General features: G+C 54.3%; 2 long non-coding RNA genes across 8 annotated transcripts; one reads left to right on the top strand and one right to left on the bottom strand.

Annotated features, from left to right (window-relative positions):
* The first annotated feature begins 18,862 nt into the window (after positions 1-18,862).
* LOC146403637 (uncharacterized) lies at positions 18,863-23,012 on the top strand. Its single transcript, XR_014842906.1, has 3 exons — positions 18,863-19,869; positions 20,650-20,887; positions 22,101-23,012. It is a non-coding gene; the product is annotated as an uncharacterized LOC146403637 (long non-coding RNA).
* A 1,039-nt stretch (positions 23,013-24,051) lies between these two features.
* Positions 24,052-48,020, bottom strand: LOC106507409 (uncharacterized). 7 transcript variants are annotated; one of them, XR_014842904.1, is made up of 9 exons: positions 47,886-47,989; positions 43,414-43,668; positions 39,748-39,818; positions 34,962-35,074; positions 34,280-34,479; positions 30,892-31,135; positions 30,381-30,472; positions 25,678-25,914; positions 24,052-25,543 (listed from the first exon to the last, which is right to left on the bottom strand). It is a non-coding gene; the product is annotated as an uncharacterized LOC106507409 (long non-coding RNA). The 7 variants fall into 7 exon arrangements; XR_014842899.1 differs by lacking the exons at positions 24,052-25,543; positions 25,678-25,914 and adding exons at positions 27,769-29,847; positions 41,574-41,830 and having other exon boundaries at positions 47,886-47,997; XR_014842901.1 differs by lacking the exons at positions 24,052-25,543; positions 25,678-25,914 and adding exons at positions 27,769-29,847; positions 41,574-41,830 and having other exon boundaries at positions 31,056-31,135.
* Between the last annotated feature and the right edge of the window lie 22,519 nt (positions 48,021-70,539).

Here is a 70,539-nt window from a genome sequence, read left to right as displayed (position 1 = left end):
GAATTGTATAACCAGCACCACTATCTAATTTTGGAAAATCTTTGTCATGCCCAGAGAAACTCTGTATCCCTTTGCAGCTCCCCGCTTCCTCCATCCTCTCAACCCCTGGCTAATCTGCTTCCTGTCTCTATGCGCTGGCCGGTTCGAGAGACTTTATATAAATGAAATCGTACAATATCAGCCGTCTTTAACGCCCGGCCGATTTCATTTCACACAGTGTTTTCAAGGTCCATCCCTGTTGCAGCCTATGTCCGTGGTTTATTTCTCTTTATGGCTAAATAATATTCCATGGCACGGATAAACCACGTTTTGCTTATCCATTCACCAGTGCCTGGACATTTGAGTTCTTCTTCTTTTTTTTTTTTTTTTGGCTTTTATATAATGATGCTAGGAACATCTGTGTACAAGTTTTTGCATGAACATTTTTTCCAACTCTGAGTGTGTACCCAGAATTAGAATTGTTGAGTCAATGATAACTCTATGTTTAACTTTGTGAGGAGCTGCCCAACAGTTTTCCAAAGCGGTTGCATCACTTTACACCCCCAGCAGTGCACAAGGTTCCAACTCCTCCACACTCAACATTCCTTTTGGTCCGTTTTGCTGAGGATAACCACCTTCCTGGGTGTGAGCTGATATGTCGCTGTGGATTTCACCTGCCTTTCCCTGATGACTAATGACACGAATACCTTTTCGTGTGCTCGCTGGACATTTGTCCATCATTTTGCAGAGAACTAGTTATTCATATCCTTTGTCCATTTTTTTAAGGGTCGCATATGGAGGTTCCCAGGCTGGGGGTCCAATCAAAACTGCAGTTGCTGGCCCGCATCACAGCCACAGCAAAGCCAGACCCGAGCTGCATCTGTGACCTTCACCGCGGCTCGCAGCATCACCGGATCCTTGACCCACTGAGCCAGGCCAAGGATTGACCCTGCATCTTCATGGATACTAGTCAGGTTTGTTACCACTGAGCCACGATGGGCACTCCCCTTTGCCCATTTTTAAAATTGGATTGTTTATCTTTTCATTGCTGATGATGAGTTTTTAAAATATGCTCTGATGCTTGACCCTATCAGATACAAGAGTTGAAAAAAATTTCTCACGTTTTGTGGGTTGCTTTCGCTTTCTTGACAGCGTCCCTTGAAGCGCACAGGTTTTCAATTTCGATGCGTCCCACTCGGCTATTAACATCTGCCGGCTTATTCATTCACATTGTTGTGGACAGCTGGGCTGTTTCCAGGTTTTGGTTTTAGGAAGAAAGCTTCTGCGAACATGAAGATATGTGTTTTGATGTGGGTAACGGTATCCGTTTATTTTGGGTGAGTATCTGGGAGAGAAATTTCTGGATAGTTTGACAGGCGTGTGTTAAACTTTTAAGAAGTTGCCAGACTGGCTTCCGAGTGGTTGCAGCCGTTCGCGGCTGTCGGGGAAGTGGAGGGTCTGACTTCTCCATTTCCCAGCAACCACGCACGTTGTCGGTCTTTCTAAATGTAGCCATGCTGGAGGCGTGCGGGGCCTCTGCTGTGGCTCGGTGGGCACTCTTCTGATGGCCGGTCATGTTGAGTGCCTTTTCGCGGGTTTACTGGCCATTCATACGTCTGGTTTTGCAACGCGTCTGTTCAAATCTTTTGCCCACTTGTGTTGGATCTCTTGTCTTTCTCAGCTAAAGAAGCTCTACAAATCCTGACGGCAAGACCTTAGTCGGATATATGGACTGTGGATATTTTCTCCCATTCTGTGTCTTCCTTTTTATTTTCTTAACGATGTCTTTCCAAGAGCACGAGTGTGTAGTTTCCATGAAGTTCTATTTATCAACATTCTCTTTTATCGTTTGTGCTTATCTAGAATCTACTTAAGAAATCTTTGCTTATCCAAGCGGCAAATATTTTATACTATGATTTTGTTTAGACGTTTCGTAGTTTTGGGTTTTACATTGAGGTTTATGATCCATTTCAAGCAAATTTTTGTGAACTGCCTGAAGGTGGGGGGGGTGAAGTTTCATTTTTTTCCACGTATGTATATATGTATCTCTCCAATTGTTTCAACGCCGTGTGTTGAAAAGACTCTTCTTCTCTCCACTGAGTTACTTGGACGTCTTTGTAAAAATCAATTTTTCTAATAAGCAACAAGAGTTTATTCACTGCTAGTGGGCAGAAACACAAGTCGATGCCTGTGTACGGCCTTGTGTGCTGGGGTTTTGCTAACGCCACTAACCGGCATTCTTTTGGATTTTCTCTGTTCACAGTCATGCCATTTGGAAACAGGCAGTTATATTTCTTCCCTCCCAGTCTGTCTTCTTTCACTCCTGTTCCTTGCCTCTGACACTCCTAGGGCTTCCACTACCCTGTCAGGTAGAAACGACGGGGCCGAGCTTCCGTTACCGACTTTCGACTTTCGGAGGCGATGGTGGCTGTGGAGTTTCCAGGCACATCCGTCACCAGGTTGAGGAATTTGACTTCTACTCAGCTAGTCTGCTGAGGTTTTTTTTAATCATAAATTGCTGTTAGATTTCATCCAATGCCATATTTTCCCCTTGATTCTTACAATCTGGTGCATTAATTGATTTTCATGGGTTGACCTTTGTGTCTATTAACTCGACCTTAGATTCGTGGAATAAACCCCCGTCGGTCATGAAACATCACCCTTGTTATGGATCGTGATTTGATTTATGAATATTTTCTTAAAGATTAACAATTATTTATTTAGTGCATATGTATTTAAGATTATTATGTGTTCCTGGCTGAATCTAGCCCTATACTATTATAATATGCCTTTTTCTCTAGAAGACATATGTATTTTTCCTGAGGTCGACTCTCCCCATGGTAATATAGCTACCTCAGCTTCCTTTCGTGTTTGGATGGCATAGATATTTCTACTTTTAAGTGATGTGTGTCTTTCCATCCAAACTTGGTTTCTAGTAACTAACAGAGAGTTGACTCTTGCTTTTTATCCAGTCTGACAATTTGTCTTTAGCTGGAGGTTCATCCCTTTCACATGTCATGTAATTGTCCTATTACTTGGGTTTAAATCTTTTCTCTTACTGTGCATTTAATGTCTGCCCATTTGTTCTCTCTTCCGCTCACCCCTTCTCCTGCCTGTTTTTATTTTGGGTATATTTTAGCACTCATTTTAACTCCATTACTGGCTTCTTAGCTCCACCTTTTTGGTTTTCTTCCTGTGACTGAGCTGGGGTTTATAACATGTGATTAATTTATCAGAAGCCACCCTTAACCACTCTTCTACCGGTTCACACGTCAGGTAACGACCCTACAAACAGTGTCTCCCACCTCACCCTAGGATTTGCTCTTGTCACGTGTCTCACGTCTCCACATTGGATGACCCCACGTTGCGGTGTTACTATTCTCACTTTAAACAGCGAATTATCTTTTAAACAAGACTAGACGTTAGAAAAAAGAGGCATTTTTACACACTTACAATTGCCGGCACTCCTCGTCTGCACAGAACCAGCTGAACACCTGGCCTCATTTCCTTCCACCTGAAGAATTTCCTTCAGCAGTTTTTTCAGAACTCTTCTGCAGCCAGTGGGCTTCCTCTGCCTTTGTTCGTCTAAAGCGTTTTAGGTTGACTGTGTTTGGGAAGGATCTTTTCACTGCATACAGAATTCTGGATTGACACGAGCTTCATTTCGGCACTTGAAAGATTCTGTTGTCTTCCAGTTAGCGTAAATTAAGACAAGACGCCAGGGGTGGTTTTATCTCCATGCCTTGTGACGTTGTATCTTTTTCTCCAGCTAATTTGGGGGTTTTTCTTCTACGTTTTATCTTGGTGAGGGTGGTGGTGGCAGTGGTGATGGTGGTGGTGGGGGGGTGTTTATTCTGCATGGGGTTTAAAGATGTTGTTGGATTTGTACGGATTCATTAAAAATAAAACTTGGAAAAAACTGCCATTATTTCTTCAAATGTTGTCTGTCTTTCCCTCCCCTAAACTCCATGCTCTGGAATCGCAATGACTAGATATCAGACTACTTGAAATTACTCCACAGCCACTAAGGCTTTGTTGGTGGATTTAGCCCTTTTATTCTTTGTTTCACTCTGAACCAAGTAGATGCCCATGTCTTCATGTTTGCTGGTATTTTTTCCTCTGGCGTCTAGTCTGCTATTCATTCTGTCTGGTGATATTATTGCTTCAGATATTGATTGTATTGTTTATATCCCTGAGCATATGAGTCATGTTTCATGCCATCTGCTAAGGTACTGCCTGATAATCCCATTATTTCTGTTGTTTCTAAGCCTCTTTCACGGAAATGACTTTCCTGCTGGATATGGACCAGAACTTCCTGTTTCGTTGACTAGTGCCTTGTTTAGTGACTCTTTTAAAAACTTGAGTCACGGCATGGGGACTTCATGTTCTCAAGTTCTGATCTGCTTGTCTTCCTTTAAAGAGCTTCAGGCTTTCTTGGTAGCAGCTGGTTCTGTTACCTGGGGGTTATTTTGACGCTTTCAGTCCTTGTTTTCTTGGGTCTTTCGGGATGGGTCTAGAACAGCCTTTAATTTAGAGTGAATTCAGCCCCACAGATTGTTCTGGGCTCTGTGCTAAACGGTCTGTGTTTCCGCCAAGTGTCTCCCCCGAGGCTGGAGGGGATGTGAGATTCTGGGAAATCTGGGCACAGCTTAATTCACAGCTCCCCGTCCCCACACATGCAGGTTGTATTTAGCCAGATTCTAGGGGACCCCATGCAGTTTCCAGAATTATCCCCTACATAGCTCGTTTTTCTCCATAGAGCTGCCCTACAAATTTCAGCCATCACGGTCCACCAGGGTGCTGATCCCTGTTCAGTCACCATGGCCAAGGTCACGTGCTCTGCCTGCGCCCTGCCTGCATTCCAGAGCTGCGGTCCAGGCATCGTCTCCCGAGGGAATCCGGCCCCTGACACGTCTTACCTGGACTGCCCCCTTCCCTCTGGTTTCCACTCCTGCGCTGCCCAAGGTTCAGGATCCATAATGACTTGTTTCCTTTATTAGTGCTATTTTCTGGTTTATTTTCTTAATGACTGGAGGGCAACTCCAGACCTCAGCCTCCCCTTGTGACCAGATGGAAAGACAAGTTTGGTTCTTGTTATTGTTCTTTTATCTTGTCCTCCGAGGGCTGGAATGACCCTTACACTCTGAGATCTTGCCAGTGAGAGGCACCTGTGCCATGTGGACCAATTAGTGCTGGTCAGACTTGGGTGTGACAACTTGCAGACTCCGTGCCCCGGGCTGCTACTGCTCCTTGGAGTGAACCAGATTAAACCCTGATGCCTGCGAAGGACCTGTTTCTGTCCCGAGGGGGTGCCTGTTAACAAAACTCTGTGGTTCAAGATGAGGCTCACCACATCATTTGTGATCACAGAGGAACTGCCTGAGTTATTCGTAACCTGACACTGGAAATAAGCCAGTTGCTGTGTATGTGTGTGGACCTGACCAGAAGGTGACCAGCTCCCCAACCTGGGCTCAGAACCCCTTTTCGTTTCCGTGGCCCATGAACTGCACCCGTGTGGTACTCAAGGTGCCCTCTCAGCCCCTCCCCCACCATCTCCATCCTCTGCCCCTCCCCACCATCTCCATCCTCTCAGCCCCTCCCCCACCATCTCCATCCTCTCAGCCCCTCCCCCACCATCTCCATCCTCTCAGCCCCTCCCCCACCATCTCCATCCTCTCAGCCCCTCCCCCACCATCTCCATCCTCTCAGCCCCTCCCCCACCATCTCCATCCTCTCAGCCCCTCCCCCACCATCTCCATCCTCTCAGCCCCTCCCCCATCACCTCCATCCTCAGCCCCTCCCCCACCATCTCCATCCTCTCAGCCCCTCCCCCATCACCTCCATCCTCAGCCCCTCCCCCATCACCTCCATCCTCAGCCCCTCCCCCATCACCTCCATCCTCAGCCCCTCCCCCACCATCTCCATCCTCTCAGCCCCTCCCCCATCACCGCCATCCTCTCAGCCCCTCCCCCATCACCTCCATCCTCTCAGCCCCTCCCCATCACCTCCATCCTCAGCCCCTCCCCCATCACCTCCATCCTCTCAGCCCCTCCCCCATCACCTCCATCCTCAGCCCCTCCCCCATCACCTCCATCCTCAGCCCCTCCCCCATCACCGCCATCCTCTCAGCCCCTCCCCCATCACCTCCATCCTCAGCCCCTCCCCCATCACCTCCATCCTCAGCCCCTCCCCCATCACCGCCATCCTCTCAGCCCCTCCCCCATCACCTCCATCCTCAGCCCCTCCCCCATCACCTCCATCCTCAGCCCCTCCCCCATCACCGCCATCCTCTCAGCCCCTCCCCCATCACCGCCATCCTCTCAGCCCCTCCCCCATCACCGCCATCCTCTCAGGAGCATCCTACATCGTCTGCATCCTCTCCAGCTCAGAGAATCTCTCGTTCTAGAAAAGGCTGTGCTTTCAAGCCTACAGAGTCCTCCCAATCCTACTTCCCCCGAAGGCCCTTTCAGAAAGTTCTATCAACTCCTGATCCCTGCTCCTCAGGAATACCAAATCACTGTATTCCTCTCCAACCTGAAGCGCACAAAATGTTACCCTTCCCTCCAGGAGACTACAATTCGCCAACATCGCCGAAGTTCCTGCCGTGTGCCCTCAGCAGCTCAGCACACTCACGCTCAATGGATCATCGAATTTTCACAAAGGCTCTGAGAGTAGATTTTACTTTAGGCATTTAGCCAATAAAGATAAAGTCTCAGAGGCCAAGTGACTTGTCTTATTTAAATAGCTTTGATACTTATCATTTTCTCCCTGATTTACCGTTACCAGAACGCAGTCTATGGGGAGACAATCCTTGGTCTCTGTGACCTTGAAAAACTCCTAAATTCATTGAACTTCAGTTTCTTCTGTTACAAAACGCAGCAAATCTTACGCATACTGATACGTCGTCACTGTGAAGATGAAAGGCAGTGTCGAATCTGAACGTTGGGTGAGCTTCCCGATGCAGAGCAGGTGCACGCAGAGTGTTAGCTCCCTTCCTGGCCCGCCCTCCCCCACCGCATGCCGGGCTCCTCCGGGCAGGGATCAGGGTGGGGGCCGTGTATTCTCCCTGCAAACTCTCCTGCTGGCCTGAAATGAAACAGGAGCTGGCACGAACTACCTAGGAGACCCCCTCTTAGACAATAAGTAGGGGCAGGGTCCCTCAGGCCCCCTGGCCATTCCACTCCCTCCCTGGCTGTTGGGAGGGGGGCAGTTAAGAGCACAGCTGCCCCAAAGAATGACCCTCCCCAGGGCTAGCCTTGCCGAGTGCCCAGAGCCACTGTCCACCTGGGCAAGCCTAGTAATTGCACACAGGAGATCGTGTGTCCATTTTGGGGATGGATCAATGGACGGTCAGAGTTTAAGTGACTTTCTCAAGGTCATGGAGCCACTGGGCATAAAATCAGGTCTGCGTGTCTTGAACCCAGCTTTTTATCTTGACTTAAATTTCCCTGGAGGAGGCGGCTCTCTGCTGTCCCAAGAACATGACCCTGCCTCCCCGAGCGCCTGGGACAGTCCATCCTGCCACACGTCCACCAGAAGGGGTGCTGTGGGGTGGGCTCCCGTTGACTGACGGCCCACTAGACCCCATTTTTATTTTCATAGCAGCCAACTGAGGTAAGCGTTGTTAGCACAGCACCCATTTTCTGGATAAGGAAACTGAGGCTCAAAGCACGCAGAAACTTCCCCAAAGCTGCACGGCCAGTGCGGACCAGGGCCGGACAGCTCGCAGCCAGGGAGGGGCAGCACAGGGCAGGGGCTGAGCTTCCGGTCTCTGGAGCCAGGGTTCCAACTGGGGCACCGCTGCCTCCAGCTGTGAGACCCTGAAGGAGTTATTGAACTTTTCCTTACTTTTGCTCCAAGTTCCTATTGGGTAAGCTTGTGCACCTGAGAAGGGTCCCTAATGTAGGTGGTTTCAGTGATGCCCAAGCAGCAAGCCCCTCCTCAAACGTCACTGCTGCAGCCAGGCTCGGGCTGGGTGGTCAGTGGGAGGCAGGCCTGCCGAGGGGACCGTGAGCCTGAGCTGGCCAAGCAACATGGTTTATCCCCAAGCTCGGCTGTGTCAGCTTCAGGGGCCCTGGGGCCCTTCCCAGCTGGTGGAAAATGGGATACCCCTGGGAGCACAGCCGTGATAATGTCTTTCCATATGTCTGCGCAGGGGGCAGAAAGGAGCTGCTGTGAAGGCGTGTGCCCATGGCTGTGTCCCCTCTCCCCCAGCCCGTCTGGGCCACGCCCTCTGCACCCAGTGATCTCAGTGGAGACAGGCTAGCAAGTCAGCCTGGAGAGGCTCCTGAGGCCGGTGGCGGGGCAGCCTGCCTGCCAGCCATCATGGCCCTGCTGCTGCTCCCACCCCCACCCCCCACCCCCGGCCAGGGCTTCTCTGTGGGACACTGTGGGATCCTGGGTGGGGCACCTCCCCCATGAGGGAGGGGGGTCCAGTACAGTGTCAGATGCATAGTGTATCAGTTAGCTGTGCTGTGTAACAAATAAACACGTATTTCAGAGCTTAAAAGAACGCACAAGTATTATGGCCCAGTTTTGCGGTTGCAAGGGAGTCTGAGCACAGCCTAGGACCTCGTGGGCTGCAGTGCAGGTGCTGTGCTCTTACCTGGAGCTCAGTCCCACTTGCAAGCGCACTCAGGATGTCGAAGGCGTTTGCTCCCTGCAGGGGTATCACCCAGCTTCATGCTGGCTGTTGGCCGGAGGCCATCCCAGTTCCTAAAGGCCGTTTCCAGAAGATGCTGAGGATCCTTTGCCACTGGGCTGTCCCCACATGGCTGCCTGCATCATCAGGACTGGCTTTGTCATGTGACATAACCAGGGGAGTGACATCCCGCCATGTTTACTTTCTCGTTTGGGTGAGAAGCAGGTCACGCTTCCGCTCACACCCAGGGGACACGGTCCACAAATGCGGGGGCACTGCAACGCCAAGGTCATCTCTTGCCCTGGGAACGCTGGCAACGCCCTGCCCCTGAGACAGCCAGATGATGCTCTCCGCTGAGAAGCCCCCCAAAAGGTGCCGTGTCCCCCACACCCTGCCTGCCAAAGCCCATCCTGCCTCACGTCCACCACCTCGGGGAGCTGTCTGGGAGCCTCCTGCTGAAATCACCTCTTCTCTGAGGATGCCCGCGGCAGGCACACTGCTTTACCCTGGACAAGGCGAGGCCACCTCGCCGTACCGGCACTGGGGTAGGAGGTGAGGTCTGAGGTCCCCCATGTCCCAAGAGGTTGTAAGGAAGGACCAAGTCATTGTGCAAAGATGCTGGTGCCAGGGCAGCTGGGGAGACTTCCTGGTGGTCCTTGTGTCTCTGTCTCTCTAAGCGGTGGCCTCCTGGAAGGGTGAGGTCTAACCATCCTGGGGAAATCACTTAGCCAACTGTGATAATAATTGCTAACATTTATCCAGCCTTCCTTATGTGCCAGGTACTGTAGGATGTGCTGTGCATGCACAATTGCCTCTTAATCCTCACAACAGTGACTAAGAGATTTTAATAAATTTCAGGAGACGGAAGACACAGGGGCGTGAGCTGACCTATAAAACAGGAAGGAGCTGGAATCCGGATCCTGGCTGCAGGCTGCAGCCAAGATCCTGCCCACTGGAATACCGGGGCCCCGGTCCCAGAGGCAGCGGAGCGGGTGGGCTGGAGGGAGGAGCCGGGCTGAGAACGGAGGTCGTGGGTGAGTTGCAGGTGGGGCAAGCCCACTGGGCAGACCTCCACCCTCCCCATCTTGGAAACGGAGCACCGGCAGAGGGCCAACCGGCAGTGATGGCTTGTCACTGAGACTGAAGCATCAGCCCCACAGGGGACAGCCGGAGCTGGTGGACCCCAGAATGAAAAGCCCTGCACTCTGACACAGGGGTCCAAGCCCCTCAGTACAGAAAATCTTATAGCTGCCACGCTTCTCCCTGCCCGCGGGTGGGGGTGGGGCAGAAAAGCAAGTCCTACTGACCACCAGCAGTGGGATGTAGGTGGGACCGGGTCCTTCCCTGCGTGAGCAGACAACCAGCATCCCCGCCAGGCCAGGGAGGAAGGCCAGCAGCATGAGAGAGAAAGATGAAGACAAACGCACTGAACAAACGAAGACCGGAGGAAAGAGAGCAAATGAAGTGAGAAATTTGCTAAAAATACTCCAATTAACATACTCAGAGAAACTGGAGAGGATATTATATCCATAAAATACAAAATTAGCTTGCTTTGAGACAGGGACGGTCAGACACCCCGAAGGAACAGTTCTAGTCTAAAATACGACGGCACCCCCTTTGAGAAACAGCAGAGGATGAGAAAGCAGGGTTAGTAAATCTCCAGGAACACAGAGCAAAAAGAGATTGGAACAATGAGCAGACAGACAAGGGATGCAGAAGGCAGTCTCGGGGAGGCCAAGTGAGAGAAACAGAGCCGAGAAAGTGGAGGGAGGGAGGGACCATCAATGGTGCAGGCGGTGGCTGAGCCCGGAGGAAACACCAGCCCCACACTGCGGGGGCTTCCTCCAGCACCACGCAGGACGAATCCAAAAACGCCACAGGAAGGCAGGTTATCGTCAAATTGCATAACGCCTGAGATAAAAAAAAAAAAAAAATCCCAAAAATTTCCAGGGAGAGAAGAAAGTCATCTACAAAGAAATGAAAAAGCAGCCTATCTGCCTCCTTCTCAGCCATTCCTTGCAGAAATGCAGCCAAGCCCGCTGCATTCAGATGAGATTCGGTGCCCGGTCAAACCCATCACCACGTGGGAAGGCGGAGACCATTCCACCCAGGCAAAGTTCATCTTTCCATTTGACTTCTCATAAGAAGTGACTTGAGGATACACTCCAGGAAAATGAGAAAGTAAATTACAGAAAGAAGAGAGATGAAAAGAGGCTATAGAATCCAACCAAGAGGGAACAGAGCCACGGACAGAGGCCCACAATCTAGGGGGGGCTGTGTGGAAAGGTGAGAAAACGCAGGTCCTTGGTCACATGACTGAAAAGCAGGGCAAACTCTGGGACGGCTCTGTCTCTTAGAAGAGGAGACGAACCCTAACGCTTTAGCCTCTGTAAGAGGGACCACATATTACCTGTCATTGACACACCTATTCAGGAACCCTTACTTTTTATAAATGGGGTAAACTGCCTTTTGCCAAAGTAGAAAGAGATGAATACGTGTTCAAGAGAGGTAAGTTGCAGAGCAGAACGTTCCGCAATGTGAAATACCGTCAGTGTATCGGTCAGGGTGGGTTGACGGCTGGAACAAACACGCTCAAAATGCAGCAGCTCCACGCACTACAGCTCATTTCTCGCCGCCACGACTTGCTCGTTGTGTCTACTGCGTGCAGGTGGACTCAGGCGCCTGCTCTGCTCTGGCCCCCTCGTCCTTGCTGTTCAGCCAGAGGACAGAGGACGCCTCGTGAGAGGTGACCGCCTCCAGGGGAGGGTTCGACAGGCTGGGCCTGCGGGAGGCACATGTCTGCTTATGTTCCACCGGTCACGCAGGGAGGCTGAGATGCCTCCTCCAGCTGCACCCCGGGAGGAGGCGTCTGCGGCGCCGGCACGCAAGCGTGGGCATCGCCTGAACGCTGATTTTGGTCCTTGCCTCTGGGGATCTGGGGGCGTTCCTGGGGACCCTTTATTTACTGTCTTTAGTGCCATCTGCACTCTTGTTTGCTTTTGCACGGGCTCGGTCTGGTACCTATCTTAAAATCAAAATGTGGGGAAAAAGAAAATGTTCCAGCTCGGGGAAGGAACCAGCGTTGGCCGGGCTCCTCTGTGGCACTAAACCAGGGGCCCCCTCTAGCTCCCGGCTCGCCCGCTCCGCAGCCCTGCCCTCATCTCACCTTCCCCCCACTTTACAGGTAAGGAAACCAGACCGAGCCCGAGCACCTCTCCCCACTTGGCACAGTGACTCGTGGCCCTGGCCGGAAGCCCCCCTTTCCCCGCTGTGTCCCAGAGCCTCTGGTCTAGACGGGGGTGGCAGGGTTCGTTCAACCAAGCGCTCATGATGGTCTAAAGCGTCGACCAAGCGCTCGTGCCAGTCAGGTGTATGTTTTGTGTCCAGGGAACGCGTTCTAGGCAAAGCTCGTACGAATCTGAAGGGCGAATTCTTCCATCGGAAAACCTCGATTGTCCGTTTGCAGATGGGATGCTGTCTATAGGCCAAGCGGAGAGGCCGGAGGAAACCAGCCCTGCCGCCACCCCTGCGTCTCAGACCGCTGGCCTCCGGGATTTGAGGGAAAGTGAATTTCTATTGTTTAAGCTGCCCAAACTGTGAGACTGCGTTACAGTAAACGAATACACGTAGCTTGGGGAACAAAGGGATCCCAGAAATCTCCAGGATCAGGGGAATTTAAAATCCCTGGAAGCTGGAGAAAGAAGTGGGCAGGAAAGTGGATTTTAATGAATGTGTGTTCTGATTTGGATGGTATCTTGAAAATGAAATTTAAAACACATGTAGGAGGCTTAATGAATTGGAACGCCTGCCTCTCGGCTTTTCCAAAGGGGCGGGACGGGCAACCACTACATCAAAGTTAGAAGGGAAAGGGTTTGCACGATTCAGGAGACGTTCTAAACAGCTGGGCGAAGCTCAGAATCCCCAGAGGCTGGCCACGTCGCGGTGGGTGCGTCCGGCCCACTGCTCGTCGGCTGGCCCGCCTGGTTCTGGTCCATCCCCTCCCTGGTGTCTGGAGAGGCCACTAGGGCAAAACTCATCAAGAGAGCCCCAGGGATTAGTGGGTTATGGTCATACTCAAATGAACACAAACAGAAATAAGAACCAGCAACAGCAGGGAGACCGTTTCACGCCCTACGCTTATTCGAAGGATGAGTGCGCTAAAGACACACAGGATTATCATAAATAAACAACAACGAGGCCTCGCAGAGAGGCACACCAGCCAGTCACAGACGAAGGTGTACGCGTGGTCAGCATGCAGGGCACCAAAGGTTTGTGTCTTTAGTCACGGGCCGCCTGCACATTTGAGCAAGAACACGTGACTTTCCGCCCCACGACCCCGAAGGCGGTTTCATTCCCGGCACCCCGAGGCTGGGCTGCAGAGGGGCCAGGCGGAGGCAGGGGACGGCTGGGAGCCCCTGGGGAGAGGGCGTGGGAGGTGAGGACCGCCAGACCCAGTGAGGGATGGAGGCCGAGAGAGACTGACAATGCCAAAGACAAGCCACGGTGTGTGTGTGCGTGTCTGTGTGTGTACGTGGATGTGCGGGTATGCATGCACGTGTACATGTGTGTGCGCACGTGCACTTGTGCACAGATGAGCATGTACGTGTGTGTGCACAGATGAGCGTGTATGTGTGTGTGCATGCACGTGTGCATGGATGTGTGTGTGCACGTGTGCATGGATGTGTGTGTGCATGCACGTGTGCATGGATGTGTGTGTGTGCGTGCCTGCGCCAAAGATCCCGTTGTTGGTACATGTGCGAGGAGAGCGAAGCCGAAGCCGGGGGCGGTGCCAACTCCGCAGTTAACGGTGTTTATCTCTGTGCTGGGCAATTATGGGTAATTTTTTCCTTTCCATTGTTTGTTTCCCAAGTGTTCTGCATTGAACAAATATTGACTCAGTCATTTTTAAGAGTGTGTTATGAAAAAGATGAACGCAGCTCAAAACCCCCACTTTGCCGGGTCCAAACGCCCAGCTGTCTGGGCCCCTGCGGGTGGGCAGGTGTCGCCTGGCCTCCAGGTGTGCTGACCCCACGGGACTTGCCCTGGGAGCCTGCCGACAGCTGTGAGCTCTTGTGGGCCCGGGGGCCGGGGGAGGCTGGCCAGGCCGGGCCGTGTGCCGTGGGACCCTGGGCAAAGAAGAGCTGCATGGGCCTGGGAGCAGTTGGCCAGACTTGGGAGGTGAGAGCTTCTGCGCAGGAGTGGGACGTGGGTGGGGAGGGAGCCAGGGCACTGGCTGGCGGAGAGCGGGGTGGGGCCGGGCTGGTGGCCTGGAAAGGAAGGGATGCTTGTGGCCCGTGAGTGGGACTCCAGGGGAGGCTGGGGTTTGGGACCAGACGCAGGGCCCTGATGCCTTGAAGACAAGAGCCGACCCTCACAGGGCTGGTGGGGGGGTGTCCGGAATCGGGGTACTCCTTCCATCCCCACAGCCCACGGGAGGGGCCGAGGGGCCTGACCCCACCCATGGTCCCATCTGCAGAAGTGGGGACAGGTCACATGGTGACACAGCAAGGAAAACCCAAAGTAAGTCTCAGCTCCCGCTCCTGAACGCAGGGCTGCAGGCTCATCATTGAGAAAACAAGTGGGGTGGTGAGTGGGGTTTGCTCCCACCTTTGGGAAGGAAACCGCCCTGTGGCCGCCGAGAGAGCTCCCTAGGAGGCCGGGGCCGAGGCCTGCTTTCTCCTCCACGTCTGTGCCGTACGGACTAGAGCGGGAGTCCCTCCCTCAAGGAAAGCATAGATGTTTTAAGCCTCAGCTGGGTCTGAGACCAGTGCTGGGGGGCTCGCTGACCTTTGTCTGCAGAGCTGTGTCCAGGCAGGAGGTCTGGTGGTCACTCGTCACCTGCTACTCTGGGAAGAGGAGGATATTACGGACCGAGACTCAGATGGAAGCTTCTGAGACGTTGACGTCATGTTGGGACTTAAAGTCATGACTCTGGGCGGGAGGGGACAGGAGGGGTGTCGGGAGGGTGCAGGGCTCCATGGACAGTGGCCTGGCTGCTGGCCCTCCCCCGGGCAGGCCTCGAGCAGCAGACCATGTGGCCGGGTCTAGTTTGGGTTCCCAGTAGGGGTCACGGGAGGCTGGACAGAAGGGAGGCCGTGGCTGAGGTCGGGCTTGGGCAGGAGTGTGGGCAGAGGCCCAGCGAGAAGAGCGGGCGAGCAAACCCAGGGCTGCTGGGCCAAGACGCCGTCCAAGGCTCAAGACACGGGAGAGCCATGAGGCCAAAGGCTTGGTGTTGGGGAGGGACGACTGGCAGCCAGGAGACCGGGGCACAGGGGGCACCCTGCTCCTGAGGTTGCAGCGAGGGTAACAAAGGCTGCATGGGGGCAGGAGGCAGAAAACACCAGGCCAGGTAAATACTGAAGTTACAGTGGAGTAAAGGCTGCACGGAGGCACAGGGGAGACCAACGCTTGGGCAGGTGCCAGGACCGCCGGCCATGGAGGTGACAGTGGCAGGGAGCTCAGCGTCCAGTCATCGGGGGAGGTGACTGGGCGGCTCGGGGTGACCCTGTGGTTTGCAGGTGGGAAGATGCGCAGGGCCCATCCGGGGAGGCCTGACCCCAAGAGCAGGAGGCCGGGGGATGACGACACAGGCGAGTCCTTTACCACGTGGGAGTCTGGGGAGCAGAGCAGAAGATGTGACCATGAGGGTCCTGGGGGTACCGACCCGGGGACAGTGACAGGGCACATGGGGCGCCGGGGGGAAGGGCTTCTGCCTGGGCCTGGCCTTGGGCCCCTGAAGCCTCAAGAGTAGGGACTCCAGCAGGCGCGCTGCAAGCCTTGCAAGGGCTGGAGGCAGGCTATGGAATTCGGCGGGGGCAGCTTGCAGGAAAGCGGCCCCAGAGCGTCCCGCCGGGAGTGTGGTCAATGCCCAGGGCCCTGCAGAAGCCCTGAAGACACTTTGCATAGGGAGGGATGCAAGCAGCCTTCCGCTGCCTGGGGGTGGGGCGGGAGGGTGGGAGGGCGCAGCGAGACTGGCCCGGGGAGGACAGAGAAGAAGGTCGGCTCCAGGGCTGGGCCCCAGGTAACCAGCGGGCTGCCAACCTGCAGGGTTTCTGTGCTGGAGTTCAGGAGAGGATAAATCCGCGGAGAAGGTACATTTGCTTAATGGTGGGTGCAGACGATATTTAACGGCAAACGAGACAATAAAACATGTAATTAGCAGATGTACAGCATTGGCTGCCGGGGATACAATGAAAGGTGCTAAAACACGACCGAGACAACTAGTCAGCTCGTAAGAGAGCTGGTTAGAGGGCTGACGGGGCTCTGGAGGTGGGGAGGAGGCTGAGAGGAAGCCGAGCTCTGGAATCAGATAGAGCGGCGTGGGTCCTGCCCCAGCTTGTGACCAAGAGCCCCGTGACTTGGTGTGCCCATTTCATCATCTGTAAAATGGGCGCACCGTAGGCAATAGGATTGAATGACAAGGAGAAAGTTAAACATCCAGCTTATGCCTGGCCCGGTGCTCAGTCAATGCTGTCACAGTTCCTGCCACATCCTCAGCATCACCGCCATCCCTGTCACCACCGTCACCTCCATCCCGCTCATTGCCACCACTCTCGCCATCATCACCACTGATCCCACCTCCACGTCATCTTAACCACAGCAACTGTCACCACCATCACCGTCCCTGTCCCTGTCATTGCGTCACCATCACCACCACCACCACCACCAATCCATCACCACCACCACCAACCCATCACCACCACATCAATCCACCACCACCACCACCACCAATCCACCACCACCACCATCACCATCCCTGTCCCTGTCATTGCGTCACCACCACCACCACCACCACCATCAACCCACCACCACCACCACCATCATTGCCATCGCTGCCATCACTCTCACCGTCCTCGTCACTGATCCCACCTCCACGTCATCTTAACCATCCAACTTGTCACCATCATCACACCCCTGTCGTTGCCGTCATCAGAATCACTGCCGTCACCACCACCACCGTCCTATTATTCCTGCTGTTTACGAGACGGGGGATTAGGCCATCCCCAGGTCTTCTGGAAACAACCATGCACAGAGCCACATGTCCTCGAGACCTCAGCGTCCACTCACTCTGCCGTGAGGACAAAGCCAACTGGAGGAGCACATCCCTTGCTCAGCATCGTGGAGCTCTGTTGTCGTCAGCTGGAATCAAGGGTGGCTCCCTGCCACTGGGCAGTGCCATGCCCCGCCTCGTATATGACCTTGGGAAGGTGATTTTTATTTTCACCTCGATTTCACCTAAGCAAAACCAAGAGAGAAACAGACAAGCCTGCAAACCTTCCTCCGCAGTCAATGCACTGGCTGCACACCGCCCTGGAGAGAGCCGTTAAAGCCCCATGTCCCCAAGGACACCCTCACGCCCTGACGTCCTGCTTGGCCCCGGCCCTGCTGACCTCCGCCGAACCCTCCTGGGAGAGTGGCCAGGGCTGCAGGGAGTGGGGGGCCAGCAGGGCACTGCGCCCGCCCTCCCCTCCCCACGCCTTGGACCGACTCTGCTGCTGCCACCTTCCCCCCTCTGGCCCCATTAGTCCACGATTAGATATACATCTTTGCTTCCTATGGAGGAGCTCGTGAATTGGGCCATTATACGGAGAAAAAAGTATTTTTCAATGATCACCAGGGAGAGGAGACGCCGCCAGTGCCGAGTGCAGAATCAATTTGGGCCAGGAAGGCCCTGCCATCCATCTCCGTCTGCCGGGTAATTCAGGCCTCAGAGCTGCCCTAGCAGATAGCAGCAGAGGCCCCACGGCCACGGCCACGGCTGGGCTGGAGGTGCAGCCTGCGCCCTGGTCATTATCTCAGAGATGCTGAGTGAGGGGGAGGGGCAGGAAGAAAGAGGGGCCTGGGGACGGGCTGCTGCTGTTTCCAGCCTGTGCCTTGTGGGGTCGGAGCCTCAGGGAGGCAGCACGCCCTGCACCCCCTCGAGGGCGCGCCCTATGAGGTCAGGAGGGCCCAGCCCCTTCGGAGGACGGAGCAGGGGGTTCTTCCCTCCGGGTCCGGCTGCCTCTTCTAGCCTGACTCGTGGCAGGGGGATCCAGGTCCGTGACGGTGTGGGGAGCACCGGCTTCTGCAGGGCCCGTGGGGCAGGTGAGGACAGTGGGCAGCTCACACTTCTGCCGGTCACCTTCCCCTGCAGCGCAGGGCCCGGGCTCCTGCTCACCATGTGGCCACAGGCTGGCGAGGGCTCCCTGGGGAGGAAGGCGGCCCTGCTCTGCCTGCTCTGAACTGGAGCAGAAAGGACCCGGGAGGCTGCTGCTGGCCAGGGTCTCTGCGCACTTCCCTGATGGCACAGGAAGGACGGTCCATCCCAGGCCTCCCTGCCCAGCCTCTGTCCCTGCAACTCCCTCCCTGGGGACCTTCTGCCTGGCTTGAGTCACACGCCATGCCCCTTCCAGGTCTTTCCTAGGGAGCCCGGCCCTCGTTTCTCTGCCCGGGAACAGGCCAGGCAGGCCTGGGACTGGGCTTGATTAGCAGGGGTCAGAGAGCACCCACCAGGAAGCCGCTGGGCCTGGCGGGCGGGTGCCAACAGCTCTTTCTGGGCCTGTGAGGAGTGGCCCAGGCTGCAGTGAAGGGGGTGGGGGCTGCAGGCACAGCCCGGGAAGCGGGAGCGGGGCTCCAAGCAGCCAGGAGTGCGAGTGACCCCCCAAAGGGAAGATGAAATAAGGTGCAAATCCACAGCCAGGGACACTCAGCTCCCGGCAAACATGCACGCTTCATCCTCGCCCAAGCCCCGGCTCGGGCTGGAGTCGGGAATAGCCCCCCACAGGACCGGTGGGCCCAGCGGGGTGGGCTTGCCCGTGAATCCTTCATCCAGTCTGAGCACCAGGGCCCCTCAAGGCCTTTCTGGCCCTGGAGGGTGGGCCGGGCCTGAAGCACATCCTGGGGGACAGAAGGCAGATGGCCCCTCACACGGGAAGGGGCGGGCAGCAGCTGGCTGCTGAGACCCGGAGCCCAGCCAGGGCCCTCCAGGGCGAGGGCGCGCTGCCCGCTAGGACAGTGCCTTGTTAATGACACTCACGACGCTCGGGCCCTCATCCCCACGGAGCTGCGGTAATTGGAAGAGTCCCTCCCAGCAGTGACTCCATGGCCTTTGGCACTGCTGGCCCGGGTAGAAGCAGCACCAGGGTCATTCTGGAGATGACGCTGCTTTCAGAAGACGACAGCTAATTGGGTCAGGGAGCCCGCTGGTCCCGCAGCAGCTTAGCTGGGTCAGGACTGTGCCCAGCAGGAGCAGGGCCTGAGTTTCTCCCAGTTCCCGGAGCTCGGCCCCAAACAGGCTCATGTCCTCCTGAGAGGGTGGGGAAGAGCTCAGGACGGGGGCCGAGGTCTGGGCTCTGGTTGGTGTTGACTGCTTGGTGATTTTCAGGCAGCCCCTCTAGGAAGATGCTCCAGTCCCCGCCCCACGGCCAAGGCCAGCCTGCCGCTCCCGCCCCCAGGCTGGACTCCCCTCCAGCAGAGCGATGGCCTCTCAGCCATGGAGGTACGTCTTAGAGCCTGCCCGCCTCACCGGAGTGCTAAGGAAAGGTACCGCCGTGCCTCCTGAAGGAAGTGCACACAGTAGGTGCTCAAAGGGGAGCCGACCTAAAGAAGAATGCATGCACGTGCCTGAGGCTTTGTGCAGGCAGCCCCGGGGTCCGGAAGCGGGGAGCTCTTCTGTCCAGGCTTCACAGAGGGGTCTGGATGGGGAGCGGCACAGCCCAGGAAGTTGGCAGGAGCAGCCCAGCTGGCAGCGGGTGGTAAGAAGGGGCAGGCAAGCTTGCACACTCGTTCATGGGGCCTGGGCTGCTGCTTTTACTTGTTTACTTAGTACCTGCCAATGGTCAGAGCGGAAGAACCCAGCTCATGAAACCAGAGGGCGCGGCCAAGCGGCTGCAGAAACAACAGACCCGCCTCGGAGCTCACCCTTCTCGGGCCAGCAGGCGTCCCGCTCACGCTGCCCCCCGGGCCCACGTCGATGCCACACCTAGTGCCTGGGATGTTGCTGGTGGCCTTGCCAGGGGAGGGGCCGGGGGGCAGGGCAGCAGGTGACGGTCACCATGGCCCACTGCACGGGCCACAGCACCACCACGAACATCAGGGAGCAATAATGTTGGCTAAACGGGCACGCACGTGACTCGCACACGAAGCGTAGAAACCAAGCTTCTGACCTGCGCGTCCCGGCGATCCAGCCAAGGAATGGAACGTGAGTCAGAGTCCTGGGGTGTTCGGGCCGGCGGTTCCAGAAGGAACGTCCCCCTGCCGGGCAAGGACGGGTAGGTCCCTGAGTCCCTATAAAAGGGACATGATGAGCAGGGCAGGCAAGGCCTCAAGTGCGTGTCTTGAGATGAACACGGAGCCTCTCCTGGCCGAGCCTCCCAGCTTCCCCAGGACAGCGGGCCTCCAGGCCCAAGCTCCCATCAGAGGTTGCACCCCAAGGGGAGGCCAGCGTCCCAGGAAGGGGTCCCCCTTGACTTCAGCTCTAAGCAGCTCTAGAGAAAGAAAGGACGGAGAGGTGGACTGGCCTAAAGACCCGCACGAAACGCAGGGCTTCGAATATAATCAGAGACCGTCGCGACGACTTGCTGGTGGGGGGGCCGCTAGGCTCGGGGGCTTGGGCTCCTGGCTGGACTTGATCTTGTGTCCCCAGGGGGCCCCAGCCTCTGTTCGCCTGGGGCCCGTGGGCTGAGCGGGCACCTCCCCCACGGGCTGGTGTGCCCACGGGAGATTGCGCAGGCACAGGAAGCCCCCAGGGGCCAAGAAGTGGGACCACAGGCCTCCACACCCCACAGAAGTCACGTGGTCGAGTCTGAGTCAGAACTACTCGCCCCCCCCCGCCGTGGGAGGGCCCCCAAAGCCACGTGGCAAAGGGTGGGAGGATGAAAAACCTGCATGAATGCAAATCTGGGCACATGGCCCATTCTTCACGCATCTCCCAAACTCCTAACGAAGGCCGGAGCTGGACAGCAAGCAGGCGTGTGTGCAGGGTATATGTGTGTGCGTGCATGAGCTTGCGTGTGGAGCGGGGAAGGCATGGACTGTCTGTCGCCCCCCAGGGAGAGCAAGGACCCTACTTCCAGTCGTCCCGGGAGCTGGGGACCCGGCGGGAACTTGTTTGGCCGGAGGGAGCAGCACAGGCTCAGGGGGAAGGAGAGGCAGAGGGGACCCGGGGTGAGGCCAGGTGTTGTTTCGGGCTCCTCCGGATGCGCCCCTCATGAGGTCGGCCCTGCCAGAACCAGCCTCCACACCACCACCCCCACCCCGCGCGGCCACCTGCTGCCACGGAAACCTGTGGTGAGTCAACAACCAGTCTGGATGCAGGTCCATACACCTGGGGGTTCCTGCTGATGCGGGGCAGCCACACCTTCGGCCATTGCTCACACTTGTTGGGGGGGGCTTTATTTTAACAGCCACGCATGTCTATCCATAAAAACCTCGGCCCGTTAAAGAGTTTTTCCCAAAAGGAAAAAAATTTCCATGGAGAAAAATCCCAGGTCTTGTCAGGAATACAAATGACCTTTGTCTGGTGTTAATTAAGGCACCAGCTCACAGTCTTTCCCAAGACAGGAGGAGCCTGGGCCTCCGGGCCGGGGTGTCATGCCCAACGGCCGGGCTCAGAGCCCAGAGGAGCAGGTCACCCCCGATCCCTGTGAGGGATGACCCTCCAGAGGGCCAGGCGGCTCTGGGGGTCTCCATCCATCGCAAAGCTCCCTGCCCCCCACCCTGGAACCACGCCCCTCTGCCCAGATGGCCTGGGGGTCACAGGGAGGACCTGGGGAGGGCCCCGACCCTCAGGCTGCCCCCTCAGGAACCCCAGAGGAGGACTGTGACCTGGAGTGGGGGAGCCTCGTGGCACCAGCAGGCGGAACCTTCCCCTGTGGACACAGAGGTAGTGGTGGCGTGTCCTACCACGCGGTCACACGATGTCCTAACACGGGACATACCACGATCCCCACGGGGCGAGCGCCGGCCCTGCCTCCCACGTGCCAGCTGCAGGTGTGCTCTCAGGGTCCCCCACCCTGCCTCTCTGGCGACCCCGGGCATGTCAGGCTGAGAGTAAAGGAAACAACGGCTCCTCGCTGGGCCGGGCTGGGCGCTGCTGGCCTGGGGGCCTTTGTGAACCTGCACAGCCACCCAAGAGCCTGCGGGAATGGGCAAGCTGGGCACTGCCCCTGCAGGACCTCTGGGACCACCAGGCTGCTTGGAGAGATCCCATGCGGGAGGAAGGGACAGGGGCTGGCTCTTTTCTAATCAGCGGATATCTTGAGACCAGTTTTAGATTCCGAGCATCCTTTACAGAGAGTTCCTGGAAAGCCCACGCCCCGTTGCCTCGCCACGTCTCACGTTAGTGCCGGACGTGGGTCCCCATTAAGGAGCCGCTGCTGATACCCGGCTAATCGCTGAAGTCCACGCTGCGCCCGATCCCTCCGGTCTTTCCAGGCCGTTTCTCCAGGATCCCACAGGGACCAATTTACATCTCGTCCTCATGCTTTCTGTTATTTTCTAGGTGGAGCAGAGACCCAGCAACATCTTCAATGTGTGGCTGTAGGGACCTCTACACCGAGACGCACCCACAGATCAGGACAGAGGGGCCACTGGCCCTCCTGGCAGGGGTTCCCCGAAGCCCCAACATGGCAGGCTGCGCTGGTGGGGACCGAGGGCTCCCCATCTCCGTCTGGCTTCCGTCACTCCCGGGATGCCTGTGAGCAGCACCTGTGCTGCTGCAGACGCAGGAAAGGGCTTCCCGAGAACCCAGAGGGAAGCAGTGGACACGTTTGTAGCCACCCGCATCCGGGCGTCGCACTCTCACCGTCAGGTTCTCATTCTGCTCTGCCAGACCCGCGCCCCATCTGTCATCTCCAGGTGACCCCCTGAAATCTCTGAAATCGCGGAGACCCCTCCCCGCTGAAGGTTTTAGGCCTCCTCCCTATTTCTCTGTAAACAGCTTATATTATTGATTTGGAGGATCTGACGTTCCCATAAATGGCTTTTTGTTGTACTGTGTCGCCGTCTGCTCTGCTTTTCCCACCCAGCCTGGTATTCTGGAGGCGTGTGTGCCACACGCAGCTCTGGTTCACTCCTTTTAGCACCTGCGTAGCATCCAATCCAGTGAGCGCCCCGCAGCCGACCACACGCATTCCCCAAGGACGGTCTTTCCCCTTTTTTCTCTCACACATCCCGAGAGAGCGAACAACTCCGGGCTCTTCTTGAGCGCCTGTGTGTGAGTTTCTCCAGCATTTATCGAGTGTGGAACGGCTGGGTGTGGGGCTAAGCGCCCATTACATGTCCACACTACCTTTTTTCATTCCATGGGGCTGCAGTCACAGGATACAGTATGTGCACTGGGCAGCTGCAACAGCAGGCGTAAGTTCTCCCAGCTCTGGAGGCTGGAGGTCCAGTTAAGGGACTCGCAGATGTGGAACCTGGTAAGGGCTCCGGGCTTGGTCTGGCCACGTTCTCACTCTGTCGTCACCTTGGGGGGGGGAGGAGAGAGGGAGAGAGAGAGGGAGGGATGGGGGGTAGGGGGAGGGATAGAGGGGAGAAGGATGAAGGGAGGGGGAGAGATGGAGAGGGGGAGGGAGGGAGGGGCAAGGAGGGAAGGATGGAGGGGGAAGAGAAAGAGAGAGGAGGAGGGAGAGGGGGAGGAAGGGGGAGGGAGGGAGGGGGAGGGAGGAGAGAGGAAGAGATTTCCAGTCTCCTCTTTGCGAAGGGTCCCAGTCTTATCCATGGGAGCCCCACCCTTGACCTCCTCACCCCCAAAGGCCCTAATCCACCACCTTGAAGGCTGGGACGTCGATGTGTTCATTTCTGGGGACACAACATTCAGTTCACAGCACTGATCTTCACAGAGTTTGCACCTCGGACCCTCGGACCTGGCTCAGGACATGTGCCATCCCCCTGCACCCTCTTGTTAGACGCAGGGCGTTGTGATGTCTTTGGGGAAGGAAAAGGCATCTCTTCGTTGTAATTTGCATTCCTCTGATTATTTGACGTAGTTTATTGGCCATTTGGGTGTGTTTTTTCTCTGACATCCACACCGATATACTTTTACTATTTTCTGTGGGATACTTTGTCTTTTCCTTAAAGCGACATGGGAACTTCTTGTTCGTTGTGAATACTGGTATTTTATGGATTGTAGGCATTAAGAGGGCTTCCTCCCAGAAGATGGCTTATTATTTTATATTTGTACAGCTTTTCTGCTTTTTTTCCTATATGACCCTCTTCATCTGAGCTTTCAAGTTTATTGGCATAAAATAACCCAAAGGTGTTCCCTCTTTTGTATTTCAAATACATTTACTTGTACACACTCTTTCTTTTCTTCATCCAACTTTCCAGAGATCGTTCTATCTTATTATTCTTTATGAAAGAAACAAAAACAAAACAAAAATAAAACTTTTATCTGGCTGCTTTATTTTGTGTTTGTAAATGTCTGCTTTTATATTTATAATTCTCTCCTATTTTTTTTTGCTTTCTTTTTGCTTCTTGAGCTGAAGTTTAACTCATATTTATTGCTTTTTATGGTTTGCTAAATGCATTTAAAATTAAGATTGATCCCCAAACATTCGAACAATTTTAGTACCATTTACTTCTAAATATTTTAAAACCCTCCAATGCAAGTTTTTTAAAGTTCATGATAAATTCACCAAATTTTGGAAGTTTTCAGTCATTATTTCTCCAAGTACTATTTCTTTCTGTCTATGCCAGACTGCGTGGTATTATTCCACGTATCCTTGAGGCTCTGTGCGTTTTTCTTGTCTTTTTCTCCTTTGTTCTCCAGCTTGGATGATTCCTATCAATCTGCTCTCGAGTTCACTGAGTCTCAACATCTCAAATCTTCTCTAAAGTCCCTTCTGCTATTTTTTCACGTCAGCAGTTGTAACTTTCAGTTCGAGTATTTCCCGGGGTTATTCTTTACATTTCCATTCCTTTGCTGAGATTACCTACCTGTTCACTCGTAAGACTGTATTTCCTTTAATTCTTTGAAGACCTCTTCCTGCATAAATTTATCATAGTTGCTGTAAGGTCTTTATGTGTTGCTTCAAGCACCTGGGCCATCTCCCGTTCAGTTTCCATTGACCGACTGATTTTTCTTGACCAGGAGTCACATTGTTCTACTTGTTTTGTCCGGTGATTTTTGATTGGATTTTAGCCACTGTGGGTAATTTGTGGTAGAGACTCTAGTCTCCAGGTCCTTAACCCAAGGCACCACAGGGAACTCCCTGTGAGACTTTCAGGCCAGTATTGACTAGTTTTATTATTATCATAGAGGAATAAGAGACATAAAATAAAATGTAAAAACCTTAAGAGTTCACTTTGAAGAGATCTGACAAGTGTATAAAGAACAGTTTTCACAGCCCCAAGCATCTGTCACACCAGTCGGCAGTTGCTTCTCCTCTACCCACAGAAGCAACCACTGGTGTGGTTTCTGCTGCCACAGAGTAATTGCGACTGTCCTGTTTTCGGTCAGGTGGAATCACACACGCTGCAGCCTTTCGTGGTTGACTTTCCATTCGGCATGTTTGGGGCACATCCATCGTTGTTGCTGAATATACGTCAGTGGCTCGTTTCTTTTTTCTGTTGAGCAACATTCTATATCACAGCCTTGCTCATTCTTCAGTTACTGGATGTAGCGAAACGCTATGTTAGATCACAACAAAATAGTAAGAGACAGAGCGGGCAGGAGCCCTTAGAGATGAAGACGATGGGATGGAGGTGGTCGTGATGCCCCAAGATCACACACATGCCACGGGGGGGGGGGGGGGCGGGCAGAGGGCAGGGAGGTGGGCAGGACAGCCCGGGCTGGGAGCAGAGGGCAGGGGAGGTGGGCAGGACAGCACGGGCTGGGGGCAGAGGGCAGGGGAGGTGGGCAGGACAGCCCGGGCTGGGGGCAGAGGGCAGGACAGCACGGGCTGGGGGCAGAGGGCAGGGAGGTGGGCAGGACAGCCCGGGCTGGGGGCAGAGGGCAGGACAGCCCGGGCTGGGGGCAGAGGGCAGGACAGCCCGGGCTGGGGGCAGAGGGCAGGGAGGTGGGCAGGACAGCCCGGGCTGGGGGCAGAGGGCAGGGGAGGTGAGCAGGACAGCACGGGCTGGGGGCAGAGGGCAGGGGAGGTGGGCAGGACAGCACGGGCTGGGGGCAGAGGGCAGGGAGGTGGTGGCGGTGGTCCTGGGGCAGGTGTAGGACAGTGGAGTCAGTCAGGCCGTTGGTCTGAGCGCAGTGACATCGGTGATGAAGGGAGCCGTCCCTGCCATCATGAGCCGCTCCTGCTGGCGCGGCTGTCCTCTCCGTGGCCAGGCCCTGGGTGACATTTGAACTGAAGCCCCTGTCAGCAAGGAGGAGAGCAGACACAGAAAGTCATCCGGCCCCCACTTATCCAATAAGTGTGATGCCGAGGGCAAGATTCAATAGACATCCTGTCACTTCGGCTTGGGGCCGTGCAGGAGCCGAAAAATTGATTTCAGGAGCAGACTCTTCAGTCAGAGCGGGAGTGAGACCTCTCCCTCGGCAGAGAGGAAATGGGGTTTGCATCGGATTTTGCCTGAAGGCATCGCACACGACTGGCCTTGCTGGTTGTCACTGAGCCCGGGCACTGGGGGGAGGAGATGAGAAAAACGTCTCCGGGGCTGGCCCCGTGCCCGCCGCGTGCACACAGCACAGGCCTGGGAACTCACGCCCCTGGCTTCCCGGGGGTCCCGGGGTCGCGGAGATGCACTCGCTCGCCCCAAGGACACATCCATCCGGATCACCCTCACAGACCTGCCCACACCTCCCAGAGGCCACATGGCCAGAGGGCACTGCCACACCTGAGGACACCCTCCAGACTGGCCGGGCGTCCTGGTCCGAGACGAGACCGATTCTGTGGACAGAGGAGCAGGCCCCAGGCTGGGGCCGAGGCCGAGACGGAAGCGCTCCCCTTCGCAAGCACCCCTGACAAGAGCCCTGCTCCGGGCCTGGCGACCGCTGAGGCCCCAGCCTCTCTCCCGTGTCTGTTTATATGTCACTGTGCTCTGCTCTGCTCCTCTGACCAGGCCAGGAGCAGGGGCTGCGAAGTAGGCTGTTCAGTGGTGAAGAGCCTCAGACGTCTGACAGGCACAGGTTTGAATCAGGGGTTTCGTTTTCTAGCCGGTTCCCCAGGCAACAGCCACCCAACCACTCTGAGCTTCAGGTGCATCCTCTGTAAAGTGGGGCTGATCAAAGAGAACGACCCACAAGCAGCCCCGCAGGCCTGGAGCGGCAGGGGGCTGGGCTGGGCCGTGGACGCTGCTGGTTCCCTTGCTTGGGACGTCTGAGTCCCCGGCCCCAGAGCCCCTGTGACGAGGGACAAGCATTCTCTGCCATCTGAGCCCTCCTCACAAAATCGGGAGGAAAATCCTGCCAGAACCACTCTTTCGAGCGCAAATTCATCCCTGTGTGCAGCGTCCGTCACTCGTGAACCCCCCACCCCCACCCCCCACCCCCCAATTCCATGGACGGCACTGCGCTGGGGCGGCCTGGGCTCCGGGGGACACACGGGCGGTGTTGACACGGAGCAGACGAGGAAGGGCCGAGAGACCCAAGGAGATGTGTGGGATGGAAGGGCGAGCGTGGCGGAATTTCACCACGAGGAGGCCGCGGGTGGTGATGGTGCTGAAAATAACAGCAGATGACGAAGCAGGGACAGAGAGCCCCGTGTGCATGGACATTCACCCCAGCAGCAGGTGCCGTCTCCATCCGCAGGGGCAGGGTGAGCCTTCGAAAGGACTGGCAGCGGAGAACAGACTTAGCTGGAGGTGTACGCGGGCTGTACCAATTTCCTTCCCACCAGCAGGGCAGGAGGGGTCCCTTTTCTCCACACCCCTCCAGCGCTTGTTATCTAGACGTGTTATTGACGGCCTCTCTGGCCGGCGTGAGGTGGTACCTTATTGTCATTTTCATTCGCACTTCTCCAATAATGAGGGGTGCTGAGCCTTTTTTCATGTGCCTGCTGGCCATCTGCATGTCCTCTTTGACACAGGGAACAATGCCCGCTCTCTTGGGGTAGAACAGCATGGAAGACGGCATGAGCAAAAGAGCACATCTGTGTGAGACTGGGTCACTGTGCTCGACAGCAGACATCGACACAGCACCGCAATCAACCACACTCTAATTTTTAAAAAGTCTATACTTTGGGTTATGTTTAAAAATAAATTCCAGACAGTTTTTAAAACTATGGCTTTTGAGAAAAGCATAAAGGTCTCCAAATACAGGAAAACTCAGAGAAAACCTCTAGGGAAAACATGAACTTATCAAAGAAAATATTGAAATATTTGAGGCCATTAAAAAAATCTTTGTGTGTAAGCTTTTTTAAAAAGTCACCATAAACAAGGTTAAAAAGACAGTAACAACATGGAAAAAAATATTTCTGGGTCTTTAAATAGAAATGATAAAACCCGTAATATATAAAGAGCACCCACCCAGCAACAATAAGAGGTAAATGACACAGGATGTGGGCGGTTCAGGGCAGAAGAGCCCAGACTCTCCATGTGAAATTAGACACACTCAGCTTCACCAGAACTCAGGGAAATATGAATTAAAGCCAGGATAAGACATTTTTTTTCCCCACGAGCATGGGAAACATGAAGACTGATACTACCGGGTTCCAGAGAGTGAGGGCACAGGAGGCCACCACCGTGAGAACGTAAATTAGGACAATGGACAGGTGCTATCAAACCGCGACCTGCCAGCCAGCCCAGGTCTAGTCACCTGTCACAAAGAAACATGTGAAGCACCTCTCGTGAAAACCACAGCCCGTCCAAATGCTCATCAGGAACGGGAGGTGACCCCTCCCCGTGTCCGGAATAGTCGGAAGTAACCAGGAAAAAGAGGAGGCAGCTCCTGTCTGCTCTGTGCACCGCATCCAAACATTTCAACGCTCTGCGAAAGGATCCACGTGGATTTGCGTGTCTGGGCCAGCTCAGCACGGACAGCGGGGAGCGGCCAGCACGGAAGGTGGTTGGAGGCGGGAGGGGGGCATGCAAGAGGGTCCTTTCTGCTTTGCTCTCTTTCCCCGCATCTGATCTAAATATTTTGCTGTGAGACGCTGGGCGAGCGTGCCCAGAGTGGGCCAGGCACATGCCTGGGCAGGGCCTCGGCCCCGCCCAGGCCTGGTCTCCTGGTGGGACTGGGGCTCCAGCCCTCGTCTGACGTACCTGCACCAGGACCCAAGCCCGTTGCTGGTCACAGACTGAGGATGCGGCCCCAGGCCCAGCAGCCTCCCTGCGGGGTCCAAGTTCAGACCAGTGGCGTTTTCTAAGACGCTTGGTTTTTGCTGTTTGGTTCGTTTCCTAGCGCCGCCGTAACAACTCCACAAACCCCACGGCTCAAAAGATCAACCAGGCAGGAGTGTGTTCTCCCACAGCTGAGACGCCCAAGGTCACGGTGCCCGCAGGCCACAGGCCCTCTGGACGTTCGGGGGAGAAGCTTCCAGCCTCTGGCGTCCAGGGATCCCCTCGCTGTGGCTGCACTGGGCGGAGGGGGACGTGCCAGAGTCTCTTGCTTCCAAGCTTCAGGGTCTGACGGCCGGGAGCACGAGCCACCCATCCTTCTGTTCGCGTCTCGGCGGGCACGGAGCTGGCGTGCGGGGGCCTCTTGCGCCCAGTCGGCGCACACTGACGGGGTAAACCAGCGTCTTCTCCCCTCAGCTCTCCTCTTTCAGACTCTGGATTGAAGCATCAAGATGCGGACTTCACAAAGACCGGAGGCCCCCAGGAGGCCTGATACGAGAAGAAGATGAGAGCCACTGGGTCCAGTGGGTCCCTCCTCCGTCCTCCTGCCTCGCCCTGCCCGGTCCTGCCCACGGAGCCTGGGAGCATGCGTCTGGCTGACACGCGGAGGCTGGAGCACATGTCCCCGAGGCCCCACTCCTCGTGGGAGCTGGAGGCGCTTCCTCGGCCTTCTCGGTGGTGGAGGCAGCTGTCCCCCTTAACAAGCAGGGCTGAGCAGGGTCAGGTCCCCCTAAGGCCCCATCTCATCCCCACTCAGCAGCACGAGGGAGCCGTGGAGGGTTCCAGGAAGAGAAACCCGGAGGCCTGGGCGGTTCCTGCATCCAGGGCTGGGGCACGGGTCGTGCCTCCTTCCAGACAAAGCCCGGTCTTCAAACGCATCACACAAGGGCCTCAGGCCTGGAGAAGAAAGGCCTGGGCTTGGAGCCCGTGCCTGGGAAGGAGCCGCTCACAGCTGCGATTAAGCAGGTGTCTGAAGTCTCCTGTCGGTGTTCACAGCGGCCTGCAAGCCAGGCCTGGGGAACAAGCACGGTTGCAGGGCCAGCAGAGCGAGCTGTGGCCAGGCAGATGGGGGTAGGGGGTGACAAGGCCCGGTCAGCCCACGGCTAGGCCAGGGTTTGCAGGGCTGTGTAGGGCAGCCTGTCTAGACCCTGCCAGCAGGGGCTGCGTTACGAGACAGCCTCACTATGCAGCATGGGAGGTGGCCCGGGGTGCACAGCCCACGGTGGGGTAGTGGCTGTCACATACGTACGTGAGCAGAGGGTCCCTGGGGAGGGTACTTACACACCCACTGTCACAGCGGCCAGCAAGGAGGGCGGCCTCACCCGTGCCGGCTGGTTGTCCATCAGGGCAGGCCGAGGGGCTGCAGCAGGAGCCGCAGGGGAGACGAGAGGGAGTGGAGGAGGTGTGGGCAGAGGAAGCCCTGCCCACAGGAGGGGGTGCTGGAGGCCGAGGGCTGGGCTGGGTGGGTCAGCATCCCGCAGAAACTCATGGGGGGAACCCGCGTCCCCCCCACCCCCACCCCCCACATAACTCTGCCTTGGCTCACCCGCCTCCTCTGCCCTGGCTCCCGTCCTCCCGGGCGGAGCTGCGTCTCCATCCCTTCTCTCAGCACCGCGGGCACGGGCACTGGGCCAGGAGCTGGGGAGGGAAGGGGGCAGGTAGGGGACGAGCACCAAAAGCTTCCTGCAAACAAGGCACTTCCTAGATGCCATAACGTGTCATTTCTCCAACTTTTTGATTGTCCACATTTAAGAACTACAGCACCTGAGGTCCGGGGAGCAGAGCGGCTTGCCAGCCGCTGGCCGCCAGCCTCTGCCCGCGGGGAGGGCTTTGCTGCCCAGTGTAGCCTCTGTCTGCACGTCCTCCTGTCCCGGCCCCTGAGATGCCCTTAAATGCAGAGTCACTGCAGCCGAGGCTGGAGGGTGGGCTGCAGAGGATTCCTGCCTTTCCCAGCCTGTGGCCCCGAGTATCCGCCCCTCTCTGGGGTCCCTCCTGTTCCCGCCTGATTGCCCCGGCTGGCCCGGCCCCAGGCCCTCCAGCCTCACTGGGCGGCCCACCTTGAATGGACGTGTCGGAAGGAATAGCAGGGCGAGACAGCAGGCCTGCCCTGCTCCCAGCCAATGGGGATGGCGGCGGGGCCGGGAGGGAGGCTCGTGGTCACTGTCCTTACAGCCGAGCGGAAGAGAGCGGAAGAGCCGCGCTTGGCAGAACGCCTGCTCACCCAGAGCCAGTGCCGGGGCTTCTGTGCCCTCTCTCAATTGCTTTCTTCTGTGCTTCTTGTTTTCACCAGCCTGAGATGCACTAATTGGCCAGAGTGAAAATAGAAGAGAAAAAGAAAAAAAGAACGTTTCAGTTCTGCAAAGGAAAGCAACACCTGAGCTGGCCCCTCCAACCCCCCGAGGAGGGGACCACTGAGCTGTGTCCCCACAGGTCCAGCTGCTGCAGGCCGGAGCCACACCCTGGGGGCCAGAGGGCAGCCTCCTTCCCACACCCCTCCCCCAGCCTCCCCATCAGCCTCCTGGGAGCTCAGCTCCGGATTTTCCCAGGATGCCCCACGGCTCCTGCTGCCCTCCATCTGCGGGGGCCCGGCCCCCGTCCTCTGCTCCGGGCATCCTTGTCTTCCTTCAGCATCTCCCGAGGATGCCAGTCCTTTGCCCCTGGCTAGATGCCATGGAGACGGCACACCCAAGTCCATGCAATCCCTGCCACTACCCCACCGGTCACTTTCCCCGGCTCCCTTTTAAGGCTGAGGATGCCCAGCTTAGCAAGGTAAGCATCTCATCCAAGCCGGTGCAGCTAGGAGCTGGCACGGCTGGTGCTCAGCCTACCCCCACGCTGTTGGCCACAGCACAGCACAGCCCTCTGAGAGGTCACATGTCATGGCAGCAGAGTGGCTGCTCTGTTGTGCCCTGGGTGTCACCCTGCCAGCTGACATGACTGCCAAACACAATGACAGAGCCACCCTGCGACTCCCAGCGCCCTCACTGCAGCCGGGAGCTGTGCTCAGCCCTCTTTGCAGGTTTCTTTCTTCACCATCTCGTCAGCCAAGCTACACACAGGCTTGTTCACACGGACAGACATGTTCAGAAGCTGGAGCCTTGGAGAAGTCGCCTGACCTGCTGACAGCGGAAGGCCTGTGTCTCCCCAGCTCCACGACCGCAGGTTGTTTCTGAGATGAGGAATTCAGAGATGGCTGAGCCGGGCGATGCTGGCTGCGGGCCTGCTGTGAGGCTGCTGTGAAGACCTCAGCCAGGGCCGCCTCATCCGCGGCTGGACCGGGGCCCGAGGACCTTCATCCAGGGTGGGTCACCAACAGAGCCTCAGCTCTCACCCCAGGGGCCTCTCCACACAGCTGCCTGGGGTCCTCGCAAGGTGGCAGCTGGTGCCCCCCTACACAGAGAAACAACTTGGAGGGGGCCACCAGTGAGGGGAGGCACCTGGCCAGCAGGCGGGGTAGCCACTGCGAGGGGTGGGCTCGGCCCAGAGGAAGCGCTCCTACAGGGAGCATCAGACCAAACCCTGGCTCTGACCTGGGCAGCTTGGGTTGTCTGCAGATTCTTGGAGGCTTCTCCCTCCGGAGGTGGGCCCTAACTCCCCTCCCCTCGAATGTGGGCGGCGTTTAACCGCTAATTTCTAACAGAATAAAGCAGAAGCGAGGGCTCAAGATGTTAGAGGGGTCTTTCCCTCCCCCTTCTCTGTCTCTGCCCCCCTCTCCACCTGTCTCTGGCTCCCTTTTCTCTCTGTCTCCCAACTGTGCCCTCTTCCCCTCATCCCCCATGCCCTCCCTTCCATCTGAGCACCCAGACAGCTCACACCGGGCAACCCTCCCCTGCCTCTCCTCTCTGCTCCCCTTGTCAGGCTGGCAAGTCCCCTGGGCCCGATTGCATCCCTCTTGGCCCAACTCAGTCACAGCTGAGGAGCCCGCTTCTGCAGCAGGTGGGGACGCAGTCGGGGAGAGAGATCATTCAAACTGGCTCAAGGAAAGAAAAGATGGATGCAGGTGAGAGAGAGAGCGAGAGGGAGGGAGATTCTACATAACAGGAAGTCCTGGGCTTAAAAGAAGCGAGGGCTCAGCTTCTCCCCAACGCTCAGCTCTGCCGCCAGCCACACTGGCTTCATCCCCCAGCTTCACGAGATGAGCCAGGACCTCCGGGATCCATGGCCATGCCTCCAGATCCCTCGTGGTCATAAAATGGCTGCAGCTTCACACGCATCAGGAGAGTACAACCTACTCCAAGAGCCAGCTGCCGTGCTGACGCCCGCACTGATGGACGAGCTGAAGTCACATGCTCACCCCGGAGCCAGCCCTGTGACCAGGAGGTGCAGACCTGCGACCACTGAGGCACGAGTCCCATGCCGTCTCTGGTGTCAGGAAGGGCCACCTGGGCAGAACAGGGAAGAAGGCCAGAGCGGAGACCACAGAGGCCACTCAGGGATTCTGTCCTCAGTGAACAACCCAGGGGGCCCTGCACAGCAGCGTGGCCCCAGAGAGGTCCATCCAGGGTCTAAGTGTCTCCTACAAACCCTGATTTTCCTCCCAGGACATCTGAATGGTGCCAAGAGAGGCCCTTTAAGAAATAAGTCTCAGCCATCTGGAGGAGTGAGGAAGTGGGAAGCAGAGATGGCTACCCAGGTAAGAGCCTGTGGGCACAGAGCAGGTGCCTGGCTGTCCAGGTAAGAGCCGTGGGCACAGAGAATGTGTCTGAGGACAGAGCGAGAAGCTGACTGCCTGACAGCCTGGAGGCGGCTCCCGAGAAGCTGGAGGACCCTGGGGTGGAGGGGAGACTGTGTCATCTCAGGTGGGTCACCCCAGCCCTGGGTTTGTTCTGTGGTTTGGAACCGTCAGGCCAGCAGGGAGGCCAGGAGGCACTGCCAGTGCAGCGCCTCCTCGCCCGGATCCTGGCATGACGTGTGCAGTGCCGGCTGTCGAGCTGACATCTTCCATTAGCAGGGCAATGCATTTTTAATGCATTCCATTTTTCTTTAATTTCGGATTATATTGGGTCTGGTAGATTCTCTTCATTACTGGGCCGTGCACGTAAAGCCATGACGATGGTTCTGTGGGGAGAGAGGTGGCCGCCTTCTCTCTTGCAGCGACCCGCCCTGGGTATCTCGGTTTTGCGGTTCCGGTTCCATTTAAAGGCACAGAGATGCGAGGTCGCCTCCTGCAGACCCCACGGCAGCTGCCTGCTGCACATGGTCTTGTCTCTCCCAGGCTGCTCACCCCGCCGTCAACTCCCTCCCTCGGGGACAGACAGAGCCCTCATCTCTTGGATGTCACTCGCCTGCTCCGGCCACCTCTCCCCAACTCATCTGACGGGGCCCAGCATCCAGGGCAGGTCTCACCACTTCCCTGACCTGCCTCCCAAATCAGAAGGCCATGGTCAAGTTCCCACTGGGGCCCAGCCCCGAGAAAGGAAGAAAACAGTTTCTGTCGTCAGATACCTCAGGGCTTAGTGGGAAAGATGCGCGGCCGGGCCCCGGAAGTGTAGTCAGACTGAGAAGGGGGTGCTGCTGGTGCTGAGCCATCAAGGCAGGCTTCCTGGAGGAGGAGGACCTGTAGGTCTTGTTCCGCTCTGCCGGCCAGGTGTCCATCCTCCCTGGACATGGAATTCCCCAACGGTGTGCTTCCCTCCCCAGGTTTCCTTTGAACAAAGGAAGGAACAAGCAAATGAGCAAGCAGCAGGAGGGAGGGAGAAAATAGAGCACCCACTTCCTGGCTCAGAGCCCCCGCCTTGCCCTCAAGACCCCACGCTACATCCCACTAGGCTCATCACTGTGGCTGTGACCGCAATAGAGCCCCTCAGCTCAAAGGCAGGGCCGTGTCAGATTCAGCTCTGAATCCGCACCCCTGTCCGTGCAGGCACAGGGCAGGTGGCCTGTGAAGGGCTGAGGAGTGAGTGGGTGGGTCTAGTCTCCACCCCAAGCAGCCCCCAGTCTGATGGTGGGATGCAGCCGCCGCGCTGGAAACCACCGTCCCAAACAAAGGGTGCAGCCCAGCCCCCTGCAGCCCACAGCCGAGTTAAGGATAAACAGCTTTATGCTTGAGAGTGACTTGAGACCCATGAGGTCGGTGCCAGTGGATGCAGTGCACCCAAGGCTGAAATTAGGGAGGAAATGCATTTACCCGGTGGCTTAAATGAAGTCACAGTCTCGTCTCTCTTCGACGTAAGCCCCTTGTTAATATTTGTGCTTCTTCACGTTGGAGGAGCTGCTGCTACTGACGTACGTTTTCCCTCCCTGTCAATCGGGATGTTGCCAAAAAAGAAAAAAAAAAAAAATGTCAAGGGCGGCCCGAGTCCCCAGGAGGCCCTGTACTCAGCGCGGGGCTTGTGCCCCCGAACTGGCGTCTTTTCCTTCAGGTCGGGGGGTTTCCGCGCACCAGTTACTGAAATGAGAAAATTCAAACATGCTGAGTGTTTGCATGGAATGGGAACGGTCCTTTCTCACCTGAAATCTTTGTTTTCAGGAAGCTCAGTGTCCAGACCTCTGTAAAAACGACTCCTCTGATTGTTAGCGAGGGGTGTGGGTCTCCCTGCACACTGGGCAGCCTCCCTTGTCTCCCCCTACGTTTCCTATGGTCCAAACCTTGATGTGGCGAGAACGGCCCTTCCTGCCAGTGTGCCCGCCTTGTCCGCAGTGGCTGTCCCTCACTGTCGGCTTTCTGCAGTGACTCATCCTCAGTGGATGCCGCTTCCCGGTCAGCCTCCGCAATGCTGAGGCTTCTGCCTGGAACCCACACCTTGCTCCCTTGGTCGGGTAATTCCCCCATCTCTATGACTCAGCCCGAGTAGCACGGGCTTCAGGAAGCTCTCCCTGCTGTTTCAATGTGCTCCAATTATGTTCCCTTATCTGTTTCCGCTTGGAATGAGAACCTCTCCAAGGCAGGTTCCCGTCCACGACCAGCTCCAGAGAAAGAGACGTCCAGTTAACATATTCATGCGTCTAGATGCCTGCTTTGCTTGCTTTCTGACTCTGGAGACACTTAAGGGCCATCGTGGCCAAGTACTTCCGTCCTGGGGTCTGAGGTTGTGACTTCAAAGCCCAACTTGGCCATCTGCTGTCTGCATGAACTTGGCCACTCTCCCAGCCTCCCAGTGGTCAGTTTATCACTCTTAGAGGAGGATAAATAGCTGTGCCCACCTGTAGCTCACTGTGAAAATGAGATGAGATGTTGTGTAGGAAGCACTCTGTGGTGACAGACGTGTGCTCACCTATAGACACACGTCAACTGAGGCCCAGCAGCACACTGGGGCCGCCCAGGCCACAAGGAACCGCTGCAGTCAGGCTGCCACCCCCGCTGCTGCTACAGTTACTCCACCAGTACTTCCAGAACCTGGGATGGACCAAAGAGCGCGCCAGACAGAGAAAGATGGTTTGATCTCCAGGGACCTCTACCTCAGTGGCTGAAGACGGTGGAGAGAACCTGACCGTAGATTCAAAGCCCAGAGCAAGGATCAGGATGCGGTGTGTCCGTCTGAACCGAGGTGGGAAAAACGCTACTCCTATTTCAATCACGTGAGATGTTAATTACAGTGGATACCCTCCGCCAGGTATAAATATACGGTGAAGCTTGAAACCAAGACAGCAGTTTAAAAGGATGCACATAACATAAGAAAGAGGTGGAAGTTGGGACGACGAGTGGAGAAAGTCCAATTCGGTCTCCTGTGAGTTTCAGAAGGAGATAGAGTGAACTGGAGAGGAAACATCCATGGAGATTGCAGCCAAAAATATTCTAGAACCAGAGAAATATATGTCTTCAGATAAGAGAAGCACAATTTCCTCCAAGCAGGATGAATGCAAACAAACACACTACAAGACAGATTGTAATGAAATGGCGAAATGTCAAAAGAAAAAACTTAAAAGCTATGGGAGAGAAGAGATGAAGATGCTTTTATTATCAGACGCAAGGGATTCCAGGAACAATATTCATTCAAATTGCCGAGGAAAAATAATGCCCAAACTAGAATTCTACATCCAGCCAGACTACCATTCAAGGAGGACAAAAGTCAAGGTTTTTTTCAGATATACAAAGATTAAGAGAGATTACTGATCCTAGCCTAACTGAAAGAACTTATAAATGATTTAATTTAGCTAGGAGAAAAAAAAACATGGGAATAGAATTAAAATTTAGGAGACGAAAAGAGTTAATTGACTGATAACATATGTCTGTAAATATAACTCAGTAATAACTATATTTTAAAAATCCCACTTTCTATGCTTTAAAAAAAAAGGAGCCCCCCCCCAAAAAAAATCCCTACCAAATAATTAAAGAGAAGATATGTTCACTGCTTAAAGCCCAAAAGGTCTTGGTCATATGAAGAAGGAAGAAGAAAATTCTATCTCTATAATTTCTGGAATTTTTAAAGTGAATTCTGTGTTATAACTTTAAGGAATCACTAAAATGGCCCACACACAATGAGTCATGGCCAAGCTGACTGAGACATAAGAGAGAAAGTTGTCAATCCAACCACAGCAGAAAAAGATGAAAAAGAAAAACGAAGAATAGTAAAAATCAAAATAAGATGATAGACGTTAAGTGCAATATGATAGCAGTCAATTCTAGCAAATGCAAAGGCCCTCAACAACAAGGGATAAGACTGGACTATAAATGAAATTTATACAAATGTGAGTATATAATCTAAAATCAAAGCGTGGAGTGCTAATTATAAGAAAGCCACTCTAACGATGGGAAATTAAATTTAAGGAAAGAGATGGTGAACAGGAGAAGCATGTCCGTCGCGTCAGGGGACAGGGCGTGACCTACTGCAGTTGGTCCTGCCCTTCAGGGCCCCTGGATGCTGCACTCTGTGCTGTAGAAAGACAACGGGCTGGACAATGGAAGCCACGAAAATTGTGGTTACTTGCCACTCCCACAATCGTCCAGGATAAAAGCTGATAAAAGCTGCAAAGGGAAATCATCAGAGATCCTGGATACCATGATCCCCATATAAAAACAGAGCAGTTGCATATAGAACCACATTTTAAAAACCCACAGCATTCCCACATGCCCAAGGACAGCAGAGACATGCGATAGCGAAAAAAAATCCCATTCACAATAATGACAAAAGCCAGGTTACCTCGGAACAAATGGAATAAAAGATGCACAAGGAGGTTTATGAAGAAAGCACAAAATTGTAAAATTTATTAAAGGACATACAAGATCTGAATAAGTGAAGAGATTTTCATGGATGGGCAGACTTAATATCATAAGGATTATAATTCTCTTCAAATTAATGAATACATCCAACAGTATCCCAAAGTCCCAGTGGTGCTGCGAGCGAAAATTGACAAACCAATTCCAAAATTCATTTGAGAAAGCAAAAGTCCAAGAATAATTTTGAACAAAGAAGTTTATGGAGGGGGTACTTGCATAGCAGAAGGCAAGAAGTGTTATGAGGACATAATAAATAAAAGTGCGCTGTACCGGTACAGTGAATTACAAATATCACAATTGGATCCATAGAGCAACAACAACAAAAAAACGCCAGCAGAATAACCCTGAAACATGCTAATGTACAGATGGGGATTGGTGGAATTCCCATTACAGAGCGAGTGTTAGAAACCGGTGAAGGGATGGGTGACTTAATGTGGGGACGTCCCATCAGAAAAGAAAATAATTAGATTCCCTCCTTACTCTATTCAATATAATGAATTCCATGTGATTAAAGACATCAATGAGAATTTTTTCTAAAAAGCCTTTAAAACTTATAAAAGAACTATATGAAGAGTTCGCTTTGTGGCTCAGCATCAGCAGAAACAAACCCGACTAGGATCCATGAGGATGCAAGTTCAATCCCTGGCCTCAGATTAAGGATCTGGCATTGCCATGAGCTGTCGTGCAAATCACAGAAAGGGCTTGGATCCCGCGTTGCTGTGGCTGTGGCTGCGCCTGGCAGCTCTAGCTCAAACTTGACCCCTAGCGTGGGAACTTCCATATGCCACAGGTACTGCCCTAAAAACCAAAACAAACAAACAAACAAAACCCACTACATGATATTTTCATTACCACCCAAGAATAAGAAATAATTTCTTAGACAAGACCCAGAGAAAGCAACACCTAAAGGCTACGTACAAGTAACAACAACAAATGAAAAATTGGGGTACCCAATAAATAAATAGATAAATATAATGAAAAGAAATGCAATAGCAGGTGTGGAATAATTTGCAGCCCCTAGAAAAAGCACTAGGGTCCAGATTTCTAAATAGCCTGTAGCAATCACTTCAGAATAAAGTAAACAATACAATAGAAAAATGGACAAAGGGCATGAGCTTCAAATCACTAGGGAGGATCCCTAAGTGGTCAACGGCAAGGAAAGATTATACACTTAGCAGCACAGGGAAATGTGAATTAAACAATGGGTACCACCGCACACAGGTTACAAAAGCAAATCACAGGCAAGCGCGCTGATGAGGTTGTGGACGCTGGGAGGGAGGCTGCTTGCTGTGCAGCAGGAAGCCGGCATTGTCTCAGCACCACGGACAGCAGATCAGCCCTGCCCCTGAGGGTGAGACTGTGGGCGTCGCCTCTTCCGGAAATTCCATTTCTAACCCTCCAGACCCAGCAAGCCCTTCTCATTACAAATACTGTATAAAACCTCCTTACTCTCCTGACATGAAAATCATAGGCATTATGACCCAACTAGCACATATTCTTTTTAAAAAAATCAATATAATGCCCTGTCTATGATGCGAAGTAGAGTGAAAAGGAGAATGATTTATCGTGGGACAGTGTGTAATTCGTGCACGCTCAGGCACAGCAAAGTTAAAGACTTCAGCGAAGGTTCCTCTGTGAAGGAACGCTTTTATTTCCTTAGAACGAGCACGTTTGCAGTTGAAATGTTCAGCTAAAAATCGTCTCTACTTCCCTTTGCCTGCCACATCCCGAAATAAGACTAAATAAAAACACTTACACGTATGATGTATATAATCACTGTCGATCGTTGACGGAAGTGCGGGCTGACAGAGGTGCCTCGCGTAGTGCCTGGAAGAGAGGTTAGTGCTGCAGATCCGAAGGGTGACGTTTATACAGAACCCCCTACGGCGGCACTGTTCAAAGGCCACCAGTGACAGGGTTAGCTGAAATGGTGACGGGCTTTTGGCAAGTTCTGGATAAAACACACCCCAATCTCACTTCTATTTACAAGGTAGTTGCATCCCTGGAAAACTCAGCATACAGTTCAGTTTGTATTCCATCTGAGCAAAAATATTTTTATTTACATAATAAGTTGGGTAAACAGATTCACCTGCATGGATGCTCAGATGGGACATTTAGAAGTTGTGTGAGATGCAGAACAATTATTCATGTGCATACTGACCTGAAGATTGCAGGGTGTCTAGCACCTCTGGTCTCTGACCCCTTAATGCTGGTACCATGACCACCAGCACTGCAAAAGCACCAAGCACTCTGACAGAGGGTGATGGCAGGGATGGCAATGCCCCATTGAGAACCAGTCCTGAGCCCTCCCTCAGCTGTGTGCATAGGGAGCCATGCACTTGGTTGTTTAGTGTCTGTGACAGTGAGTGTTTGGAAAATAACCACATATGATGGAATACCGTCAGTGGTTAAAGTAAGTAAATTCAGGGTATCTTTGCCTCCAGTAATGGCAGGCTCCTCAATAATTACCAACTCTTCTGCTAAAACTGGATGAAATATTGAAAACAACCCCTTCAAAGCACTGAACCGTGGAGCAGAATTGACAGTCCAGAAATTGACCCACGCAGATACAGTCTTACTGAGTTTTACTAAGATGCAAAAGCATTCGCCTTTGTGATGGAGCACTTCTAGGAACGGTGCTGGAACAACGGCCACCGCTGCGCAAAGGCTGAGTCTTGACCCTTACCTCACATGCCACACACAAATTCACTCAGAGGGGATCACAGGCCTGAAGGTGAAATCTAAAGAACAGAACTTCTAGACGAAAACAGGAGAAAATCTTTGTGACCTTGGATTAGGCTAGGAGTCAACCATCACCCAAGGGTCGGATCCAGCCTGAGGTCTGTTAGGTCCTAGCCCTTGAGCTAGGAGTGACTTTGCATTTTTAAGTTCTCGTAAAAAAAAATACGCACACCAAGAAAAAAACCATCCAAGAATATGCAATTGATACAAACGTCATATGTCCAAAATGACTGTAATATTTATTATCTGGCCCTTTCAGAAATAGTTTGCCAACTCCTTAGTTTGGCAAAGTTTTCTTTGACATGACCCTAAAATAGTAATACAAAAAAGTAAAACATTAAGCAGGATTTCCATCAAAACTGAAATTTTTGCTCTGTGAAAGTCTATTAAAACTATGAAAAATTCTTTCCACAACAGATGTATTGACATCTAGGAGAAAATATTTGCAAATCATCACTTCTGACCAAGAACATGTACCCAGGAATAAAGAGCTATCATAATTTTATAAGAAGACAACTAATAAACCAGTAAAAATAGGCAAGTGATCAGAACAGTCATTTTACCCAAAAAAAAATATATACTGGTGACAAATAAACAGATGAAAATACAATGAACGTCATTCAGCCACTGAGAAATGAAAATTAAAACCACCAAGAGTTAACAAAACATGGCTAGTAAAATGCGTGTGTTTGCGCATTTATCCGACAAAACCAAGTACTGGCAAGGATGCAGAGCACCTGGAGTCTCATCTCACCCATCACGGGTGGGAATGCAAAACAGTACAGCAGCGACTTGGCAACAGAGTTTGGCATTTTCCCAAGACATCAAATGTGCACTTACGGTGTGACCCAGGAGCGCCGTGCCGAGGTCTCTTCGCAGGAGAAATGAAAACCTATATTTCCACTCAACCTGTGCGTGAGTGTTTATGTCAATCACCAAAACAGGGGGCCCCCAAATACCCTCCAGTGGCTGGAGGATAAGCACACTGGGTCCGTCTACACCATGGGGGCCTCCTCAGGACCAGACGAAGGCACGATGCTGAGTGAAGACAGCCAGACCCCAAATGCCACAGCCTCCATGACTCCACACACAAAATCCTAGACAAAGCAAAGGCAAATGGATAAAGAAGCGACCAGACCAGTGTTTGCTCAGCCGTAGAGGTGGGGGCAAGGGGTTGACCCCAGAGGGGCAGGAACAGGGGGTGGGGCAATTGTCCCACCTCCTGAATGTGACGAGGATTGGTCAAAACCCATTTAACTGAACGTAAAGGGTGGCTGTTACTGTGTGTAAATTCAAAATAAATTTAAATAAATAAAAATGTAGACGTTCAAACATCTGACTTGTCGAAGTCACTTAGAGGAATGCAGAATCTTACGGAAACCTGAAAGAGAAGTGTGCTAAGACAAACACATGGAAATTTCACTGGGGTGTTGTTTGTAACCAGGAAAGTTAGCATAAATCCAAGTATCAGGAGCCCATCTGAATACATTCTGATACAGCTACAAGATGTTAGCGAGCTATATACATAATGAATGATGTGGCTAGACGTCAGAGGCATATTCTGAATGAAAAAAAAATGTTTCAAAATACATACAGCAAGAGAAAATGTTAATTATTACAGCTTCATAGTAAGTCTTGATTTATTATTCACTCTTATGTGATTCTTGAAAAACCCAAAGGCAATAGCACGCATTCTTTATTGATACCTACGCAACGGAGTTAATATAAAGACAAATGTTGTCAGCTCATCCTCAGAGCTGAGAGAGAAATTTTTATCTAAGCTTGAGGACAGGGAAGGAGACTTCATCCTGATCAGAATTGTTCATTTCATTTATATTTTTAAAAATCTGGAGCAAAAATGAGGAAACGTTCATTTAGGTGGGTGGATGTGGGTGTTTGTTTTTAACTCATTGCAAAAAAAAAAAAAAGATAATTAACTAGCCCCAGTTCCTTTCCTGTTAATGCAGAACTGGTTTCCCTATGTGTCTTGTCTCCAAGCCCATCCTTCTCTCCTCTGCTCTATAGTCCTGGGGCTGGGATTAGCAAACATAGTCCCAGCGCCCGGCACAGTGGGAAGAAAGGACCCCAGGGCTTTTTGCTGGGCCTGTGGGCATCACCCCAGCACAGCCCACCATTAGCAGAGGCAGTGGCAGAGCCAGGATCTGAGCCTGGCTGCTTGGAGTCCTGCTCTTGCTTGCAGAGTTGCCCCGGAGATCCCAACACCAGCCCACAGGCACTTCTCTGAGTTCCTGGGAGCTGCAACCCCACAAGCCTAGGGAACACAGTGTCTTCTGTAGCTATTGCATGTGAGTCACCTCACCTCCCTCTGTCTGCTGCCTCAGCCTCCCAACACACAGGTAACCACCCCCACACCAGCCTCCCTCTGATTACCACACATGGATCCCGCTGATGCCCTGCCACCACCATCTTCCGGCAGGCTCTGACTTTGTCAATCCCCACATGTTCCTTAGTCTGCCCCTCCTGGGCTTTAGGGAGCCCACATAGCTTCTCCGCCAACCTGGGTTCAGCTTACTGTCTTTCCTCTGCCTCTCCTGACCCTGATGCTCCACTGAGCCACACACTTCAACTCCATAAGACCCAGTTTAGCAAAAATGCATCCCCTGGCAAAGCAGTGCGGTGGAGTCCATGGTGGGCCCAGAAAGGAAGTGGCAGTTCTTACCTCTTAGGAGCATCGGACCCACTGTGAAGGCAGGCATGAAAACAGAACAAAGAGGCATCTATACCATGCGAAGGGACAGGGCCTGTTGTGACTGAAGACGTGCCCTTCTCTGATGAGGAGAACCCGGGCTAATCCAGAGCAGATTTGCTGGGCCTCCAAAGCTGAGCCTGGCCTAACATTGAACACATGGAAAGCAGGAGGTCAGGCCAAGGTAAGGCACAGTGTCCTGACCCAGAGGACCTGGTCCAGGGAATCCTGAGCAAAACAACCAAACAAGATCAAGGGCTGGAGTGAGTGGTGGGGAGACTGACTGTGGGGCCATTGAAGAGCACGAGCAGGGCAACCTGAGATGATGGAGGTTCAAAACCCTCTGGGCTATAAGGTGCTGTGCCAAGCAGGGCTTAATATGCTGGGTACTGTGGACGAGGAAATTTTGGTTCCATGGTGGCTCTTTGCTGCAGTCTCTTGGGTTAGTATGTTGCCTTCCTGGGAAACAGGGCATTCATCAAAAAGATCAGGCTCATGGCACCTCCTAGCCAACACCCTGGCATTCACTCCTTCACAGCCTGTGGAGTTTACCCCCAGATGGTTTTATAGCCACACTTCTCCTCATTGTTCACCTCCATAGCCTAAGCCATCTTTGCCTTGGACCTTGGAAACTGCAGTGTCCTGTGAGCTGATCTCACATCTGCCCCTCTGTGCCCCCAACCCTTGTCCCTGGGATAAAGCCAGAGCCCTTCCTATAGTCTCTGATGGAGGCCGAGTCTGGCCTCAGCCTGTCTGTTGAACTCCCCTCCCTCCACACTCTCCCTTGCTGGCAGCCTCCCCATCCCTACTGGCCCTGTACCCTCTCCCACCCCAGGGCCCTTGAAGACTCAGAGGACCCTCATCGGTGTGTTGCCCATGCACGCCCTCCTGGCTACACCCTCCTCCATCAGATCCTAGGCCAGGAGTCTTCAAGGCCTCCTTCCTTAACCCTAAGGCAGGCTCTTACTTTCCCAGTGGATGCTGTGCCCTCCCTGGCCTCAGGAAGGAACCTTGCTTTTTTGTTTTAATAAAATTCAACACTCACTTATGATAAAAAGAAAATCCTTAGAAAACTAGGAGTAGAGGGAACATCCTCAATTTGATAAAAGGCCTAGGGGAAAAAAAAAACCCTACATCAAACATCTACATCCACTAGTATCGTAATTAATGGTTGAAGCATGAGTACTATCCCCATGATATGTCCACTCTCACCACAGCTGGTCGCCATGGTACTAGAGGCCTAGCCAGAGAGATAAGACAAGAAAAAGAAACAGAAGACATGTGGATTGTAAAGGAAGAAACAAAAATGTATCTATTTATAGATAGCATGAGGATGTCAAGGCAGAATCTCAAGGAAAAAGAAGGAAAGGAGAAAGAGAAGGAGGAGGAGAAGGACGAGAGGTCAAAACTCTCAGAACAAATGAGTGTGTTCGGCAAGGTCACATCTAAGAACTCTTCACCAAGCCATAGGTCTGGGAGATTTTCTCCTACCTGTTCTTCAAAAAGTCTTACAGTTTTACAGTTTACATTTAAATCTATGGTCCATTTTGATCTAATTTTTGTAGGGTGTGAGGTGCTGAGATTAAAAATACAAAACTATTTATAATTACTCAAAAATAGGTGTAAATCCAGCAGAACATATACAGGAACTGTATGCTGAAAGTCACAAAATGCTGATATGGAAATAAAAAATGATTTAAGAAAATGGAGAGACATACCATGTTCATGGATTGGATGAATCAACACAGTAAGGATGTTAATTCTCCCCACATTGACGTGCAGGTTTAATGAAATTCCTGTCAAAATCACAGGAAAAGTTTTTATAGACATAAACAAGATCGTTATTAAATTTATATGGCAAGTTAAATAAATTAGAATAACTAAAATGACTTTTAAAAGAAGAATGAACCAGAGGAATCAGTCTTCCAGATGTCAAGACTTGTTGTGTAGCTACAGTAATAAAGACTGTGTGGTATTGGTGGAAGGAAGGGGTGCATAGGTTAACGGAACAGAAGAGCGAACCCAGAAATAGACCCTCACAAATATACTCAACTGAGTTTTTTACAAAAAAGCGAAAACAATTCCCAGGAGGAAGGACGGTCTCAGGATGGTCTCTTCAACGATGGTGCCTAAGCGCTTGGATATCCACGGGCGAAAAACCAACCAACCAAACAAAACTTCCTCAACACCTAACGCCTTACAAAAACTCCATCAAAATGGATCATAGATTTAAATGCAAACTTTAAAACTCTAAGACCTTTTGAAAAACTGGTAGGAGAAAAACTCCCAGACCTATGGTTTGGTGAAGAGGTCTTAGATGTGACACAAAAGGCATGACCTATATAAGAAAAAAAAAATCAATAAATTGGACCTCATCAAAATGAAAAACTTTGGCTCTGCAAAAAGCTCTGTTAAGGGGATGAAAAGGCAAGCTATGGGCTGGGGCGAAACACGTATTTAATAAAGGACTCATTTCTTAAAAACATAAGAAGCCCTTAAAATTTAACAGTAAGGAAACCAAGAATTCAATTAGAAAATGGCAAAAGGGTGAAGAAATTTTTCCCTAAAGAGGGAATACAGATGGCAAATAAGCACATAAAGAGCTGCTCAATATCCCTAGCCATTGGCAAAATTCAGATTAAGACCGCAATGAGAAACTACTGCACACCTGTGAGAAGAGCAAAATTATATAGACAATGTCCACACACACAGAGCACCAAATGCTGGCGAGGATGCTGAGCATCTCAAATACTTTTGGTGGGAATGTAAAACAGTACAGATACCCTGAAGCAGAGTTTGGCAGTTCCTAAAAAAAGTCGTCAAACATTGACTGTACACCCCAGCAATTGCAACCTTGGGCATTTAGCTCAGAGAGCTGAGAACTTGTGTCCATACAGATAAGCACACGATTATTTACAGCATCTCTGTAACTGCCCAAAGCGGAAACACCTAAAATGGCCCTCTGTAAGTGGAAGTTTAAAGAAACTCTGGCCCGTGCCCTCCAAGGAACACAACTTAGGAAGAAAAAGACACAGGTTATTGATGCAGCAAGAGCTTGGACGGATCCCAGGGACATTGCGCTGAGTCAAAATAAGCTGGCCTCTAAAGGGCACACACTGCACCAAGAATATAACATTCTTAAAATGACAAAGTCATAGAGACAGAAACAGGAGTGGTTGCCAGGGGTCAAGGTGGTGCCAGGGGTGGGCAGGCATGTGCTTTGGGTCGGTGGGGGTTACGTGGGTCACGTGGGGTCACGTGGGGTCACGTGGGATGCGAGGGTGTAGAACTCCACTCTCCATTCAGTGTCAAGCTGGGTTTTGACACTGGTGTCCTCCCAGTGTCACGCACAGTGTCCTGTGTGCCCCTGCAAGATGCAGCCCCCGGAGGAGATTGCGCCAGGGGACACGGGACTTCTGCACTCTCTGGGAAACGTCCTAAGAATCTATAATGATTTCACCTTTTCTTAAGGTTTTTTAAAATGTTAACTGATGAAAAATACAGGAGGACATTGTTGGGGCAGCCTTCATTCCGCCCACGGATGCGACGGTCCCGTTTGCTGCCCACCCCAGCAAAGGAGGTCCTGGCGCCTGAGTCTGGGGGCTTGTGGAGTGTGTGCTGTGGCGGCCAGATGAGGGGGTGGGAAGACTCCTGCGTCGGGACCTCTGAGCTCACATTCACTGGTTTACGTGGCACTTTCTGGATCTGGCTGGCCCCCGGGGTCCCGTCCACGCGGTGGGATGAGGGGAACCATGACTGTCACACATTTTACAAACGGTGACGCCCTCGCTCATTACAGGGGACGCTCTTGCGATTCTCCAAGCGGCCACGAGAGCTCCCCAGAGGCAGGGCTGTGTCGCCGTGTGCTGCTGGGATCCCCAGGGACACGGCAGGGAAGACCCTGGGAGGTCAGACAGAGCAGGGCCAGGGAGCAGGGGCACGAGGTCTGTCCCTCTGCTTCCGCCGGCTGGAGGGCTCCCTGGGCCCCCACCGCTGTTCCCCGGGCCCCGGTACGGAAGTCATGGGTGGGGACTGTGACAGCCACAGCCTTTTAGAGCTGGGAAGGGCGAGCAGGACAGCTGGAGGCCTCCCGCTGAGCGGCTTCGTAATTAGAAGCAAAATCAGAGAAAAGCCGCTGCAGTGATGGCTTCAAACAGGGTGGTTTTAAATCAGCCCACGTCAGGGCTTGTCAGCTGGGATGCTGATTAGAAAGAGAGGTGTGTGTGTGTGTGTGCATGTGTGTGTGTGTATTCACCTGTGCGCACGGGTGGGGTGTGAGCGTGGGGATGCTTTGAATTTTCCCCTGGATTACTGGCATTGTCCCAGAGCCGCGTCTCTGAGGAAACCTTCTGTCGAGTGTCATCAACCCGCAGCTTGAGACCCACCGGGCAGTTCCCAGCCCACCCAGAACCAGAGTCTCAGCGGACACCCCGTCACCTCCTCACCTCGCAGGACAGAGGGAGCAGCTGGCAATGAAGACAAGGTGCTGGCACCTGTGAGAAGGTGGGATCCCCTCCCACCCCCACGCCCGCCTCTACGGGGGCGGAGCAGAGCGGCAGTTAACTGGTCAGCCAAAGGCTGCCAGGCTCCGGGCAGGGGGCGCGTCCAGGAAAGTTCAAGTTCCAGGGTCGCTCAGAGGAACAAGGAGGTCTTTCTGGAAGCAGGGCCAGGTCGGGACCAATCACTCCCAGGAGAGTGGCTCTGAGCTGTGCTGCCTGGGAGCGGGGACAAGGCCCCTGAGCAGAGCGGGAAGCCGGAGGACACTCCTGTCCTCCTCCGTGACAGCGTGACAGGGACAGAGCACAGCAAACCCTGCAGGGTGCGGAGTGCAATTAAACATCAAGCTACCCGCTCCGCCTCCCCTCGTGGGCGACATGCCACCCACCCTGCCCACCCACTGCCCGACTCCCAGTGCAGCCCAGCCTCCAGGGCCAGGGTTTCTGGGCAGCTCTGGGCGGTGCTGTCCCCAGAGCTGTGCCCTCTCTGACCCCTGAGCGGCCAGAGGCACAGGCCTGGCTGAGGACCTCAGTGACACTGCAGGAGCCCCTACGGACAGTCCTCACTCCCCAGCCAAGAGCAGAGCAGGCGGCAGACGCCGAGCTGCAAGAGTTGTCCTTCCGGGAAGCAGCCGAGGCCTAAGGCAAATCGCCTTCATGCAGCTCCAGAACTTGCTGGAACCAAGAGCAGCAGAGGTGCTCCTGCCGGGTGGAGGGGCCACAGACCCCTGGGTCTGGGGCCCATGGGTCTCAGGGCTGGGGAGGTAAACTTGATATCTCCAGGCCTTCGACGAGCCTGGAGCCCGGCCGCCACCTGCCACCAATGTCAAGGCCCTCCTCTAGGAGCGAAATTGCCAGCCAGCGAGGAGCAGGAAGGGAGGCTGGAGAGATGTCCTCCGGGCTCCCTGCCGAGACCCATCAATCGTCCTGGTACGATTTCTTCATCATTTTGCAAGTAATTAGCCAGAGTCCTCATTAGCACGCGGGCGCTTTGCTCCGTGGCCGTTCCAGGGAGCAGGCAGCTGTGTTGGGCGAAACTCCCGTCGGGGGACTTTTAGTCACAGACACACCCGTCAGGGACAGAGGCCCTGTCAGTTTTGCCACCTGTTTATTCATTTGTCGCCACGTCTTGGAAATGAAAAGCGAAACGCTCATCTGTGTGATCATTCAGGTGGGGGCGGGGAAGGAGACGGGGACAAGGGGACCGAGGCAGTGGCGGGGCTCAGTGAGCGCGCAGGTGTCCTTCGCCATGGGGGGGACGATGGCCTGGAGGGACAGAAAAGCCAGCAGAGCCTCGGGGGGTGGGCCGTGCGCACGCTCGTGTGTGCATGCGTGTGCGTGCTGACGCCGGGCGCTGGTGACAAGCGCGCCTCGGGAGCGTCACAAAACCACACAAATACGCAGGAGCCTTCATTGGCCTTGTACAATCAGAGAAGCCGGGTATACACACACCTGTAACGGCGTACTGGCTCTGCACACCTAGGTATCAAAGGGTGTCCGGCTTTCGGTTAAGCTTCACCTTATAAACCATCTCTCTAGCATCACTCTTAAACCTTTTGTTTTACAAGCATAAACACAGATCGCTTCCAGGCTGGAATACTGCGGGATGCAGCCTAGGAACCCCTGGTTTATTTTCAGCCTCCCACGTGCTGGGCACCGTAGATCCAACATTTCACCCAGCGCTCCCTGGAACCTGGGAGGCTTCTCCCCCTGGTGAGGCGGACCCCGAAGCTCAGAGAAGTGGCCTGTGCAGGTCACTCTGCTGAGAGGTGGTGGACAGAGTCGCTTCTCAGAATTTCAGCTGGACAGCTCTGCACCCCGCCACCCCATCCCCAAAGCGACAGTGGCTCTGAGAGAGGGGCTGCTGGCTTGCCTGCCTTTTGTCCCCACCCAGCCTGAGCGGGAGAGAGAGCTGTCCCACCACTGAGCAGGGAGCGGAGTCTCCAGGGAGGTGAAGGGGAGCCACCCTGCCTTTGTGGGCTCCCAATTCCTAGTGGAACTGCCTCACCACCTGTGTCCACACCAGCCACGCCAGGGCTCATATTCCCTGAGACTTGACTCCAGCCTCAACCGGCCAATGAACTGGCTGTTGCGGCAGCCACTAGCCTGATGCGGGGCTTACATTAAAATTAACTGCGTTTAGCTGCAACTCAGGGTTTCATTCCTAAGCGGCACCTGGCTCAGGGGCTCCCGCTGGACAGGGCAGAGTGTGGACATGGCCATCATCCAGAAAGTTCTCTGCACAGAGCTGCTTTGCAGCAGGATCGAGGAGCCAGCATGTAGGCCACAACCCCCCAGCTCCACGGAGGCAGAGAAAAGCCGTCCCCTCAACAGGACGCCTACCAGTGGGTACGGCTGAGCTCCGGTCAAGCCTGCCTCACAAAACATGCGCCAGATGAGCTGTGACCCCTGGGCTGTCGGCCAGTCTCTGCTCTCGGCTGTGGTTACTCAGGTATCAGAAAATGGAAAATAGAAATGGTTGAGACACACAGATTCTAAATTAACTTTCACCTCCTAGAATATTCAGATGGTTAAAACTTCTGAAAATGTATCACGACACACACTCTCTTTTTCTTTTTTTCTTTTCTTGGTCTTTTTAGGGCCGCACCTACGGCATAAGGAAGTTCCCAGGCTAGGGGTCAAATCGGGGCTGCAGCTGCCATCCTACGCCACAGCCACAGCAACACTGGATCCTTAACCCACCGAGTGGGGCCAGGGATCGAACCCACATCCTCACGGATACTAGTCATTTTCGTTACAGCGGAGCCATGCCGGGAACTCCCTCCACACACACTTTCTTCTACTTTTGAGGATGTTTGCTGGTGAAGCCAAGGAATCAACTGAGACAGAGAAGTGACAGGAACTTGGGCGGTCACAGCAGGTGGCAGGTCCCTGGACAGCAGCCCTCCGTAGGCGTCCAGAGCTGCTGTCCAGATAGAGGGGGGTGAGGGGCCCGGAAAGGAAAGCAGGTCTCTGGGGAGGCAGGGGGTGGAGACTCGACAGCATCCTTTCGTGGATGAAGATTCTGAAAATAGAAAAGGATGAAGACGTGAAAAGCAACAGAGAAGAAAAGAGAAATGAGAGATTCCGGGGGAACAACAGCTCTCTGCGCGCCTGTTTCATGCGGCTTCTGGGGAAGGTATCTAAGCAGCTGAAACCGTGGGAGGACCGTTTACCAATTTTCAAATTTGAGGACCAACCTAGAGACAAAGCACAGGGACTTCATGACAGCCCTGTGACGAGGTATGAACCGTGCCACCCTTACCCGGGTGGAACGAAGCCGCAGCAAGAGAGCGGCTCGGTGCCGTCCTCTTCCAAAGTGGGGAGTCGGTGACCCCCCTGCGTCTGGTGGGAGAGACACAGAGAGTCGGCCACGGCGGGAGGCCGTAGGAATAAGTATCGCGGCCTCGATGGAGCGTGAGGTGAGGCGATGAGCTGTCCTCACCTCTTTTGTCGGAGGTCAATTCGTGATGCAGGAATCTGGAAACAAAAATTTTAAACAGTGATGAGAACTTATTAGGAGACGATTCAGCGAAAGGGGTTAAAAGTGGTCAGCTGGAGGCGGGGAGGGGTGAGGAGGGGTGGGCGAGGGCAGCTATTTTTATTAGAAACTCATCTCCTCCATTGTCACAAGTGAGTGTACGGCATTGATTAAATTCTAGCTACTTAATAAGATGAAATGAGATTTCTCGGGCTGGCAGGGGGTGGTGAGAAGATACAAAGACAGGCCTGGGTGGCGCTGGTGCCTGGGGTGGGGTGGGGTGACCTGGGACCGCATTTGCCCAGGCGTCTCTGCTCAAGCCTGTGTTCCCGGCATATTTGTCAACTGTTCTGTTGTCTCTCAGAAGCGCTCCGGTCTGGACAAGAAAAGAGACAGCCGTCTTAGCAAAAACACATAAGGCTGGCTGACTGGGTGGGTGGCAGATGCTGAAAGGGCCAGGGCCTGGGAGAGCGTAACTGCCGCAGGGTTTCCGCAGGCTGCCCTCGAGACGCCCCGGCTTTGACAGATGGAGAAGTCGGCTCATTACAGCGAATGCGCAGTAAATTCCACGGCGTGCCAGGTACCATGCTGAGTGACTTACCTGCATTATCTCATTTAAAGCTCACAACCATGCTCTAGGGGCCTACACTTACTCACAGATGAGTCAGCTGAAGCACAGAGAGGTTAAGTGACCTACCCCAAGGTCACACAGCTAATGAGAGGTGAAATTCCCTGTGGGTGTAGGCAAGTGAATTCCATCCTGGGCTGGGCTGTCCCTCTGTGCTCTGTCCATCGTCCATCCTGGGCTGGGCAGTCGCTCTGTGCTCTGCCCATCGTCCACCCTGGGCTGGGCGGCGCCTGTGTGCTCTGCCCATCGTCCACCCTGGGCTGGGTGGTCGCTCTGTGCTGTGTGTTCTCTGTTCCACCCCCCACCCCAATCTCTCTTGGCCTCTCTCCACCATCTGTGCCCCAGGAGGCTCCGTCCGGGAACAGCATCAGCCAGACACCGCGCCCCCTGCAGCTTCGGGATGTTCTTGATGGATGGGACCCTGGAGAGTGGAGGGGAGAGGCCTGGAGCGTTGGTTCCCCTCCCTCCCTGCTTTGCCGGGGGCGTCACCTCACCATGAAGACCCAGGGGCTCACATGTGACCTGGTCGCTCTTCCCGTCCTGGCGCCTCCAGGGCCCACGGTGGTGATGGCTCCTGGCTAAATGTCCTGGCGCTGATTCTCTTTGTTTCCCGTGTGAAGCCCGCGTGCTTGTCGACAGCCCTTCAGGGAGTGGCCTCTGGGCCTCTGCTCTGCCGCCAGAGAGGAGGGGGAGCTGGTCTGCAGCCCACTCAGGAGAGGGAAGTGTGAAGGTCACCCGCAAAGGTAAAAACGTTACGTGGCGGTTCCAGGATTTCCAAGGAGAGATTACGGAGAGGGTGGGTGAGATGCCCCCACGCCCTCCTGAGCAGGCAGGCCGTGGGGCAAAGCCTGGTGCAGAGAAGGCTCTGGAAAGGATTCACGGAGACCCAGGAGTCAGAATGTTCCAGGGAGGGAGGCGCTCAACCTGGAACACCACTGAGCCAGCCCCTGGTGAACGGCTGAATCTTGTCAAAAGTCCAGAAATAAAAATAACGAAAATTAAATCCAGATCCACTAGAAAGTACTTATAAAGAGTTTGCAGTGCAGAAAAAAGTGCGTGGATCCAAAACTGAGCCGGAGCCTGAAGCTGAGGTTACGACGAGACGGCTTCTACAGTGAAAAGGAGGCGTTTCACCCATGACTGGCTGTCACCGTGGGATGCCAGACAGAAGGGGCTCCGCTACCACTGCAGGAAGAGGACTTAAGGTCCTGTTATGATTATCAGGGCATTTACAAGAGATAGCCTACATACTGCTTGTGTTCACGACACAGCTAGATTTAGCCCCACACCCCACGCCACCCCGGCTTCAAAGGTTTTGTCTGTTCAGGGCATCGTCCCTCCTGGTCTCCCTTCTGCTTGATTTTGACGGTCTGCAGGGAGCTCGTCCACTCGGGGCCCAGGGGACTCAGCCTGAGCCGGTCCAAAGGCCAGAGGGACTGGAAGCTGATTGGCTGCGTAAGGGATGGAGCAGAGGACGTGAAGGCAGCAGGATGAGAGCTCTCTTGTGCGGGAAGGGGAGATGGGACCAGACCTGGATGGGGCAGCTCACAGGAGCACAGCTGCTCACTTTGCCCCCAGGACCCCTTGGCCCTCCTCCTACCAGGGGTGGACGTTTTGTGCATTGAATCTAGCATCTGGCTGGATGTGGTCAAGAAAGGCACTAGCAGGAAGCTGGCTGATTGTTTCCTCCCTGCCGGGCCAGCCCTGGTTGGCTTCCACCCAGACCCAAGACCTCGGTGGCTGTCAGCCCCTCTCCTTGAAGCTCCTTTTGAGGAATGTCCAGAACAGTGTGGGATATCAGGGGAGGCTGGGGACAGGGGGGAAGCAGAGCGGCTGGGAGGACAGAGGTCTTCGGAGGAGGAGGAAGGGTTGAGGGGGACCAGGTGGGAAGTATTAGGCAGGGTGGGGAATTCTGAGCCTGTGATCCTGGAGCTAGGGATCTGAGGGTGGACTGGTTCGGAGGGATAATGAGGTCCAGCGTGTGGAATGGAACAGCCATGGAGGTGAGAGGAATTGTGTAAACATGCACGCTGTGCTCGGCTCATCTCGGGCTCTGCGCCACAGCTCTGTTACTAGAGGCTGGTGTGTCTGCAGTGAGCACAGCAGGTAAAAAGTCAGGCATACAACAAACATCAGAAAGTACTTAGAACTTGATGAAAATAAAAATACTACAAGGGAAAACTTGTGGAATGCAACTAAGGCAATCCTTAGGACAAAAAAAAAAAAAAAAAATGGCCTTAAATGCCATGTGACGATAAAAGAGAGGCTGAAAATTAATGACTTGAAGGTCCTTTGTTAGCAGTTAAGGAGGAAAAAACTAACAAAATGAACCCAACATAGAATAATAGGATATGAAATCAATAATAAAGATAAGAAGATAAATGAATAAGAGAGGGACACCAAAGTCAAAAGCTGGTCTTTGAAAAATGCAAATGAAAATAACCAATCTTTGGTGAGACGGGCATGAACAAGCATTAAAGGAAGGAAGTGGGCAGAGCTGCAGATGTGAACACAATGAGGAGGTAACGAAGGGCTCCTCTTCCATCAGGATGGAGGAGCAGGAATGGTCTCACGTGAAAAATAACATAAAAGAGGACCACGTGTATTGACCGATGGTTTCCAAGAGACTGGACGTCAGGTAGGGCAGGAAGGTCTGAGGTGAGAGGAACAAAGACAGCCCTCTGACTTCTCCAGCTTGGAGGCGGAGAAGTGACTCAGGAGAACCCAGAAAACTCAGAGTCAAGGACTGAAGCTGAGAGGGAGACCAAGGAAGCTGAGCTCACAGCACAGATGACCTTAGAGGAAAGACCTACACACAGAGTGAGCCCTGGTCACGGGCAGAGGGGCCCCGGCATACGTGGTGGTCAGCCTGTTCTGGAAGGAAACCACTCGAGGCTGGAAAAGAAGCCCCAGAAAAGATCAGAGGCAATAGCACCAAATGCACCACAGGCCCGGGAATAGCTGTTTGCACCAGCCAGTCTGGAAAACCTCATGATCCACACTCATTGGGGAGAGTACTCAGTACTTATCTCAGGAGTGGGGAATAATTAGCACTTAATTAAAATGGTGCTCTGCTTCTGCCTAAAAAATTATAAAAGGAAGGCCTGAAATTATTTCCACATAACTTGAGTCCCAGAATAAACCTAAGACTATATACAGGAATTCAAGCATATCTTTTCACCCAACAAGGTGAAATTCACTGTGTAGTGAATTTGACCAAAAACTGTAAGGCATGCAAAGAGGCAGAAAATTATGACCCATAAGAAGGAGAAATCCAATCAGTTAGCTGACCCAAAACTTACACAGATGTTAGAACCAGCAGATAAAGACATCAGAATGACTACTGCAAGTCTATCCAATATGTTCTAAAAGGTAGAGGACGTGTTGAACGTGTCAAGGGAAGATGCAGAAAAGAGCCAAGTCACACTTCTAGCAGTGAAAACGATGACATTTGAAAATACACTGTATGAAGTGAACAGGAGATAAGACATTTCAGAAGCAAAGATTAGTGACCCAGAAGACAAGGCAAAAGAAATTAGGCAAAACAAAAAGTTTCTTTTTTTTTAAGTCTGAAAAATTTCACAAAGACTCAGTGAACTGGGGGACAATGTCAAGTCTCCTGATAAGTGTGCAAGTGGAGCCCTCGAAGAAGATCTTGGGATGGGTGTATCTTGAAAAAATAATGCCTGGACATTGTACAAATTTGAGGAAAACTATAAAACCCACACATCCTAGAAACTCCCTGAACTTCCACAACAAGATGCAGAAAGATACTACACCAAGGCACCAAATTCCCCAAGCCAGCCATAAAAATAAAAATCTTAAAAGCAGTCAGAGAAGGACACATTACATACAGAAATGCAAAGACAAGCACAACAGTAAACTGTGTTGAAAAAATGCAAGGTTTTTAAAGTGTTGAATGGAAAAATAAAATAAAATTTTATACCCAACAAAAATATCTTTCAGAAAGAACAGCAAGATGCCTGATTTCTGCTCTGAGATATAAAAGCTTAGGAGGAGTCACTTCCATCCTTACAACAAGAAAAAATACTGAACAAACTAAAAATCGATGACTTAGGCTTACCAGGGAATTAAGGTCATGGTCTAAACCACCCCCACTGAGCCACTGAGTCAGATGGATACGGGGACTGGAGACCACCCACTCAATGCAGGTGTCGCTAGAGCCAGTAAGTGGCAGCAACACTCACACGGTAACTGCAGCCAATTCAACACTCATTCATGATTAAAACTCATAGCAGCAAGCAGACTAGTTGAGGAAATAAAACTGCCAGCAAATCTACTCAATGGTTAAATGTAGAAAGTATCCTTTCTGAGGTCAAGAGAAGGACAAAAATAGATGCTATCAGCATTCTAGTTTACATTGTACTGAAGGTTGAGGTCAGTGCAGCAGGCAAAATGGGAAATAAAAGTGGAAGGATGAGAAAAGAAAGTCCAAAGAATCTACAGAAAAATTGCTGGAATTGATGTGACTTTTTTTGTTGTTGTTTGCTATTTTGTTTTTCCAATTCCCGCATCATATGGAATTTCCCAGGCTAGGGGCTGAATCAGAGCTACAGCTTCCTGCCACAGCCACAGCCACAGCCACATGGATCTGAGCCTCGTCTGTGACCTACACCACAGCTCACGGCAACACCAGATCCTTAACCCACTGAGAGAGGCCAGGGATCAAACCCAGGTCCTCATGGATCCTAGTCAGGTTTGTTAACCCCTGAGCCATGGAGGGAACTCCAATGTGACTTTTGTGTGTGTGTGACCACACTTATGGCATATGGAAGTTCCCAGGCCAGGGACTGAATCTGAGCCATGGCTATGACCTGAGCTGACGCTGCAGCAATGCCGGATCCTTTAACCCACAGCTGTGGGCTGGGGATCAAACCTACACCTCTGTAGCAACCTGAGCCTCTGCAATTGGATTCTTAACCCACTGCATCGCAGCAGGAACTCTCTAATGTGACTTCCTAAGATTGCTAGATACAAATCAAATGTCAAAATGGACTGCATGTCTACCTACCAGCAATATAACTCAAGATGCACAAGAACTTCTTGGATAAAATTTGAAGAAATGTCTACATTTTGGAGAAACTGGATAATTTTATTGAGGGTCATTAATAAAAATCTAAATAAATAACATCTATTTTTGTGGAAGATAAGTGTGGAAAAATGTCAATTATCCAAAGTTGACTTATTGATTCAAAGCAACAGTAGAAATCCTAGTAATTTATGTATGAAATACGATAAACTAATTTTAAAATACTTATGAAAATAAAAGGGGCCAGCAATCACTGCTATTTCTGAAAGTTAATAACAGAGGCAGACTTGTTCTTTAAAAGTTAACGAGACTTTTGTATGCTAGATTAGAATGAGTGATTAGTGTGCAGGAACGGGTAATTATGCCAGGAAAACAGAATGGACCCCAGAAACAGACCCACGAATTTACAGACATGTCTGAATTTTGAAGTTGTTATTGAAGATTAGAGGGAAAAAAAACTGAGCTTTCCCAGAAATCATGCTGGGAAAATTGGGTGTCCATGCGGAAAACAAATGAAATTGGATCCCTCATACCATGTGCAAAAAAAATAATTCCGTGTGGATTTACGACTTAGGAAATGCAAAGAAAACAGGAAGAGGAAGATTTTTACAATAAGACACAAAAATGTACAAACCCAAAGGAAAAGATTTCTTAATTTGTTTGCATAAAATTGAAGAACTCTTATTTATTGGATCAAATTGAATTTAAATTGAATTTAAAAGTGAAAGAATAAGCCACAAACTAAGAGATCTGCATCCTACTTAACCAACCAAGCAGTGACTCCCAGCCTAAAGAACTCCTCTCAAACAGAAAGACTGGGTGGAAGATTTTAGGTGCCATCTCACCAAAAAAAATTCCCCAGTCTTATAAATAGGAAATTATGCTCAATTTGATTAGCAATCAGGGAAAAGCAAATTCAAATCACAATAAGATGCCGCTACACACCCAGTAGATTGGCAAAAATCAAAAGTCGTGCAGCATCGAATGATGGCAGGGATGAGGAGCCACGAAAACTTGGCAGCATTTTAAAAAGCAACCTTTGTGCGAAACAGCTTGGCCTTCTGGAGACATCTGAACTTGGCCATACCTCACGGGTGGTCGATTCCCCTTCCGGTCCAGGCTAAGAACCTGGACACGTGTACCAGGATGCCCCCCACAGTCTTGTGGGTGACAGCCCCCTAGTCGGCCACTGGGCTATCCCTCGAAACAACGCAAATATACACAGAGTGGTGAATACACATCAAAGACCCTCTAAGTGCGTGGGCTACGGCTGTAAAAATCCCGGAAGTTAATCTCACAACATGGTATTGATGCAAAAAGCAAGTCTAAGAGGATCTGCGTTGGATGTACATGTGCTTCCTTTGACATGAACTTCAAAATTGGCGAGGTTAAGCTACATTTCGTTTAGGATGCCAACAGATGGTAAAACCAAAGACGGGGCAAAGGAAAATGATTGCCGAACCCAGGGTGGTCGCGGCCTCAGGGCTGAGGGGACCGGGGAGGCGCTGAGACGTCATTTCCTCACCTCCACGGCGGCGCCTCCTCGTGAGTGGTTAGGGGGCGTGTGTTTCACACACATTCTGTGAGTGCGTGTTGTGATTGACGTTTGAACAGAGAGCACCCTCCTGAAGCTTCCAGAAGAGAAGACTTTGGAAAAGGTTTACCGCTTAAGCCAGAACATACCCGAAACCTGGCATCCTTGGCGGGGTGCAGCATGCCAGGGAGGAAAGTGAGCTGAGATGAAAAGGCAGGGAAACTTTACCAGGGGCGGCAGCAAGCTGGCAAGGAGATGCCAGAGCCAGGCTCATCTTTCAGGTCTTCCTGGGGACAAGGACGAAAGGGTATGAGATGGCAGAGAAGCGAATCAGAGACAACTTCCAGATGGTTCTTCACGGCTGACGCAAAAATTATCCTTACCTGAATCTCAGTGAGAAGGGGTTTTGCCGGGGAGGATAGAGAATAGACACCCAAGCTTTTGAAATACAGGAATCTGCTTAAGGAAGAACTCTGATAACCTGAAACAGGAGCAATTGTCAAACCCGTAATTGAAGAAAGCTTTCCTGGATAGAAAGAGAGCAGAGCAGAAAGGTCAAAAGGACTCAGCCTTTCCCAAACAAAATCAGAGGAACTGCCCCAGGCCTGGTGGTTAGGCTTCTCTTTATTTTATTTCAAAAATGAGCGTGTCATCTTTCGGCATCCTGTCAAAGAAAAAAATTTTGCGTCCAAGGGACGAAAGAGAGGTCGGCCTTGCCCTCCTCTGCGGTAATAAGTGCAGCAGACACTGCAGCTCGTCGTGCTGATGTTGGAAGCAAATCTATTTTTTGGTTCAAGGAAGCTCTCCAAGGGAGATGAATGACGGGTGACAGCCCGGACGAGTCAGAGGAGGTGTTCTGGGCAGAGCACGCTGGGACCTGCCTGGAGACTGTGCATGGGGCGTGGTGGGGGGGACACCGGGGCTCTCGGTGCGTCCTGAGCTCCCCAGGACGGGGGGAGAAGAAAGCCAGGGTCAGCGCCCAGGAGGGTGGCCGCGTTTCAGGGACCGGGGGCGGGGGTGAGAGCGCATCTGTGCCAGAGCCCCAGGGCCGGCCAGAGAGGAGGGAGGGGCTCGGGATGGGCCAGAGAGATCAGACTGCATGTTTAGGACAGACGCTGGCCCATCAGCCACGGTGGTCTCTGTGCTGAGATGGGACATGGAGGTGGAACTGTGGCCATGGGAGCCAGGGGGGGTTGGCTGTGGGTCAGGTCTGGGAGAAGAGGGAAAGATACCGGGCCAGGACCCCTAGCACTTGTGACCCCAGCCCCTTCCACTCTTGTGTGGTCATGGGTGTGCCAGGGACCCCACGGGAGAGGCAGTCCCTGTCAGCCTAAGGCGTCGGCCCTGCTCCGAGGGGTCCCAAGCCCTGGCAGCCAGGCCCGACCCCTGAGCATCCCCAGACCTCTCGGTGCCACCTGCCTTGGTGAAGGGATGTGGGCACGTGGCTGCTTCCGCCCCGCTGCGTCCGCATCCAGCTTTGCTGGTGGACAGTGAGAGGCAATTCCCAATGAGCCCCGCACAGCGGTCAGGCAGCCGTGCCCAACCCAACAGGGGGACAGAAGACAGCAGGAGCCCTGGCCCCCCTGGCCCACGGCCACACCCTGCTGTGGATCCGGACCCTCCATGGTGACTCATGCTGACTGGCTCCCGAATCAGGCCTGCCCCCGGGTCTCGGGGAGGATGGGGAGACCCCTGGAAACACCTGTCCACTGCTCCGCGTGGGTCCCCAGAGAGCAGGGAGCCCGGGGGACCCCAGTGCCCTAAGGATAAAGAGGCAGGAGGGCCGTGAGCTCGAGGAGCCCAGCTGCTCCAGCCAGCGGCCAGGCCAGGGCGAACGGGAAGGAGAGGGAGCCTGCAGGCGCGGGGACGCGGGGGGCGAGGGAAGCGCGTGTGCTGAGACTCGGGGCAGGGAGGGGCTCCAGGGCGGAGAGCACAGTGCCCAGTGCACCAGCCGTGAGGTCAGGGGAAGCCCGAAATGGACCACGTGGGGCCTGGGGTGCAGAGCGAGGATGCGGGTCAATCTGGTAAGAGCCAGGACGCCCTGGACGGACAAGAGGCCCTGAGTGAAGTGATGTGAGGACATGGCCCAGGGACACGGGAGGTGGGGCTCGGGGACACGGGGAGGTGGGGGGCTCGGGGACATGGGAGGTGGGGCTCGGGGACATGGGAGGTGGGGGTCGGGGACACAGGAGGTGGGGGCCGGGGACACGGGAGGTGGGGGCCGGGGACACGGGAGGTGGGGGCCGGGGACACGGGAGGTGGGGGTCGGGGACACGGGAGGTGGGGGCCAGGGACACGGGCGGTGGGGCTCGGGACACGGGAGGTGGGGGCTCAGGGACACGGGAGGTGCGGCTCGGGGACAGGGGAGGTGGGGGTCGGGGACACGGGAGGTGGGGGCCCAGGGACACGGGAGGAGGGGGTCGGGGACACTGGGAGGTGGGGGCCCAGGGACAGGGGAGGTGGGGGTCGGGGACACGGGAGGTGGGGGCCCAGGGACAGGGGAGGTGGGGGCCCGGGGACACGGGAGGTGGGGGGCTCGGGGACAAGGGGAGGTGGGGGGCTCGGAGTCTGGGAAATGGGAGAGGTTGTGGGGGGGCTCAGGGTCCAGCCAGCATGTGGGCAGGAGCCTTGAGGTCAGCCTTGCCCTTGCGTGGAGGGCCCATGGCACGTCCGGATGCAGGCGACCAGTAGACGGTCGGGTGCGGGGTGGATGCCAACAGAACCCTGGCCTCTGTTGATCAGAGGAGACCCAAATGATTGTCCCACAGCCAGGACGGGGTCACCTGCGGGGACAAGAGGCCCTCCTGCCATCTACCCCCAGGTCAGAGGAGCCCCGACCCCAAGCTCCCAGAGCAACAGGGAACATCGCCCTTCCTCCAAACCAAGTGCCCCCTGAGAGCTGTTTGAACCACCCGATTGGCACAGTGCCATCCAGAAGGGATGGCTGCACAGGTGCTGGAGCTTCTGCCAGAGACCAGCGAGGAAGGGGCTATGACCCCCCCACGGCCCCCGCACAGGTGCAAAGCCCAGGTGGACCCTGCACCCTGCAGGGGCTGTGTGTCTCCAGCCCCCACGGTTCCCGTACCACCCGCCCTGTGGCTCACAGCACCCATGGTTCTCACATACACACACACACACACACACACACACACACACACACACACACACGTGGTCACACCCCCCCTGTGGTTCCAACAGCCCCTCATGGTTTCCACAGGCCCCATGTCTCCCATAGCACCCCCGTGTCTCCCACAGCCCCCACCACAGCTTGAACCCCTTTGGCTGGTCCCCTGTCTGGCTGGCAGCAGCAAGCAGACTCACAGAGGCTCTGGAGCAGGCGGAGCTCTGCTCACGGACCACCCAGCTGACATTCAGTTCACCACCAACCACTGTGTGCGCTTGGCTGGCTGTTTCCGCTCTGGGGGGTCCACACTCCCAACCTTTCCCGGGGACCAGAGGCCACACTGAACCAACTAATTCGAGCCAGTCCCTTCCACCCTCACTGCCTCCCACATGGGGCTTCCCTGGTGTCAGCAGTCCGTCTTCACTGGGAGCCTGGCGGATTGGTGGCGTTTCCTTTTATTTTATTTTTTCCCTGCCCTCCGCAGGGCTGAGGTGGGTGGGGCGCGCCAGCTTCCCCTGGGGGAATAATTAAGCTCCTTGGTTCTGAGCCAGATTTCAGGAGGCTAATGGTCTGGGCGGGCCACGTCTGCCAGCAGGACCAGCGGAGGGGAGAGGAGGCCCAGCCGTGCCCACCCCCGGGAGGGCTCCAGGCCCAGCACCATGCCCACCTGCTCGCGGCCACCGTGGACACAGATCCCTGCCCTCTGAGAGCCACTGTCCCCGTTTGTAGCCGGAGACAACAAGGAATTTACGTGGGTCTGAGGTTAGTGTGGAGGGCAAGCCTGAACACCAGTCCCTCTGCTGAGCCTCGCGGCCCCAAGGACAGGCTATTCGGAAGTTCCACGAGAATTGTTTTTAAGAATTATTGAATTTTGGGGGGGGGAGGTTAAGGCTGCACCCACGACACATGGAGGTTCCCAGGCTAGGGGTTGAAACAGAGCTGCAGCTACCCGCCTACGCCACAGCCACAGCCACACCAGATCTGAGCCATGTCTGCGACCTACACCATGGCTCACGGCAACGCTGGATCCTTAACCCCCTGAGCGAGGCCAGGGATCCAACGTGCATCCTCGTGGATACTCGCTGGATTCGTTTCCCCTGAGCCACGATGAGAACTCATATTTTAAAAGTTTAATATTAAATAATATTAATTAAAATACCTTCATGTTTGAAAGAATTATTCTTCATTGATGGGGGTGGGGGTCGGGTCATGCCAGGCCACCCTCTCCTCCGCTCTGCCCTGGGGACATGTCCTGTCCCGCACTGGCCACTCCTCGCTGGGCCACCCTGACCCTCGGATGCAGTAGCCTCTCAAGATGTGGCCACATGCAGAGCAAGTCACAGGAGGTTCAGAAACCTGGACCTCCAGCGATGGCGCATTTTACTCTCCGTGCAACGCAGGCAATAAAATAAAATGACATGCACCGTATTGTAATGCACTAGTACATAAAAACGGCCGTATTGCTCTCAGGTTCGGGAAACTAGACCCAGAGCTATTTGGTGCAGAAAGAAATCATTGTTAGAGATAAAACTTTATGGTTCTTTTGCTTATTTCAGCAAATAGACCCCTGGCTCAGGATTTGCCCTAATTTCTTCCTTCCGTAAAACCTTTAAGACGATTAATTTCTTTTAAAACTCGAATTTCTTTATATACACACCTCTGCATATTTTTGCATAAATGTGAGCAGGTGTGCCCTGGAAGACGTTTCTCTTTCTTGTGCGATGCCCGCAGACCCGTGTCCCCCGAGCCGCGTGGCCCTGTGCGGCTGGCGCCCCACCCACCAGCGTTTGGGCCGTGCCCGGGGTGGGGCGCTTCCTGGTTGCACTGGCCTTCGCCCCCTGACCTTGTTAGGTGGCCACAGGCACCCGCTGGGGGGCAGCGAAGGCCCTGGCCTTGGTCCTTGGAAGGGGAGGGCCCGAGGGCCTCACTGGGGCTGGGAGGCCCAGTGGGCAGACCCCTGGGCCTGAGGCTCCTTCCAGCCATCATCTGTGACAGAGGGCATGTGAGCTTGGTACCCACCTCATGGGTGCTTTGACCAGCCCCCAAGTTCCCTTGGGCCCAGCGCTTCCTCTCATGTCCCCAAACCCCCCTATCTGTAAACGGGGCCAGGGCCAGAACCAGCTCTCAGTGTGGTTGTGTAGACAGGGACCAGCTCTGAGCTTCTGCTGCCTGTCAGCACCAGGAGAGCAGGACATGGGCCCGCCGGACCCCCTGCGCCCACAGCACAGAGACCCTGGCCACCCCCGTGCCCCCTCTCCTCCCCTCCCCGCCCAGCCAGGCTGACCGTCTCCCCCAGCAGAAAGGTGCTGCCCTCCGTTCTTGCCCGCCCTCCTGCTGGGACGCCTTCACCCCCAGCCCTCCGCTCACCCCCGTCAGGTCTTCTAGAGCCCCCCCACCTCCCCGGACCTGGGACCAGCGCCCAGCCCTCGGCTCCAGGGCCCAGCAGAGGACACAGGTTTGATGGTGCCCCCGCCTCACCTTTTCGGGCCACCCATGAGGCCTCAGGGCCATCGCCAGGCCAGCCAGAGGCAGAGGTCATAGCCAGAGCCAAGTGCTGCCTAGCCGTAATGTCACGTTCACCCCTGGCTACGACCCCTGGCTGAAGGGCTTCTCCGCACTTCACAGGGGAAAGTGAGGCACAGGACTCTAAGTGACGGCCCCAGGCCACAGGCCAGTAAGGGGCCAAGGCATGATTAGATAGGCTGTGGCTGTCTGACCAGAGAAATGCCAGCTGTAGCTGTCATTTAAAATTTTCTAGTAGCTGCATTTATTTGTTTGTTTGTTTATTCTTTTCAGGGCCACACCCGCGGCACATGGAAGTTCCCAGGCTAAGGGTTAAATCGGAGCTGCAGCCACCGGCCTGCACCACAGCCACAGCAACACCGGATCTGAGCTGCATCTGCGACCTATGCTGCCGCTTGCGGCAACACCAGGTCCTTAACCGTCTGAGCCACAGCGGGAACTCCTAGTAGCTTTATTAAACAGGTGAAAAGAAACAAGTGACCTTAATTTTAATATTTTTATGTAACCAGCATATTCCAAACATTACCATTTCGACATGTAAGCAAACATTGGGACATTTCACGCTCTTTGCTTTTTTGCCCTAAACGTTTCGCACACAGGCCAGCTCATTTGGGACCTGCCACGTGTCAGGGGTCAACACCACACCAGGCTGGGGGTGGCCACACTGCACAGAGCAGGCCCAGCTTCTACGACCATGAATGCAGGTGTGAGAACAAGGGTGGAGAGGTGAAAGGTCACTGCCTTTCCCACTGGGCTTCCTCTCTGGCCTGGGCTCCTTGGGTGTGCTGGGCTCCCTCCAACGTCCAAAGTCCATCCACGTGCATGGCCAGTGCTCAGAAAGTGGCCAGTGCCGACTGGATCCCTGGCGCCTGGCTGCCTCCACCCGGGGGTGCCCCTGGCCTTGGCGCTTCCGAGACCCGGGTGCCCTCGAGTGGCTCTAGAACCACCCACGACAGCACCACCCAGGCGTCTGAGGCAGACACGTCAGTGACATTTAGACTCTTTGGGGGGGGCTGTGGCTTCCACAATTCAATAAACATCAGCACAGAAGTTCTTTTAAACCCCGCAGTTAAATTGACACGGAGATATTTGGGCTGATGACTCCTTTGCGAAATTACCCCGCAGTGCTGTGTATTTGTTCTGGAAGCCACCGACCAGCCCTGCTCCCCCTTGAGCTTCGTGACACTCTGCTGGCTGCGTGCACCTGTCTGCAGTTGTGAAGCTTCTCGGGGCCTCTGACCTGCAGCCCCTTTCTGACCGGAGCTGTGGGTGGGGGTGCGTGGGGGGCTGCAGGGGGCCGTGGGCTCCTCGTGAGCCGTGAGAGGAGGTGCCTGGGCGCCCTCCCAGAGGAGCCCTGGACCTCGGCACCCCACCCCGCGCTCCAGGGGTTTTGTGAAACATCCAGGCCCCGCCTGCCACCCGCCATCCTCCCGCTGAGCAGGCTTTCTCCCCAGAGGTGGCTCGGGAGCAGGTTGGTGCCGGAGGAAGGTAATAAAAGTCGCCCCGGGGCTTTCCTGCACTCACGAAGGTGTCCTAGCGGCACAGTTGCCACTCCTCTGTGTGTATCACCTGCGGGGCCTCTAATTAGGGCTCTGCTGGCAGCCCCACGTTTGGGAAGCCGAGGAGCCCCGGACGGAGGAAGAGGAAAGAGCCTGATCTGGTTCCTCTACGTCCAGGCCTGAGCGGCAGCTGCGCAGAAAGAAGCTGAAAGCCCGACTCGTCCACAGGTGCGTGCTGACCTCCGGGCTCCAGCCCCTCAGCCCTGCACCTGCATCGCCAGGAAGGATGCGGTGTGGGCTCCCAGGGCCTGGGTGGGTCCGTGCCCAGGTCCTTGCACTGGTGGTAGAAGCCCGTGGGTCTGACTCACCCCCAGCTCTCCAGCCACTCACATGGGACGTGTGGGCTCCTGGGGGAGTAGCCCATTGTCCCCAGGAAGATGAGATGGCGTCTCCCTCTGGGAGCGTCTGCTCACCTTCCTAACCCCCTGCCAAGTTCAGTGTCCCCGGCAGGGGCTCTGCAGGTGTCAGCAAGGATGGCCGAGTGGCTGCATGGAGACAGTGGGCAAAGGGCAGCATAGACATGCAGGGCCTGGGCACGTCCACCTGGAACCTCGGGGCGGCCCTGCCAGGTGGGGGTGCCTGTGGTCCCACCCCAGCAGGCTAGTGTCTCAGCACTGCAGCTGAGTTCCCCAGCCTCTGACACGCTGCTTCCGGGGGCCAGGGAAGGGCCCAGGAGACCCCACCCCAGGGCTCAGGAACCTACCCTGCACACAGCGCTCGGTATAAGGCAAAGCCGAGGTGCCCCACCACCGCGTGTCCCCCCATCCCCCGAGTTCTGGCCCATCGTTTTGTTCCACAGATGCTCAGAATCTTCCGCTTTAACAGACGTTCCTAAGAAAAATCCAGTTCCACGTGGTTCCACGGCTCCTTGCAGTGTCATAAAGGGGAGGGGACGTCTGTGCCGCTAATTGCAGGTTCTGCAGCCGCAAAGCGTCAGCGCACTGCTCCTGAAACCAGCTTATTATCGATCAGAAGCGTGACAGGCCCCAGTCCACGGCCGGGCTCTGCCAGAGCCATTGTCACACGACGCTGCCATCTCTGCGTTGTTTTTCAGCTGCTAATTCCTTAAAGACTGAGACAATAGCCACTTAATATCGTTTGCTCAAATGAACAGTTCCCCGAGCAAATAATAATAATAAAAAAAAGTCCCCGAGAAGCCAATTAGATGCTGCAGCCTGTATCGAGTGACGGCCTTTTTACAAGTGCAGCTGTGTTACCCAGATGAAAACCCAGGCCCCCGTTCGCCGCTGATATGTAAATAAATGCAGGCGACGGCGCGGATAACAGGCCTCTTCCATCAGCAGGCTTGAGACACCCAATAGGAACGCTTCCCATAAAGTGGCCATTTGTGGCAGAGATCCTTCTAAAGAGCGTGAGGGAGGGAGGGGCGGTAGGAAAAACCGAGCCACCTTCTGGGGTCCCGAGGCATGGCCCGAGGGAAAGCTCGGCGTCCCACCAGGAGGCCAGCGCCAGCCCACCTTTGTGAGGGGCTCTTGGTAAGGGCCCCGGCGGGGGCTGGGGCTGCATCGCTGCGGACGGACGTGCCAGCCTCCACCTCAACCAGGGCACACGCTGCCCTTCTCTCCAGAGAGCGCGTGGAGTTGCACACGGACCCGGGCCCAGGGAGCCACAGGGATGCTCGTGAGCATTCTGGTGACGGGGTTCCCAGCCTGCGCTGATTCCATCCCCGGCAGACGTGTGACTGTGTCTGGAGGCATTTGGGGTGTCACAGCTGGGGAGGGGGGGTGCTCTTGCCATCTCCTGGACCGAGGTTGGGGGCTCAGCCCCCTACAGGGCCCTGGACAGCTCTGCGTAAGGGCCTCCCCATCCCAGGTGCCCACAGGTGGAGGCTGAGCCTGAGAAAGTCTGCCCACCTGCCTGGTGCGGCCCCACTGATGGTCAGTCTAACGGCCCTGAGTTTGCGGAGGGGAACCTGAGGTCCCGGGTGGGGAGGGGACTTGCCCACATGGTCGTGGTGGCAGAGACGGCCCCGGCTAAGCAGGTACGCCCCACGCGCCAGCGGCCCCGCCCAGCCCTCCACTAAAGATGGTTCTGGAGCCCAGGTGATGGTGTCCGGGCCGGGAAGTGGAGGAAGCGGCCCAGAGGTGTCAGAACCCCCGCCACAGGGCTTCACGCAGGCCAGCCTCCACGGGGGCTCTGCCAGCGTTTCCAGAAGTACAGTGGGGCAGGAACGAGCCAAGGAGACAGACGTCCCTTGTCAAAACTTAGAGACCTGAAGCTCCAAGCACTGAACATGCCCAGACCCCACAGCTTGAAAACGGCCCAACAGAGCTTGGCAGGCAATCCGCCTGATCGCAGCTCTAGCAAACAATGGCCCTTGGGTTAAGGACCCTGTTCACGGCAAGATTCAGACACCTGTACCCCGGCAGTGAAGGACCCCGTGATAGGTGGCGGGGCCCAGGTTGGGAACCGAAGGCAGGGTGGGGTCGAAAGGCTGGTGCTCCTGCTGCCTCCTCTGCGGTCCCACGGGCGTGAGGCCTGGCTTGTGGGGTTTGGGCTCCTGCGTCCATCTGTTCCACGGCCGTAGCCCTGCCCAGCCAAGAGTGTGCAACAGGAGCCGAGCACAAGTTCACGGGCGCTCACATTGGGCTCTGACTGCAGGTCCCACCTCCCGTCCCCACCCTCTGAGTCCAGGCCGCAGGGCTGGCTGTGCTGGTGGCAGGGTTGTGACCGGGGGTCCTGGTACAAAGGGACTCTTTCACCCTGGGCTCCATCTTTCCCTGTGTCTGTAAATCCAGTTTCTCAATAACAAACATACTTCTGCCCAACACGGTAAAGGAAAGTTCCAGAAGGTTCTGGCACCTGGCCCCTGATACTGGGAGAAGCTGATCAGTCCTCTGGGCTCTGACATATATGAGCCACACTAGCTCTGGTCTGCACACTCACCCTGGGCCGAGGGTTCAGAAGCACCCACTCCAGGTCCCGTCTAGATGTCCATTGCTTCCCCACAGCCTGGACTCGGGGTCGTGCCCGGCCTCGGGCCAGGCTTCCGGAGGCTGGAGCTTGGGGGGTGGGGCCATGAGCCTCCCCAAAGGGCTCTGACAGCCCCAGGTGGGCATGCGAGGGCGCCGGCCTCCCACCCAGAGGTAGCCCCCACCCCACGGCTTGAAGTCCTGTCCTCTGACCGGCTACAGGGCATCAGTGTGGCAGCATCTCCAGCATGGATGCTGGCAGCTCTGACTCCACTGCAAGAGGGAAAGAAGCCAGAGATCCCCTGCCTGCTGGACCACGAGGACACCGAGAACACACACGTACATGAGTGTGAGTCCGCAGGCACATGGGCCTACAGAGATACACACAGGAGTGTATAGCTGTGCACACACACGTCCTCAGATGCACTTGCCTTCTGCAGGGCCCTGTGCCTTCACTCCCCCCGGGGTGGCAGGGAAAGACCAGCTCACCCTCTTGCCCTCACCTTCCATCCTCTCAATTCCAGCTGCTGAGACTGGGGTCCTCCCATGAGCCCCTGCACCCGCAGGCTGCTCCCTGAGGTGTCTGCTCAGATCTACCTTCCAGAACAGCAGCTGCACCTGTGGCAGGTGCACATCCTGGACAGTGGGAGCACAGGTGCTGTAGGCGTCCATCCACGGCAAGAGGCGGGATCTCGAGGTTGAGAAAGTTCTGGATCTGAGTCCTGGCTCCTCAGCTTCTCCTCCTGTCATTTACCCGCTTGGAAACGGAGCTGCAATATGCTCTCGCAGGAAGAGCAGACGCGCACGTGCTGTGAGGCACTGGGCACAGATCAGGGCTCGCAATTGACGCTGCCAGCCCTGCCACATGTCCCTGCCCCACCCGGGCCACAGACCCTGCCTCCGGGAGCCCTGGAAGAGCCACCGTGGCAGATGGCAGGAGGGGTCGAGCCGCCAGTGAGAGCCTGCTCCTGGCCCGGATTCATCTGTCCTGCTTCAAGCATCTCGCCTGCCGGCCACACATCCAGACATTCAGCCACATCAGCATTTTGCAAAATGCCAGCTCGAGCGGGGGACCCTCGTGGGCTGTCGTTGCTGCCAACCATCTGATTTTGACATGTTCCAGCCGGTATGAGCACACAGGAGCTTCATCTGCCTGTGAAGAATCTGGAGAGCGCCAAGAGGACGCAAACCATCCACTGGCCTTGATGCTTCTTAAAATGGCCAGGCCGGGGCTCCAGGGCCGCCTCGTCCCTCCTCCCACACGGCCGTCCGTGTGTCTGCTTCCCTAGGAGCACCACCTGGATCTACCAGAACCCCCAGAGGCAGGACCCAGCTGCCTCTCTGAGCAGCATCCTCTCTCCTGAATACCTCAGCTTTAGAAAGTCTTTCCTTGGGGTTCCCTTCGTGGCGCAGTGGTTCATGAATCTGACTAGGAACCATGAGGTTGTGGGTTCTATCCCTGATCTTGCTCAGTGGGTGAAGGATCGGGCGTTGCCATGAGCTGTGGTGTAGGTTGCAGATGCGACTCGGATCCCGTGTTGCTATGGCTGTGGTGCAGGCCGGTGGCTACAGCTCTGATTCGACCCCCAGCCGGGGAACCTCCATATGCCGTGGGAGCGGCCCAAGAAATGGCAAAAAGACAAAAAATAAATAAACAAAATAAATAAAAAGTCTTTCCTCCATTAAGCCAACATTTGGTTCACTTACGACAGCCTGTCCTTCTGCCACACCCATCAAGACAAAATCAGAGTGACAGTTACAGGTGGTTCGA

The sequence above is a fragment of the Sus scrofa genome, chromosome 4 (assembly GCF_054392235.1).
Source record: "Sus scrofa isolate SSC_HxYL_T2T_F1_AM1 chromosome 4, Sscrofa_HxYL_maternal_Yorkshire_Landrace_v2.0, whole genome shotgun sequence".
In the NCBI taxonomy this organism is placed as follows: Eukaryota; Metazoa; Chordata; class Mammalia; order Artiodactyla; family Suidae; genus Sus; species Sus scrofa.
This window is presented reverse-complemented; position numbering and strand designations above follow the sequence as displayed.